This window comes from Azolla caroliniana, unplaced genomic scaffold (genome assembly GCF_043228905.1).
Source record: "Azolla caroliniana isolate FFs.n. ecotype wild unplaced genomic scaffold, voAzoCaro1.0.p SCAF_5, whole genome shotgun sequence".
Lineage (NCBI taxonomy): Eukaryota > Viridiplantae > Streptophyta > Polypodiopsida > Salviniales > Salviniaceae > Azolla > Azolla caroliniana.
The window spans coordinates 23448272-23520360 of NW_028230440.1; the positions used below are offsets into that span (position 1 = coordinate 23448272).

Below are 72089 nucleotides of genomic sequence, written 5' to 3' on the forward strand. Positions count from 1 at the left end.
TCTTGATATTGGAGCCTCACTATCTTCTAGAATACCGAAACCCGATTTATGGCGTTCTTGTTCTCCAACATCGTGTTGATCTTCTCCCAAAGCTCATTGGCCTTGTTCTCTTCATTAAATTTATTGTACAAACTCATGTTGATGAAGCATCAAATGTATGTCATCGTTTTCATGTGCATTACTTCCCAAATCGTGGTATCGATCTTGTCTAGTCTTTTGTCCCCAAATTGTACCGGTAGCTAGAGATCTTTCACCACCAACATGTTCCTCATCTTCGACTTCCATACTGGTTAGTTGGAGTCATTTATACCGCAAGTTTATACAGGATTACTCAAAGCTTATTCTGTCTCTCACACAGCTTACCAAGAACGGGGAGTCGTTTGTTTTGAGAGTCTTAAGAAGGCATTTACATCAACTCCTATTCTAACTCATGTTGATCTGGCAAAACCATTCATCATTGAGGCATACGCATCGGATTTCGCCTTGGGTAGCATTCGTTCACAACAAGGTGATGATGAAAAGCTACATCCTGTGGCTTTCCACTCACGCAAGTAACATTGCTGAAATCAACTATGAAATTCAGAATAAAGAGCTATTAGCAATAGTGGACTCTTTTACGCAATGGAGGCATTTTCTAGAGGGATCTTCTCATCCAGTCACTGTATTCAGTGATCACAAAAATCTTGCCTACTTCCAGACTGTTCGTGTATTAAATCGACGTCAAGCTCTGTGGGCCCAATTCCTCACTCGTTTCTACTTCAAAATTACATATCGTCTTGGAAAGTAGCAAGGGAAGGCAAATGCATTATCGCGGCACTCATATCTAGCACCGCGTCCCGGTGAGCCAAAATTCGATAACCAAAAGTAAATAATACTGGGACCAGCACGACTGCAAGCAACGCAGGTTTTCGATATGCCATTGGATTCCCACATTATCAATACCATGCGTGAGGACTTGAAGATAGATGCTTTCGCTCAAGCCATTCTAGCACAAATTGACCCCTCTCAGGCATCTTGTTCACAGTCGCAACAACCAGGTACGGATTATCAACAATTCGAATGTCATGATGGATTATTATTCTTTAAGAGGCGCTTGTATGTTCCTAATGGTTCTTGTCGCCTTCGAGTAGTCCAAAATTGTCATGACACATACAGTTGGGCATTTTGGTAGTACTAAAACATTAGATTTAGTACAACGATCATTCTGGTGGCCCCATATGAAAGATTTGTCGAAGATTATGTTCGGACATGTGATACATGTTGCAGAGCAAAGATGCCAAGACATCATCCATATGGTTTATTGGAACCATTACCAATTCCAAGCAAGTCGTGGCAATCCATTGCTCTAGATTTCATCACAGATCTTCCAGTTTCTAAGGGATTCGATGCCATCTTAACAGTAGTAGATCGATATACGAAGATGGCCCATTTCTTGCCATGTACTAAGGAAATCACTACTGAAGAAACCGCCGAAACTGTCATGCATGAGATATGTCAGCATCATGGTCTCCTCGATAGTATCATCAGCAACCGTGGACCTCAATTCGTCTCGAAATTCTGGAAGCACCTCTTCAAAAGGCTCAAGGCAACTTGTAACCTCTCCTCTGTTTACCACTCACAAAGAGACGGACAATCAGAATGAACAAATCAAACGTTGGAACAGTATCTTCGGTGTTTCCTAAGCTATCACCAAGATGACTGGGCGGATATTCTCCACTTCGCCGAATTTGCGTATAATAACTATGTCCACTCATCGACTAAGGTTACACCATTTTATGCTTATACGGGCTATCATCCCCGGTGTTGTGTATTCGAAACTCCGGAGTTACCCACAAATCCTTGTGAAGAGGATCGTTTGGAGCAGCTACGCAAGCAGATTTATCTACTCATTTACAAAAAGCTCAACAAACACACGAGGATTATGCAGATCGTCATCGGCTTCCATCTAGTTTTAACATTGGAGATCGGGTGTGGCTATTACGATGACACATCAAGGCTACTCACCCATGTGATAAATTGGATTATCGGCGATTAGGTCCTTTCCGTATTATCGGAAAAATTAATGATGTCACTTTTCGTCTCGATCCACCGCCGCAACTACGAATACATCCAATATTTCATAGTTCTCTTCTAGAACCCTATCAGGATAGCACTATCCCAGGTCGTATCAAACCACCTGCACCCCCGATCGAACTTGAAGATGAACCTAACTATGAGGTTGCCGCCATCCTCGATTCCAAGATTGTTCGCAACAAGCTTTACTATTTGGTTGATTGGCTAGGATATAGTCCCAGCAAGCGTACTTGGGAACCAATAGAGAATGTGACCAATGCTCGTGCTCATCTTGAAGACTTTCATCGTCAATATCTAGACAAACAGGATCCCCGATCCAAAACGACTCGTAACATTGGTTGCTTTAAAAAGGGGATAATGTCATGATATGGCAAGATTCAAACCCATGACCTTATGTTACACGGGTTAGCCCTTGCCAGTAGCCTATACATTGTAATACGAAGGATATTATTTTCATTTATTATTTCACTATAGAAAATTGATGTATATTCCATATTTCTCTGCAACATTCTAGAAACTTCAGGAGTACTCCTGAAAACACTATATAAAGAGGCACAAGGCATTATTTTGAACCAAATCGGTTCAACGCCAATCTTAAGCCTCCTAGCTATCCTTGTATATTCTTTCTACATAATATATCTTTTGTCATCATCTCTCTCTCTCTCTCTCGTGTTCTACACCCTCTTTTCCTCTTAGTACTAATCTTCATCTCTTAGTACTAATCTCCTCTCTGTCTCAATACCATTCCTTACATAGAGCAAATTCTATGTCGGCTTCTACTTCGACCAGTGCCTCCAACTCAGAAGATGTATGGTTCGTCGACTCCGGTGCTTCGAATCATATGACATCTCATGAAGAGTGGTTCTGAGACTTACGAGAGCCGGACCGACCTGGCTATGTCGAAACCGGAGATGACAGTACTCATTCGATTCGGCACATCGGCAATGTTCCATTCAGCAAAGAAGGCAACCAAATTCACATTAACAATGTCTTTCATGTACCGACCATCACGAAGAATTTGGTCTCAGTCGGCCCAATTGTGGAGCAAGGCATGCAAGTTCGATTTATTCAAGGCGGTTGCTTCATCGAAAAAGAGGGCGGACTCATCCCTCGCGGTCGAAGGGAAGGCCAAATGTTCATTCTCGATTCGCACAAGATGAAATCGTCCATGTTTGCAAAAGGCACCAAAGCCAATTTGGGCATAGAGCTATGGCACAAAAGAATCGGCCATATCAATCTCAATAAACTCAAGGTGATGCAATCAAAAGGAGTCGTCATCTGACTCCCTACATTCAAAGAGAAAGAGATTAAAGGAGTATGTGCAGCCTGCCAATTCCGCAAGCAATACCGGAACCCATTCCCGAAAGCGAGGAATGTGAGCAATGACATATTGGATGTAATTCATTCTGACGTATGCAGACCAGCTCATATGGCTATATTCGGCGAATGCCAATATTACTTGAACTTTATCGACGACTTCTCCAGGCACACCTGGATCTACCCCATGTGGTAAAAGAGCGAAGTGTTCCGAGACTTCCAAAAATTTAAGAACGAAGTCGAGAAAGCCATAGGTAGGCATGTTTGATGTCGTCAGTCAAATGGGGACAAGTAATACTTCTCCGATGCACGACATACCTTCGACAAGAACGAATTCGATGAGAATTTTCGTGTCAACATACACCACAACATAACGGAGTGGCCGAATGCAAAAATCGGCACATCCTCGAAGTAGCATGGGCCATGTTAAACGAGAAGCACATGTCGAAATCATATTGGGCCGAAGCAAGAAATATTGTCGTCTACCTCATGAACCGGTGTCATGAAAATCCGTCACTATGTGCGGATCGTGAGGCGGAACCGCCGGGGTCCTGGACCAAAAGGATTCGAAGTTTGTACTAGCTTTAGCGAGAAAGTATTTAAGATGGATTGAGAGAGATTGATATGGTGAGAGAAAGATTGAGATGGAGAGAGAGGGAGATTAAGATTGAACCCTTGACATTAGATTTGAGAAACAAGATTAATACATCACCAATTAGATAACGAATTTTCTTTTTTTTTATTAATTTCTTGATTAATACATTTCCCCGTTCTTCTTTTTTTCCATCCACTCTTTTATAGATGCCCCCATGCATATGATGCATGTGAGGGTGCAAGACATGCATGTAATGCATGTTTGCCATTTGACGCTCATGCATTACATGTTTTGCATGATAACCATGTCACTCATTCAAGCTCTCATGTATGAGAAGTATAATGATAAAAATATACTTTAAAGAAATGACTTGGCTTAGTGATAAGTTTATTGCCTCTTTTCTTGGAGGTACAAGGTCCAAGCCTTGCTTGCATCCCTTTCAAAGCACAAAATATTATTAGGTTTTAGTCTTGTATTTTACAAATGCTTAACTACATATTACACCTTCAGTCGACCTCCAATGAGCCGATGGAACCTATAGATGATTTTTTGTTCATTTCACACCGAAAATCTTCAAGACACCATGCGTCGCGATCAACCTATTCGACCGATCCATCCCGACCAGTTCGATCCACATCCAATCCGCATTCTGTCCGTTTGGTTCCGGTGTCGTCGCCATCCATCCGGTCCGGATGCATCCGTTGTTGTTCGTTTCTGACCCAATTCCGTCGCTATCTGTCTGGTCCAGCTCCGGTTCTGTCGCCCGCATCCAACCTTTTTGTCCAAGTTATACAACCCAACCTTTTTGTGCTCCTAACACATAAATGAAATATAAAGAGATATGGCTCTAATTATATACTCTTGAATCCTGATGTGTCCTATCTATGTGGGATATCTCATAGTTTTGTTTTACTCTTCTTCTTCTCAAACTTCACACTCACATAACTTGACACTAAGTTGTCTGTTTCACATGTAGTAAAATGCATTCGGAAGCTCTTGAAGACATCCATATTTTTGTACCCAGATATTAAACTAATATAAAATAATATCTTCACTATTATTGTTTCATATTGTGTGTGAAGAACCACACTCGATTTTGTACATTCCATGCAATTTTCACACCGTTGTCGAAAATCTTCACGACACCTGTGCATAACATCTGGAGTGCACGAACTTACCCCTCATGAGAAGTATTATGTGAAGACATCGGATCTATCCCATGTGAGGATATCTGTCTCACTTTCATATGTACATATTCCCGACGAAAAGCGGCAAAAGCTAGTTCCCAAGTTGGAGAAATGTATCGTAGGGTACTCACTGGATCAAAAGGGGTACAAGTGCTTCAACCCCTCTACTCAGAAGGTTTGTGTGAGTCGGATGTCATCTTTGACAAAACAGCATCATGGTACGAACTTGATCCAACTCCTCCTGAACCATTTCCAATCAACCCGAACCTGGCCAACCAAGTGATAGAAGACGAAGATCAACTGAGGCATATGTTCAAAGAAAGTACGATCACGACTAGGCTCAGTGGGTCACAAGAGATGCCGAGTGACCAGAGCACATCTCGGCCAAGTCCGAAGATCGACAAAGGCAAGGCCAAAATGTCAAAATATGAAGACGATCAATTCAACAGCAACGAATCGATTCACTCACTCGACAGTGAGTTCAGTAGCTTCGATGTACCCATCATCGGGACACCTGGTGTAAAGAAAGCCATTGCCACAGGAAATGAGAAACTCCGTCACTCCACCCGAGAGAAGAATCTGGTTAGCCGATTCGACTACAACGACTATATGGCATATCATTATGCCTTTATGATGAAGGTGGCAGCAGTTCGAGAACCGGGAAATTTTTCTAAAAGGATCCACGATGGGTCAAAGCAGTGAACGAGGAGATGCGGGCACTATGCAAGAACAAGACATGGGAGTCAACTATGAAGAGACCTTTGCCTTGGTAGCAAAGATGACAATTGTGCCCCGGTGGCACTTGCAACAGCGAAACGGTGGCACCTCCATCAAATGGACATCAAGAACGCCTTTCTTCAAGGTGAATTAGAATAGAAGGTGTACATGGTACAACCACCCGACTTCAAATCGAGCACCCATCTGAAAGCAGTTTGTCGATTAAAGAAGCCACTCTACAGCCTTAAGCAAGCATCACGTGCTTGCATTTGAAGATAAGACAATATCTTCATCGAATCGGCTTCAGTAAGTCAAAATCCGAAAAGTCCCTCTACATAAGAAGTGATTCTCGAAGTCCAATTGTCATCATCCTATATGTGGATGATCTAGTCATTGGAGGTGAAAATCTAGTCGACATCAACAAGGTCAAGTCCCTCCTCTCCGGCAAATTCGAGATGATGGACATGAAGGAGCTCCATTACTTCCTTGGCATCGAGGTAATTCGGACTCCAACAGGCATTATGATCTCCCAACGGCACTACATCCTCAACTTGTTATAGAAGTTCAGGATAACTGAGTGCAAATCTATGGCAATCCCTCTCGATCGAAACCTCAAACTAGATGCCGACTTTGGGATAGAAGAGTACGAGTTGACTCAGTATCGACAACTGATCGGGAGCCTCAATTATCCCACGATCACTCGACTCAACCTCAGCTACCCGGTCAGTCTCCTTATCCAATTCATGCAAAAGCCACGTGACATTCACTTGGATTGCGCTAAGCGAGTGTTACGATACGTGAGCAGCACAATGGATTGTGGCATTTTCTACAAATCAGCCACACCAATTCGACTCAAAGGGTACTCAGATGCCAACTAGGCCGGCTACAGAACCAGCCGACGATCGACCTCCGGATTTTTTTTCTCCCTTGGCAGTAGAGCCATCTCTTGGAGTGGCAAGAAGCAACCAATTGTCGCACTTTCGAGCACAGAGGTTGAATATTGGGGCGTGGTTGTTGCTGCATGTGAAGCCTTTTGGTCAAAACGAATTTTGAAGGATTTGGGCATTCCCATCAAAGATCTGACTCCCCTTTATTGCGACAACATGAGCAGTATTTATCTGGCTCAGAACCTAGTGTTCCATGCACACACAAAGCATATCGAAGTGCATTATCACTTCATTCGAGAGCACGTTCAAGCTAGAGATGTCGACCTTCAACACATCCACACGAATCTTCAAACAACCAACATCTTCACCAAAGCCCTAGGAGCCGACAAGCTTCGGCAATTCATGTCAGACCTTGGATTGATTATCCCTGACTTGCCAAGCTTGAGGAGGAGTACAAGAGAGAACCGGATACCAACTGACGTAGACATCAACCGAAAGGAACCGACTGGAGTTGAGCTTGAGGGGGCATGTTGAGAATCAAGCTCAACCTAGTCTAGTGTGTGAACACACCCTTTGAGGATCTATGAGAACTCAAAGGTCAAAAGTCACCACTACTCTCTACACATTAACTATGGTTCTATGACACATAACAAATGAGTTCCATATTCCCCATGACTAATGAGTCTCCACATTCCCCAAGAGAGAGTGGGTGTTGTAGTGAGTTAATGAAGAGAGAGGGTGACCTTATATAAAGCACCCTCCTCCTACATCATAAAGTGTCGGTTCTTGCCCCTTGTAATGTTACATTTTTGTACTAAATATTCTCCTTGTTAATATAAACCTTCTTCTTGAGTACTTCATTTCTCTTATCTATCTTTTGTTTCTCTCCTCTCCTCTCCTCTTTCCACAAACACACACACATACATAACACACATCTCTTCCGTTGCATAAAATCATATCTAATTCTTTACAAGAATATTACGAAGTATAAGACGTCATAATTAATAGGTACTCATGGGCCCATGGAAAGAGGAAGGAATGATAGGATGTGATGGCAAAAAATCGAGGGAGGATCTCTAACAAAAACAGTTGTAATAACAGCCTGATGTAACGTCTCCCCTCCCTCTCCTTGGAGCTATAAAAGGAAGGGAGGGTGTATGTTTTAGGGAATCGATCATTTTGAGGGGAAGGTGATGTCAGACTGGGAAGCAAAGTGTTGTAGGTTGTCTACTCTGTGCATTTGGTTAGGTAGGGTGAGGCCGCTCCTCGCGATGGAACCCCGTGTGCTCCCGATCAGAGGCTCACTAATCCGTGTGTGTCTGTCGAGCTCGAAGCTCTACTAGCCGGATGAAGGCTATCTCTTTGTAATCATTTTTTGTCTTTAATTGATTATTTCTTTTGTTGTATCTGGGTGCTCTCTTGGTGGTCCCCGCTTTGGTTTCTCTATGTTGCGTCAATATTCGTATCTTGTCTATAGTGTTCAGAGCGGCATCATTCCTCCCTTTTCTGCTCTGTACTTTCCTACTCCGGGTTCCGGGTGAGAGAACCGGATCGGAGACCATCCTACGAGCCCATCAGCTACTCAGCTTTGAGCTCCCTGTTCCAGGACCCCGGTGGTCCTGCCCAAGCCGACCCACTAGTCGTGGACATATGCGACACCATACCACGAAGTGAGCTTTGAAATAGAGTGGTAGAGATTGACATGCCATTGGAGTTCAGAGTTGTTGTGCGCCTATATGAACAAGTTAAAATTTACCAACTAAAAATGGATTGTGGATTCTCAAAGCACTTATTAAGTAACATGGGGGTCAAGCAAGGATGTCCACTATCACCCACACCCTTTGGCTTATGTATTGATAAATTAGAAGAAGTGGTGAATAAGGTTGCAAGAGAAGAAGGATTGAATGCCCCCAAATTGATGTAACATGTTATCTTATTGCTTCTATATGCAGATGATGTGGTACTCTTCTCATATGATATTGATAGTATGTAGTTACATTTACTTGGGGTATTAGAAGAATTTTTCCATAGTAGTGGACTAGCAGGGAATGTGGAGAAAACAAAAATGATGGTAGTGCAAACCATCCAACGTCATCATTACCCTATGCTCACATATAGAGGTGAACATATGCAATTTGTTCGAAGCTTTAAATATTTTGCTAGTATTGATGTACCCGCCACAAATAAATGGAATGAATGCTTTGATTCTAGGCTCCAAGCTCGTTGCAAATCATATTACCTTTTGGAGAACCAATGCAACCAAAGTGATACTTGTGGATGGGAAGTAAAACTAATGTTGTTCAATGCCATGGTAACTCAAGTATTGCTTTATGGAGTAGAAGTATGGGGTGGCACCATCTCTCTTAATGCATGGAATGAGATTGAGAAAATTCAAAAGATGTTTTTAAGGACGCAATTAGGAGTTAAATGCACTACCTCTTACCAGGTTATGCTCTTGGAAACAGGTGTTCAACCCATAGAAATATTGGCACTCCAAATATTATATAAATACATTACAAAAGTCAAGAAAATGCCGAATCATCGATTACCACATCTTGCTTGTAATGTTGGATGTAAGCTACAAAAGATTCATAAGAGCCTTGTGCTCGAGGACCCCAGTGAGATATAATGTTTACTGGACGACACCCAATGCACCATGCCATTTGCAAGCTCACATATCGTTTAGTGAGTGAAGCCTTGGTGCTCTAAGATATTAGTGAGGCATAATATTTAGTTGGATGAAGCCTAGTGCTCCAGGACATTAGCCAGATATAACACTTAGTGGATGACACACAATGCACCATGACATTCACGAGCTAGTATACTATTTGGTGGGCAAAGCCTTGGTGTTGTAGGATGTTAGCGAGGTATAATGTTTATAGAGGACCAAGCCTAATGCATCAGGACAGTATGTAGCAAGATATAACATTTACTAGACGATGCCCAATGCACCATGAGATTCACAAGCTCATACATTCTTTAATGGGCGAAGCCTTGTGCTCCAGGACATCAATGAGGCATGGTATTTACTGGGCAAAGGTCATGCACCATGAAAATAGCAAGGTATAATGTTTGTTGTGTGAAAGCCAACAAATTAGGAAACGAAATGAGGTATAATGTTTTCCGTGTAAAAGCTAGTGCATCGGCACATTAACAAGGTATACAACATGTCCTGATCAAAGACTACTACACAACGACATTAGTGAGGTTTAGGGACCAATGTGTCATTGTGCATAAATTCAAGGTCGATTTTGTTGAGGGAGCTTATATATCAAAGCTTATAGAGAATGTGTCATTGTGCATAAATTGGGGTCGATCTTTGTTGAGGGAGCTTATATATCAAAGCTTATAGAGTCTGTCCATCAACTTCATAAGAAATCCATCCCGACCCAGATTTTCTTGAGGATAATTGAAATGAGAGCTATCGTTGTGGAGAATAGGTATAAGACATCCTAGAATTGTGGAACCATGATATGTATGATTAAATGTGTTATTTTGTTTTTCGTTATAGCGCATCTTGTTGTTGCTAGTACTTGTTACTTTCAAATGAATAGTGAGTCTTATGACAAGCACAATCTATAGAGAATAATACAAATCAGCCAATAAAGTAATGTACGCACTTCACAACATTTATATGAATTCACTATGATTAGCATAGTGGGTATCCAAGGCAAATAGTTCCATCAAAATAACACATCAACATTGATAAATAGAGTTTTAAATAGTTGGTTCTATTTGTTCCAACATAGCAAAGTGAAAAGTGGATCTATATGCAAGGAAATGGTTGTGGTGTTTGTCTTAGAGTCCATTTAGCATACAAATAGCTTATGAGTTGATTTACGTAAATGATTAGGCAACTCTTGCATATTGTAGTTATCATTTGAATTGTAAGGAATTGACCAACCACAACTGGTTACACGTTCATATTCGGGTGTAGAAAACTAGAGAGCTAGTACACAAACAAGAAAAACGTGAAGACAGAAAACAAGCACAGAGACACCAGATGTTTTACGTGGAAAACCCGACAACAGAAAAATCACGAGGGTCCACAAACCTTGAGAAATAGAATCACTATGGTAGAGGAGAAGTACAATGAGAAGCTCAGAGGCAACGATCTCGAGTTCACCTTCGTCTTACAGACGGCTACAGAGTTACACTCTCACTCTCTCTATCTTACACAATTGCATAGGCCACTACCTTCTTGTAACTCACACCCTAAAACATACATCAATATTCTACCACATATCCCTAAAGTTTGCCCTAGTTGTTTTTATACCAAAACAACTTTCAGGTTATTTACAAGTATGGCCCACAAGGGGCATTTTAGACTATTTACAATTATAGTCTTCCGAATCGATTTCAATTCTCAATTTTGATTTCGGGTTACTCACCAACTCGGTTCTTCTCTTCCCATTTGGGGGGACCGGTTTCCCAACATGAACCTTGTGAATGTCAATACCTTTGTCCAACTTTATTTAAATATGCAAATTGAACAAATGGTGGGTTTATTTATGGAACTCCAAGTTCCCATGTCCTTTTAATGTAATGAACTGTTTTAAACAGTTTGAGTATTGCCTATTCTAGGTTTGATAATCATCATATGACCGTAATCTTGCAAGTTTAAAAAGACATACAATGTGATTAGCACATGTTATTGTCATTAGATTACGACTAGGTAATAATAAACGTGATTGAGCAAATGAGTAATTTGTTTAATCATCGTTAAAACCTACTTTATTATGTAACCTAGAAATTGAAGATGGCTATAATGCATGCTAAACACTCAAATTGCAACATAAAGTTCTTGCCTAAAAAGATCAAGGATTATGTTTATGCCTCCATAATAAGAAAGTAAAAGTATACAACCAATAATAAGTCACTGTCACAAGAAACCTAATTGATATGGTGAAATTCCAATTGATGACAAATTATCTATAAAACTTGTAAAATGGCACACAAATCCATGATTTTGATATACATGATTCATACACATGTTATTCTATTATTCACAAACACCACGATTCTCATGAGAAATGAATTTAGATCAAGTAACTATTTAAATGACAAGGAGTTTGTTACATTGAAATAAAAGTTTGATAGGAACATTACAACGATTTACGATGACACGCTTCAACAATAAACTCATTGAAAATATAAAGTTTGCGTGGTTGGAGTATATACATCAATTGCTAAAGTTATAAAGCTTATGGGTGTGGTTAGGTTACATGAATATCAATACAATTATTTGAAGTTTGTTGGCGTGTGTGTCCAATATGTGTCAAACAGAAAGTCACTTTAAGGTTACGAATTAAATAAACAAGCACAATGTAAAGAAATATGAATGTAGTGGTGGTGCACATAATGTGGGTTTGAAGGTTCTTACAGAGGGTTTTAAATTGTATATTTACATGTGCAAGTTTTTTCAATGGAACCTTAATAGTGTGTGCCATCAATACAATTACAATGCAAACCTACAAACTACTTTGGACATCCCAAAGATGAGGTTTATGACATTAACACTATTCCTATCTTAAAGGGTAGATGAATCGACAATGACACTATGCCTATTCCATTAACAAGTCTTGAAAATTTCACTTTATATATTCTCCACTTTTATGTTGTCTCTCTAGTCTCGTTATCTATATGAGCTTGTGTTGCACTATTTGACAAAGAGAGATCTTATGACTAAAGAGAGTAGTCAAACAATGGCAAGTAGACCATAGGTAAAATTAAAAGCTTCGGATTATTCGCAAGGTACATGCAATGGAGCCTTCTAGTAGCAACTGTCAACTAGTCCCTCGGTGCTTGCGTCATAAGAATTGACTTGTTAAAGCTACTTTCCTAAATTGAACCCTCAAAAAAGGATAATTATATGTACCTCAAAGACTACGCTATGCGTATTCGTTACGTATTATCAAAAGGAGCTTTCGAATATGGATTTTTTACAGTCAACACACAAGTATTCTTAATGAGAATCATAATTCTTCCGGATCATTGGCATGTACTATCGAAAATGTGGTGTAAGAAGAGAGTTTCTGAGAATGATTTATTACAGAGTATTTGGAGTGTTTCTAGAAATTACACACTATTTTGACTGACCCGCAGAGCAAGGAATACGTTATTATTATTATTATTTTCTAGCATGAAATACATTACACAATCAAAGAAAGGAAAATATTACAAAGATCTTTTCTATTGGCTGCCTTTTTCAATAAATGTAGCAATGGCTATATAGCTTTCCTCAAGCTTGGATATATTGAGAAGGTTTCTGGGGGAATGAATCACTTGGCATGCATCTGGAACATTGTCAGAAAGCTCTCATTGCTTGTGTATGGTGTGTTCTTCTCGTCTTCTTTTTTTCTTTTTTGGCTTAACAGTAATGGGCCTCAAATACATTAATCGACTCCATTTGAGCTCTCTTTTACTTGTTTCATGCCAAACTGACTATCCCGTCATGTCCGCAAATGTGGGTTGAAACGCATGGATTCCTCATAGATGATGTCCTTCATGTCTTTCTCAGATAAAGAGAGCTCATCGACCTCCACCACAAATAGGTGCGGACATGTGGGCTCATCAGACTCGTCGTGTAACTTCGCAAGGTACGGATGTTCTAGAGCTTCAACAGCTAAAATCCACAACAAATGCACATCAAAATCAATCTAGAGCTCTTTAATATAGATATAAAAATGCACACATGCATCAAGTCAAGAATCACAATTAGCACACGAGGTTATTATTTCATATTTTTCTTGCTATACAGTAACGAATATATCCATCATGCATATACTGTTACTAATCACAAATCGATGTATGGATCATTCCAGTACATGATTAATTGAGTTCTTCTTTGTAGTATTACTATGCATTTACCCTTCATGCATGTGAGAAGAGTACCACTAAGTACCATACACTCATTATTAGATGCATGGATTTATTTTTGACCTATACTGGCAACAGAAAGGGAATTCAGGCAGTGAAAACCTGAGATTCGCTTGCTTGGATCAAATGTAAGCATCTTCTCGATTAAATCGATGGCTAAGGGAGAAATGTTCGGAAATTTATCGGCCATCGGCTTTGGGGTCGTTCGCGGAAGTTGCATTAGGTACCGCCGAGCATTCTCACTCTTAACAAACCCTAGCTCTGAATCGTTAGGCAGACCAATGAGCTGTGAAATTGGTCATTTTTAAATCAACATCAGTGATACTCTTCAAACATCCATTAAACATACAATGATCCATACAATTTTTTATGAGCTATATAGTTTTGAATTTAAACTTTTTATGACATACATCCCAGGCCTACATTTGTTTTTTAAGCTTTATGCTGATTTAAAAAAACAACACCCGAACGTTGTTTTCACACATGTTTCAATGTTTTGATATACATTTAGCTAAGAAATTCTCTAAACAACTGAGTGTTTTAACATCACTAACCAATCCAAATCCTATCAGGTTTACTTTATATCGATTGGATCACAATTTTTTTCATCTCAAGAGCTGCTAAATTTCTAAAATCTTGGATAACAATATAAGGATTTTAAGAGTATTGATCAATTCAGTTTCTCTCTTTGTTTTAAGATGATATAAAATAATAAGTGCAACTTGACCATTTTCTAATCCGTTTGTGAGATCAGGAACTTATAAAAATATTGCTAATACAAATACTTCTGTTGTATATTCTAATTGCGTTACAATATGTGAGACTAAAACTTCTAGGACATTCAGATTTTTGTTATAATAAATGCTATTAAATCTCCGTGAGACATGCGACTCTGTTAAGGCATGAAATAATACTTACATCAATGATGGAACGGAGTTGATGGACATAGTCTCTTCCAGGAAGCAATGGCTTCCTATTTAAAAGCTCCATGTAAATGCACCCTACTGACCAAATATCGATGGATGCAGTGTAATCTGCGGCATTCAGAAGGAGCTCTGGTGCCCGATACCACCTTGTCACCACATACTCTGTCATAAAATCGTTTTCTGATGTTGTTCGAGCAAGGCCAAAATCACAAATTTTTAAGTCACAATTTGCATTGACAAGCAAATTGCTAGGCTTGAGATCTCTATGAAGCACATTGGCTGAATGGATGTATTTGAGTGCCCGCAACATTTGGTAAAGGAAATACTGCCATGAAGAAGGGTATCAGAAATAAAGTCTTCCTTAAATAGTGGGCTGATCTTCTGAATTTTCAGAACATTTTATATGAATATTACTAGTAATTACTTATTCCTTTTCAAAAATTTGCTAACAGTTTGCTAGTTTTTTGGTGAATTATGAATTCTTTTACTGTATCAATAATAAAAATGTTCAAAGAGTCCTTCAAAAACCTTGAAATAAGTCAAAATTTGGCTAATATGGATAACTATATCTTTTTTCTCATTAACCCTGATAAGAAGAATAAAAACAAAAGCAAACCTGACAATGTTCCTCTGATAATTGCTGATTTGAGCGAATGATTTGGTTCATATCTGTATCCATGAGCTCAGACACTATGTAAACGTCATCAAATTCTTGTCTCGAAGGTGGAGGAATAATGTCTTTTATAGAAATAATCTGCATAGAACAAGACAAATAGATAGCTTAAAAGCAAGAACTAAAGTGATAACGCTTTTGTCAATGCTCTCAATTATTCAGGTCTTTCCACATGGAAAAAGAACTACATGTAAAGCGTTTATATATTGTCATGAGATAAGTGACAGGGAAAAAGATCGTATGGTAAGAAAAGAACAAATCCCTTTATACATTTTCATAAGATAAGTGACATTTAAAAAAGAAAAAGAAAAACAAGGATAAAAAAGAAGAATTTCTACATTTTCATGAGATAAGTGGAGAAGGAGTTTGATCTCTCGCATGGTTCTCTTCGTATCAGTTTTGTTGTCAAAAATTGCCCCGATCTTCTTTATGGCGACGTCTGCATTGGTCTCAGTGTCGAAAGCAGCACTGTCAAAGCACACCAAGAAAAAATGAACATGAGCTTTAGCTATAACAAACAAACAAAAGGGTTCAAATAGTGATTTTTGCAAAGATATAAAACTTGCGGTTAATATTCTGACAGTGCATGATTTCCTTTAAAAGATGGCATGGATATTATGGAAGGATTTCTTATCGCAAGGGTCCCAAGACCCAAGCCTGAATCTTTGATAGTGGGTCATTACATTAACCAATGGATGCACTAAAAATGATAGGTATTAGTACAAGGGTTTAATCGTTTAATCATAAGTATTCCGGAGAAAAAACAACGAAATTTCAAGATCTTTGATGATAATTCTACCTAATTCTCTAACAAGAGTATGATGGGTACAAGGATGTACACAAAGGCATAGAAAGAGAGCCCAAAATATCGATCTTATGATCACGATCATGAAAGTGCATGATTTCAACCATGGATACTTTTCAAAGACATTTGATGGTTACTAGTCTTATTAGTGTTATAATGTCATTTGATCACAACGTTCTCATTGCTCAATACCAAATTAGATCTCAATTCTCTTATACTAATTCAACTCTACTGCTGAGAAAAATGCATGAATTTCGAAAGACATGGATTCTTTGTTAGATCTATTTTACTTGGAAAGTAGATCATGCTTTCAGCCTCGGATGTTTTTAAAAGGATGATGGTTAAATCCCAAGGGATTTAAACATCAAAGAAAACAGCATGCTACCAAATTTATGTATATCTACTTCACTCAAATTCAAATTAACGATAGCTGCAGGGTTAGAATTTTCCTTTTTGAACTCATATTCTAAGGGTTCGACCATTGTTTTAGGGTCAGGGTTAGGGCAAGGATCTAGTTTTGAATTACAAAAATTTCTCATATTATATAGGATTAAGGTTAGGAGTAGTCCTAATTTAAATGAAAAAAGTAGGGCTAGTGTTAGCCCCAATTTAAATGCAAATAGAGTTGGGATTAGTCCCTGTTTCAATGAGCGAAAAAAACTAGGGTTAGGGTTAGTCCCAATTTAAATGAACAAAAACTAGGGTTACGGCCCATTTGAATCCAAGAAAAACTAAAATTTAGGTTTTAGAGTTACTTCCAATTTGACTGAAGAGCAACTAAGGTTAGGATTATGGATGTGGTTAGTTTCCTGTTTCAATGCAAACTAACTAAGATTAATGCGAAAAAGTGTGAGACCCGCCCCTATCTGAAGGAGGAGACAAAATCTAGGGTTAGGGATTGATTTTTCTGTGTTGATTCTTACCATACAATACCATAGGCTCCTTTGTTGATGGGGCGAACGGGAGGCTGATACCTGCGGGTGAGGACAAACTCATTACCATAGATGTTGTAGATAGCGAACTTGCCGCATGGAGAAACCACTCCGCCGATACCATTCTCGCCGGGAGGTATCACATCAGGGTCCTCTGCTGGGCGGTTTTGGGAGATCAGCTCTTCGTTGATGAGCTCCTTTAGCTGAGTAGTTTCAGCCATTACTGGGGAAATTTGAAACAAAAGAGTTGTTTGGGAGTTGCAGGGTTAAAGACAATCGTATGGTGTCTTTGTAAGTTAGGGTATGGGAAGGAATCAGAGAAGCGGTGCTGAAGAAGAAGAAGAAGAAGAAGACGAGTCTGTTTTAAGGCTGCTGTTCTAGTACTTCATGAGGGCTTCATCTAAATCGCCCACATGGCTATAAGATGGAGAAACAGAGAGAGAGAGAGAGAGAGAGAGAGAGAGAGAGACCTGTTCAACGCGGTTATCTCTTCAGTGCTCTGTTTCTCTCTCGCATACAATGGCATACGTGCATTCGCATTCGCGCATGATTCAATCATTCGAATAAGGTAAACACCCTCAACGTATGGTAAAATACCATACTTTTGTATATTCCTTATTTATTATAAGGTAAATTTTTTTTAAGGTAAAAAAAATGTATTCTTTTAAAACAAAACATAAGAATGTTTTGATAACATACGCATTCGTTTTTGCATGCGTATGAAAAGGGAATGTTTGCCCATGCATTCGAGTATATTACGTGCATTCTCATTCGCGAATGCTTCAATCATTCGAATAAGGTAAACACCCTCAACGTATGGTAAAATACCATACTTTTGTATATTCCTTATTTATTATAAGGTAAATTATTATTTTTTAAGGTAAAAAAAATGTATTCTTTAAATAAAAAAAACATAAAAATGTTTTGATAGCATACGCATTCGTTTTTGCATGCGTATGAAAAAGGGAATGTTTGCCCATGCATTCGAGCATATTACGTACTATGATGTATGCATCTATCTACCTATCTATCTTTTATCTTTTATGTGTCTCTCTATCTATTTTTATCTTTATCTATCTCTCTATCTATCTTTAATCCATGTCCGGGGAAGAGAAAACAAACCTCACAAATGATATACCCCTCTACCTCAGACTCGACCCGTTCGGCATCATTTCCCCGCCATTTCCTGGCTCTACTCTCACTTGCCCCATTATGTGGGCATCGTGTTTCATCCCCAGCCCATGAGCGAAGCTCACTCGACGGCATTATGGACACTCGATGCCAGCTGTAGAAAGAACGAAGAACTCCTCATGCAGTACACTTTGTTTGACTCGCCAAAGGGCATCGAGAAGAGATGATGGAAACGCCCTTAGGCAGCTGCTAATTCATCCCTCGGTTGGGAAGCACCCAATTGAGTGTGTCTGACTTCATACGAAAAGCTCTGAGACCAATCCTTGATGAAGAACGCATGCGGTATGCTCCGTTTGAATAACCAAAGGTCATCAAAAGAGATTATGGAAACAATGTATTACTCAAGAGTAAATATTGAGAGAGAGATAGATAGATAGATAGATAGATAGATTATATTATCGTCTTCGGAGGTCAAATATGACCTATGAGACCAAAAATATTACATTTCACGTGATATGTGTGAAAGTGAGTAGTGACTCTCGATGTTCAAGAACTTTACCAATGAATGTTGCAATCGAGAGTGCACATTGTGGTTGTGAGAGGAATTCATGCAAAGATTGGGCTCGATCGAAGAGATGTGTAAAGCATGGTCGAATATGATCAAAGGCAGAGCATTGTATCAAAGTGTGATACTCAGACTCGCGAACTTGTTTAGGGCAAAGTGCGCATAACCGACCACTCTCATCACTTGTACCCCAACGCCCTGTTTCACATCGCAATGCATGTGAGCTAAGTCGCATGGAAGCAATGGTTTGAATGGAAGATAACGGTATGGGCTCTAACATGTATGGATGTGTACGATTTCCCCGTTCCGCGAAGAATATGGTTTTGTAGTTAGGTGCAACATGTGTAGTATAATGTGTGAAGCGTGAGCCTCCACATTTGTCCCATGTCATGATACATTGGCGTTGCAAAAATGCCTCATTTACAGAGGAATCTAATGATGCATCATGAAGCAAGTGTCTCGCATCCCATCTACCAAACCATTTTTCTATATCTTGCATCCAACCAGAACACAAAATTTTGCTTTTATGCGTCTTTTGGATCTTTTTGCTTGCTTCCCACGCAATTCTAGGAAGTCGATGTGAGGGACTTTTTTGAACCTTAAGCATGTATTCAACAACCCTTTCCATGGCCATGATCTCAATGGGAAGCGATCCCGTCTCAAGGAGGAGGAGGGTGTAGGGCGTTTGTTTCTTAACTTGTAGAAACTTGGTAAGAAAATGCTTTTGAACATTTTCAAACTCTTTCCACATAGATTTAGGGATGCTACCGCCCCATACTTCCACCCCATAGAGAAGAACCGGTGTCACCAAAGTGTCGAAAAGATATTTCTTGAGGACCCAACACTTAATATCTCCAAGATTGCATGTGTTCTCAAATGCATAGTATGCTCGCTTGCCCGCCTCTAAGCGGCGTGTAGCACATTCATTCCATCTATGATTTGAAGGAACTTCAAGGCCAAGATATTTGAAGCTTTCCACACATTCAAGTGGCTCATTGTTGTACATAATGCATGGTTTATCTCTTTTTTGGCTCTTCACAAGCATAATCTTTGTTTTAGAGCTATTGACACTTAATTTAGTATGCATGCAAAATTTTTTCCAATGCCTTCATAAGCTTTTGTGCATCTCCTAAAGTATTTGCAAAAAGCACTACATCATCTGCATATAGCAAAAGCATAATCACAACATTCCCAATGGCAACTTCTTCAACACATTTTTCCTTTGCAAACTTGGTAACCATTTCTTCCAATTCATCAATGCATAGACCAAATAGTGTTGGTGAGAGTGGGCATCCTTGCTTAACACCAATAGTGCTTTTGAAAAAATCTGAAAGTTTATCTCTCATGCGCACACAACATATAACCTTCTCATAAATTCGGGAAATTGCAAGCATATATTCACTTGGCACCTCAAGTTCTTCCATTCGCCTCCAAAGATGCTCACGAGCTACCATATCAAAAGTTTTCTTGAAGTCTGCAAAGCAACAATATAAACCTTTACCTCTAAGGCGACTTTCCTCCGTTAATACTCGAAGGGTGATAAGGTGATCAATGGTGCTATGGTGTTTCCGAAAGCCAGCTTGTCCATAAGCTCTCTTACCACTTTTTTCAGCCCATACACTTATCTTTGATTCCATTATACATCCAAATAGTTTTGCCATTAATGAGCCAACCATGATGGTTCGATAGTTGTTTACATTATTTATATCTCCACCTTTATGTAAAGGTTTGATCCAATTTGTAGTCCAATCGTACGGCATACCATGTTGCAATGCATCATTAAACATATCGCTTATCCATATATGTGCTTCCTTTCCCGTCCATTTGAGCATTTCAGCCTTTATACATTGAAGATCGCTTGCCTTTCGAGAGGCCAATTTCTTAAGTCCTATGCATATATCTTCAATTGTAAAGAAGGGAGGCATATGTGAAAGAGAACCATAACACATCATCTTTCCGGCAAGAGATAACTCATATAAATTCTTACAATGCATAGACAAGTCGTGAAGAGTTAAGTCACCATAACTCTCAACACGTTTTCCCTTTAGATTTCCCCAAAATTTAGCACATGCATGTGCTTTCTCTTGCGTTTGGATAAGTTGTTGAGTAACTTCCCATATTCTTCTCTTTCTTTGAATAAGCCTTTTATACTCATGCAAATGATTTTGGTAATTCTCTTTATCCTTAACTACATCCAAAACCATAAGGCACTTTCGAGCTTCATGACATTCTTTATCAAACCATTTTTTCCTAAGTTTCTTGGTGCATTTCCAAGATGTGCGATTGGTCGAAAAACATTTGTTTGTACATGAGAGAATGACTTTCTTGAAAGCTTCCCATTTGCATTCTAGTGTGGCACCATGTTGTATCTTTGTCATTTGTAACATATCCTCAACCATCTTGGAATACATGGGTGCTCGCTTAAGGTTCATGCTCAAGTGCGGTTGTTTATTATCTTCAATAGCCTTCTCACAATCAAACCTATGCATACATTTGAGATCGATACATAAAGGCCTATGATCGGATTCCGGTGTCCATTCACCAAGTGAGAATTTATGTATACGATCCAAAATACATTCGGAAAGTAGCACATAGTCAATCACACTATTTCCATTGTGTTTTCTACATGTAAAACCATTAGTGTTGGGCCATAAGGAAATACCATTTGCAATAAGCAATCCGGTACTATTGCACATTTGTAGGAGTAACTTCCCAAATTGGTCCGGATCTTTTTCATCGCTAGAAGAGCGGTTATACATTTGCATATCCTCTTGCATCCTTGAGATATGTGGCATGAAAGATTCTTGTGAATCAAGTTGGAAACTTCTTGTACGAGCATTCATGTCACCAAAGACAATAACTTCCCCTTTGGATTTGAAATAAGCAATATCATCTTCTAGATTGGCAAACGGTTGATCTTTATCCAAACAAGCATAAAAGTTAGAATCTTGATGAGGGATGTAACATCCAACTACAAAAGTGGGCAAATCATTAGGTGTTTCTATTTTGAGCCATATGTAGCATTTATTTTCATCATTTTTTATGATTGACACATATTTCTCTATTTCCTTCTTAATCAAACATGCCACCCCTCCTTGTCCTCTTCTTTGTCTTGGATTTTTCTTCCATATCAAAGAGTGTACATTATAGTTTCCTAAACCTTGAATCCTTTGAGTATCATGCTCCCATGTCTCAACAAGAAGTGTGATATCCGAGTCATCGGTGAACTCCTCTATGCCAAATCCCGCATTCCATGGGTATCCATTGCAATTCCAAAAGCATAGTCGTAAAAGGCGTGGGTTATTCTCATAGATCATGTGTCCCTATTTGCCTACATTTCCATCTTTAGGCACATCCTTAACCTTGTTTTTCAATCTTTCTTCATATGCTTTACGACGAGCATTTTGTTGTGAGATAGTACGATCTTCACTCACAAAGCATTGTGTACCTTTGAGGTATACCCAACTATTTTCGAGTATGATCCACCGCTTTGTATCATCTGTCATTGTGCATACAATAGGCCTTTCTCCGGAGCGACTAACACCATGTTTCCCAACTCGGTGTGCCCCATATACATTCACATCTGACATCCCATAATGCATGCTAAAAAATTCACCAATGGCCTTTCCAAGGGATGCGGGTGTTTCAATACTCTCTTCTTTAATCCCACGGATGACAATGTTCTTTGATCGTCGTTCACGTTCTTTCAATTCTCGGACATCTATGTTTTCGATATTCTTCTCTTGATGCATCACATGCATATTAGATGAGTTTGATAGCACATCCCCACCACATACATCGGCCCATGACTTCGTTGTACATACATTTTTCATCTCACTTACATCCCGCCTCATCGTGTCCAATTTTTCTTCTTTTAATGCTTCCTTTAACTCAATCTTGTTAAGGCGCTCATTTGTTTCAAAAGAAGCTCTTTTACATTCTTGAATCTCTTCTTGAAGTTTTGCAACCACTTGTTTAAGACTTTCATTCTCAATGACAACACTTTGGAGCTTAGTATTCTCTTTCATTAACGTCCTAATCTCTTCACCTTGCTTGTTTATGGTTTCTTGAAGAGAAATCAAGTGACTCATAAGCATTTTGTCCATTGCATTAGAATCAAGATTTGTTGGTGATCTCGGCTCATTATCAATTATACCCCCAAACTTTGCGGCGGTTTTACGAGTATTTGCCATTGAAGGGACAAACCCTACGGGAAAAGAGAGACAGAGAGGGAAGGAGAGAGAATGTACCTTTCACTCGATTTAGGGCTTCAAAATCTACCTTCCGTTTGAGGAACCGTGGGGTAAAGATGGCTGCGGATGAAAATGCTCATAACTTCTCGCTACGGTAACGGAATTCAGTAAATGAAAATTCTTTAGAAAGCTCTCTCAAAGAGCTTTCCAACGAGCTATAGAACGTAGAAAACGATGGCCGGAGTGAACTTACAGAGAGCTTTGAAAGAGAAGTTTAGGAGAGAGAGAGAGAGAGAGAGAGAACTTTGTAACTCATTACAAAATGAAATTCTCATTTTTTCTCAAATGTCACATTGGCATAGAAAAGGGAAGATTGTTAGGATCTCAATTCAATCGTTTATTTTGGGGATTGTAAATTTGGGAGATGTGATTGATAATGAATCTCAAAGGTTGTTAGAATTTGAAGATGCCAAAAGATGGTTATGTATTCCCCCAAATTATGATATGAATTTATTTGGGAGAAATTACAATATATAACATTGTTGCATGGATCATTGCCAATGAAAACAAATGTTCCACCTTGGGTAGATTGGCGATTAAAGGATGGTACACGCTTGTTACAAGTCACTACAAATATATTGTATCATCATTCAATGGCATCATTATTTTGGATATTACCTAAAGCAGAAAAGGTGTGGAATGTATCCAAGTCAATTGCAAGGTGGTGACCAAATTTGAAACGTGGTTGGCATTCCCATTTACCATTTCATGCAAAGGTATTCATATGGAGAGTCATGATTGGTGGGCTTCCATTATATTTAGCCTTAAAGACACGAGGACTAGGGTCAAGTAGGTGCTTCTTTTGCACCATTCCGTTGGAGGACAAAACACATAGTTCATTAAATATCCTAAAACGCATATCATTTGGAAGTACTTATCGGATATTTGACAAGTTTTAACCCGTTGTTATTTGAGGCCTCTACAATGGGTTTTTTCTTCGTATGTTCGAAATTGTCTAAATGACAAGCTGGAGATATTGTTCCAATTTTTACGATATTGGAATATGTGTAATGCTTTCATGTTAAAAGACAATTCTTATGTGGAATTTCTGGATGTTATAGCATGTGGGGATCATTTTCTTAAGTGTATATTCAGGTTTTCTAATGGCTTTATAGGATATCCCTTTCCTTACATAGGATAGGTAGGTAGAGAAGACTAAGAAGTTGTAAAAAATGGATTAACAATTAATATAATCGTGTGCCTTCACAAAAAAAAGCAAAGAGAGAGAGAGAGAGATCTCTCCGCATGGCCCGAAATTTTGTTTGTCCCTTGAACTGCCCTTGGTCAACCATGAAAAAAGCAAGTATATGTGCATTCACCCTTTTTTCTCAATTGTGTGTTTGTTGAGTGAATAGAATTATAGATGATGAATTTCTCCCCTTTTTCGCTTTTACCTTACATAAATCCACTAGCATTGGGTAATGTTTACAACTATCACTCCATTACATTGAAATGTTTATTAGATTTGGATGCTTTATATTAAATGTTTAAAATTGATTAAAACATTATTTGTGACATTGCTTTGTGTTTTAAGTAGGGTAGTACATGTCATGTGTGTCAACTAAGGATATAGGACAATATAAAGTAGAGCAAATAAGTTAATAACAACAATGACATGTGTGACTCACGGGATTTCAAATTATTTTCAAAACAAGCTATGGGACCAAAAGCATAAATTAACAATATAGCCTGGTTGTGTAAAATTGTAAATATTATAATTTTATTCTTTTTGGATAGAAGGAATTGGTGATAGTCCATCTCTTGACAAATAATTGCGTCTCCACGATCGACGCACCCACCTTAAGATACAAATATACTAAAGATCTTCTTTTTTCATGAAAAATTAACCCATCAACCATCTCTTGCAAGGTAGAAAATAGAAGTTTTCTTAGTTTAATGTAGTTTCCATTTTTTAGCTTGTTTCTTAGAATCTATCGTTTTGTAGAAGTCAACTTTGAAATATTGTGTATGAACCCTAAATTTGTGTAGGACGATTTTCTTTGTCTCATACTTAAAATATTGTTTTGTGAAATTTGAATAGAGGAATAAATACGAACATTTCATAGGATGCTACTTAATACCACTTTGTGGCTCGGTAGCGTGCATTGTGCAGGTTGCAGAAGAGAGTGCCCGCATGCAGCAAATCGTTGACAAGTAGCTGTTTTCGAAGCCAAGCAAGACAACGTCATAGGTAGCGAAGGTAGTGATGGCGGGGTTTATGGTTGTAGAGAGTGCCCCGAACGCAGCAGAGCGGTACCGAGTTTCCCTACTCCTCATGAGTAAGGTATGTATCTTCAATTAGAGTGTAAGGTTAGTAGTGGGGCTACATAGGGACAACTAAACATGGTGGTGAATGAGCCATCAGTGGGCAATAAAGCCTCAATGGTGGCAGCTAAAGCATCGGCGGCAAGGGGGCCGATGGGACGATGGGTGGAGTCGGGGTATGCATTGCAAGGGACGAGTAAGAATTGGGAGAAGCAAGCAAAGATTTTGGGACAAAGGAAAGCAAACAACATGTGGAAAGATGTAGGGAAACACATTAGTGGAGGAATTAGCAAGATATGCAAGGAAGTGGTGAATCAAACAGATAATGGGGGATTGTTGGAAGAGGAGGTTAGGGCTCTTGCCAGCGGTATGGCGGTGGCCGCCTTCACATTTGATTGTAGAGAGGACTCACGTGTTTGGGGAGAGTCAGAAGCTTGGAATAAAGAGGTCAGCATGCAAGAGGAGGGGGGAGATCTCCCCAACCTTGAATTATGGCATATGGAGGGTGTGGGAGTAGAAGAGAGGCAACGGGGACTGCAAGGTGGGTTGTCTAAGGGGCTAGATGTTGAGGAAATGGAGGCCACCAAGGACATGATGCAGGTGGAGAATCTGTTGAATGAGTGTGGTCAAGCGCATAATGCATGTTGGAGAGGAGATTATGATAAGCAATTGGAAAAGAAGGAAAGCTCTGAGATACTTCATGTTTTTCTGTTCGTGGAAGAAAGTGAAATCTTAAATACGGAGATTAGAAGGTTAAAGAAGTGTTCGTTCATTTGCAAACTACTTGGTGGTAGGCCTAGTAGGGGTATGGTTCGCAACATGTTACATATAGCTCTAATGGATAGGGCCCCACAAATAAAGAATGTGGATAATATGGGACGCAATTTCTTTCACATTGAAGTGGCGAAGGGGAGTAATATATCACAAATTCTTGATATGAAATTTGTTGAGCTCAAATATGGAAGAGCTCCCTTGTTGGAATGGCATCCTAATTTCAATGTTATGGAGGAAGCCAAGAAACTTGGTAACCCCATGGTGATATCTATGGTATTTCCTAATCTTCCGTGACAATTATACCCCTTGATGCCAAAGGTTGGGGCAAATATTGGCATAGTCTATCCTTTAAAGGCAACCATGGTAGACAAAATCAGAGACTCCCCTAAGATTAGGGTGCTTGTGCAAAGTTTGTACTCACTCCCCTCTATAATCAGGGTGCATGATGTGGAGGCAAGATTGATAGATGTGGAAGTGGAATATGAGGGACTACCTGGTCAATGTTTCTATTGTAAAAAAAAGGGTCACATCGTTAAGGAATGCCCTAGGAAGATCAATAATAACATAAAGGGGGAGAAGCTTAAGGGGCCAATAGCTAAGCAAGAGAAGATAGGGGTGGCAAGACAAAATACTCTCAATGGGGTTGAGAATGTGCAAGTTAATGCCAACGTCTGGACTCTTGTTTGGGGACGTAAAAATGGATTGCAACAAGAAGGAAACACAACTTCACCTCATGTAGATTTGAGGAATCGTTTTGAAGTGTTGCAAGAATAGGAGGTCCTATTACACGATCAAAGGACAACTAATGTGGAAGAGGTGGTAGCGTGCACACCCGATGTCTTACTAAACAATACACAACTCAAACAAGAAAATGGCATGAGCTCCCCCTCCTCCATTGGTAAAAGTGGAAGTATTGGATTGAGAGCAATGAAAGAATGGTTACGCAATGGGAGATGTCAAGAAAGCTCATCCACCACTTCCGAATTTCAGAAGTCGCAAGAGTCGCGACAAGTAGGGAGGCACCTGTCAGAGTTTTTGTCAATTTTGTTAGGTCCAAAAGTTCGGAAAGGGGCACACTAGGCATGGGGCGAGTTTAGCCATCAGGCTCTCACGAGACTGACTGATTTGTGTCATGAGGAAGCCCTAGGGCTGAGGTTTTATGTGATTATTGCTGAACGAAACAAGTTGCCGAAAGTAGGCTTCTCATTTGACCTGATGGACTTGGAGGTTTCGGCTAGCTGTCAAGAATAGTACTAAAGCAGAGATGGAATTAGTACTAAGAAGAGAAGTACTATTAGTACTAAGAAGACGGGACTGCGTGAGATTCCCGAGAGAGGAAGTGAGAAGAGGAGAGAGAGAAAGATGATGACAACAACTAATATATTATGTGAAAAGATAAGTACAAAGCGGCTAAGAGGCTTAAGACTGGCGTTGAACCAATTTGGTTCAACATAATGTCTAGTGCCTTCTTTTATAGTGTTGTCAGGAGTAATCCTGAAACTTCTAGAATGTTCCAGAGAAATCTGGAATATACATTACTTTCTTATAATAAAACATAAATGAAAATAATATCTTATGAATTACAATAGATGGTGTGATGGTTAGGAGCTCGACCCATATACCATAAGGTCATGGGTTCAAGTCTTGCCATATCATGACACTAGCAGCATGCCACGGATCTCCAAGCTCCATAGAAGTCAAGGCGCACAAATACTTTAACAGCCTGCCGATCACCTTGAGTGGGGATAAGTAAATGTCGATGTGGATGAATGCTGGAATGATATGTGGGAGTTTCAACGATGCTTGCATTAAAAAGCAGCTACTATTATGCTTAGAGGAGAATGTAGACTCCCTCGATGAGGTGTTACACTTCCATGAGGAGGAACTGGAAGAAGATATAAGGCAGGATGTGGTGTTAGGATGGGAGAAGATCAATGAGGGAGGTTGGGCATGGACTCAGGGGGGAAGGACTTTGTCCTTCTTGGGAGACCTCACAATTGATTTCATGAAATTAATCACGTGGAACATACAATGTCTTGGTGGAAGCAAATGCATGATGGAAAGGAAGAACTTCTGTCAGGAGTTCAAATCCCTGTGCTTTAAGGGGATCCCGGACATTTTGCTCTTGCAAGAGCATCATTTGAGTGTGGACAAAATCTTGAGTATTGGCAATCCTCTTGAGGGGGATTGGCATACTTTTTGGTCCCCAGCTCAAGGTGAGCATGGTAGAAAAGGAGTGTTTGTACATCTATTAGGAACAATCTGGATATTGTTGTCGTGGGTCAGGACACCATAGTGGAGGGACATGCCATTTATGTGACTGTCAGATGGCACCCAATTCGTTAGCTTTGCGGACCCTTTTTTGGAGGTAATTGGCTGATGGCTTGCCATTTGCAGATGTGTGGATCCTTGCAGGGGATTTTAACATGACTTTGCACTTAGAGGACAAGGTGGGTGGCACTCATACAGTGGTCCAGGGGTCAGAGTTGGTTGCATGGGATTTGTTGATGGGATGATTAGGAGTGAAAGATGCGTGGTATGTACTAAAAAAGCCTCGGAGTTTGCCAAGCTTTTCAAGAGAAGGCAGTAGTATAAATGTCTTTTGCATGTCTTGCATAGATAGAATACACATAAGTTCAGAACTTGAAAAATATGGTAACAATGTTGAAATAATCGCTGGTTCAACTTACTCTGATCATATGCCGGTTAAGATTACATTAGTCAACCAGAGGAGGCCAAAAAGAGACTGCAACCTGAGGATCAATAGTAAGCTTTTTGAGGATGCAGAAGTGGGAAGAAAGATAAGGAGCATATGGGCAAGTAATCCAGCTAGTTGTGGTGCACTTGAGACACTTAGAGGGAAGATTATTGAAACTTCAATGTATTTGCACGTTGAGACTAAAAACAAAATTGCGAAGTCTAAAGAAAGAGAAGTGGGATTAAAAAGATCGTTAGCAGTTGCCCAAAGAATGCTTTAGAAAGATCCCACGTGTCAATGGTCTAGAGCAGGTCTTGAGGTTGCTAGAGAAACGCTACAACGGTTGATTATGTCTAGAAACACGATGTTTTTCAGGAGTTCCGCGGCATGGTGGAGCAAGAATGGGGATAAGGTAAATCAACAATTTTTTAAGTATAAAAAGCCGAGATCTAGCTATAGTTACAATCCTAAGCTGATTAAGGAGGATGGATCAATGTCGGAGGATGTATCAGAGATCATGGAGGCAGTCACAACTCACTATCGTGGGCTACTCTCATACAGTTATAATATCCCTAAACAACCTAATCTGATCGAATTTGTATTGGAGGGTATGCAAAAAAGAATTTCAAAGGTTGCACAAGTTAATTTGTCAAGGCCACTCTTGGAAGAGGAGGTGTCAGATGCTTTGGCGGGTATATGTAGAACGTCCTGTCCAGGCATCGACGGATTATCAAGAGATTGTTTTGAAAATTTTTGGGAAGTGATTAAGGTTGACTTGGTTGATGGTCTTAATGAGGCATGGGTTGTTGGACGCTTACCTGAGCATTTTAAAGAGGGGCTGATATTTCTAATTCCAAAGGTACAGGGTCTAATAGTTGATGCAAGGCAATGGAGACCGATTACGTTGCTCAACACAATATATAAGATTTTTGCCAATATTTTGGCCAAGAGGGTCAAACCCCACTTGAATGCACTAATTAATGTTGGACAAACAGGATTCATGGAAAATAGATGCATAATTGATAATGTGTTGACCTTTTGGGAGGCGATTGCCTTGGCAAAGAAAACCAATCAACATATTGCATGTCTCATGCTTGACTTCGAGAAAGTGTATGACAGAGTACAATGGCCTTTTTTAGATAAAGTGATGGAGAGGTTGGGACTACCCTCAAAATGGAGATTGGCAGCGTTAGCCCTTTACGAAGGAAGTTTGAGTAGGGTGATGGTGTCAGGACATCGAGGCTCACCAATTCCATTATGCAAGTCTGTCAAGCAAGGGTGCCCGTTGGCCCCCTATATTTATTTATTGTAGAGGCATTCTCTTTCTTTTTAGACAGACTAGATGCAGGAATAAGGGGATTAGTTGTCCCACATGCGAGCAAGGAGTTGTTGGACTCATCATACGTAGATGACACTATGCTCTATCTAGAAGGCAATGGCTGTTAAATATTTGAGTTTTTTGGTGGGAGTTGAGATACCTAAAAACCAGCAACTTGAGCAACTGAAAGACAAAATCAGAAAAAAACTTCGGTTATGGGCATCGGTAAAGCTTTCTCTTGCAGGTGGGGTGGTCGTGGTAAACCACATTTTGTTAGCCACCATGTGGCACTCGGTGTCATGTTGGGTGTTACACAAAACTTGCATCAAAAACATTAAGGCAATGGTGAGAGGGTTCCTATGGTTGGGTAGAGATCATGAGACGCTATTAGCTAAAGTGGTGTGGAGTTGCTTGATCAAGGCGAAAAACCAGGGTGGACTTGGGTTGGTGGATCCAGGTCACCAAAGTAAGGCTTTACTCGGTAAGCTACTTGTGCGAAGTTTACAACTTGAACTTGAATTGTGGAAGATGCTTCTTAGGGACAGAGCTGACCTTTGGTGTCCAAGGAATGGCGGCCCTTGGAAGGCAAAGATGTGGTGGTTGTTCAATCCAAATCTAAAGATGAAAGTACCAGCTAGCATGGAGGACAAGGTGGTACGTGCCATAGTGATGGCCTGGTCAAGTGTAAGAGAAGGGTTGGTCTTAATGCAACTGAAAACATTGGAGGAACAACTCTGACAACTGCTATTTTGGAACGCTAGGATTAGAAGCGAAGACGGCATGATGCTTGGATAAAAAAAATATTTGCCATGGGGGCACATGTTAGGGTACAATGTTAGTTTAGTAAGAGATTGGGATGTTTTCAGAATGAAGAGGAGTGAGGATAAGTTTGGTAGCATTTCTGGTAGGCTTGAGAAGGTGACCCAGTTGATGAACAAGGTTGTTGATGGTCTGGAAAGGTTGAATAAGGAAGAGGGGGTTTGGTCTGGGTGGTTTATAGGTGAGAGTGATGGACAAATTATCCGTGGCAAGTGCCCATCTAATGAGTATCGTTTGTGGGGAAACCTAAGTGCTTTGTCCGACAATGGCCGGTGGTTGGCAGTGTGGGTGGCAATGTTGGAAGGTAAGAAGTGGCAAGTAAACCCAGACCCAGGGAAGCTAGATAATGGTTGTAAACTATGGCTATTTGACAACAAGCCCCTACATGATTTGGAGTGGGATCCACTAGAGGTATGGTGGCAGAAATCGGGAACGAACAAACTGGAGGGGTTTTTTTATTATAATACTAAGCTCGGAAGGCAAATCATTGGCTCCAAATCAGTGGGCGTTGCGCAGACTCGCAATAGTTGGAGGGATAAAGGCATATCAGGTGACTTGTTGAAGTCGTTTTGGAGGAGACTTTGGGCATTGGATATGCCAGAAAAAATAAAGGTTTGGTTTTGGCTTCTTAGTCATAAGGTGATACCCGTAGGGGAGTGGTTGATGTGTAGTGGTGGGGAGGTTGGTTGTAAGTTATGTGGCACTCTTTGGAATCGATACCTCATTGTTTTTGGAACTGTGCAGAGGCAATCAACATTTGGGGTAGATATCTCAGGATAGTGGCAGCATACGGAGTGAATGGGAGAGTTGTGTGGGGGTCCTTACAAGGTTTGAAGCTAACTAGGGAAGGTTGGGCGGAACAACTAAATCGACAGGGTCATGGATTTATAGTGCAGGGTGGCAGTGTATTCAAATGTGTTGGAGTGAAACCTGGTACAAACTTTGGTTTTTTTGAGGAGATATGTATGTTGGTGGCATGCTTCTCGGTCTGGCACATTTGGACCAGACGATGTATGTTTGTTTTTCAGCAACGAAAACTCCCAAGCAGTGAAGTGTTGCTAAACATTTGGTTCCAATTGGTATCTTGGCTGCACAGACGATACAACTCAATTGAAGGGAAATCGGATGAAGCAGAACGAGCTCGGTCAAAGTTTTTGTTGAAATGGGGCCGTTCTCCTGTGATGGTAATTCAACATCAGGGCCTAAATGGAACTACCAAGCATCGAGATGGTCGTTTCCGTCATTGGCTTCCATCAGTGGACAGAAGATGTAATTATGTGGTTACCATGTAAAAAGAGTTAGCAGGATACTTTTGTTGTAAATAGCAGGATGGGGATTATGCTTAGTTTTGTGTGGAGTAGTGTGAGTTTTGTTGATTATGGCAGAACTTTGATGTACTTCGTTTGCTAACTAATGGGAAGTAGTGTTTTTTTGGGGAAAAAAAAAATGCCACTTTGTTATAACTATGTGTTGCCTTTCATCTCTTCTTTTTTGTTGAATTCTAATGGTTGATTTCTTACTACATTTGCAAATGAAATGTCAACATATTGTTGTCTAAAATGCATCTTTTCTTCTTTTATTGAATTCTTGTGGTTGATTTCTTACTACATTTGCAAATGAAATGTCAACATATTGTTGTCTAAAATGCATCTTTTCTTCTTTTATTGAATTCTTGTGGTTGATTTGTTATACATTTGCAAATGGAATCCAATGCATCATATTACTGTCTACATATAATACCTTTGTGCATTGAAGCTTTTTGTCATGGTATATGCACGTAGAATTAAAAAACATTTATTAATTTTCTTTTATACCGCAATTGAATTTTAGTGGGTCAATGCACTTAGTTTATTTGTAGATATGGAAAATAAGAATCTTTCCTCGACTCATTGGATATCATTAAACATTCCCTTTATGAAATTTGATAGTTGCATCACGTTGTCCATTGTATCTTGATGTCCACCACATGTAGAGTTTTCGTCTTTAAGACCCCAAGTTATGTTAGAATATTAGAAAATGTTTTTTTTATTGTGGAGTTCTAGAACTTTTTATAATAATAGTAAAAGCCTTTGTCTCACATAGATTTCATTTGAAGATTTTAGTAGGTTTAGGAAGCCACTTTGTTTCATTGCATGTTGAGCCATTTAACTATTCTTTACCAGCTTAATGACTTGAAGAATCGCTTGGTTTGGTTGTGTTGAGAGTCTATTACTAATCAATAGACCAAATAAAAATAAAAGAAAGGTGAATAGATTGGATAAAAGAACCCAATCCTCCCAACCACCCTTGAGTTATCATCAAGACATAGCCAACCTACCACCGACATCCGATATCGACATATATTTGGTTGATTGGTACCTTGGAATAGGTAACATGTTTGTCGCGACGAAATCCAAGCCTACACCATTGGTGTATGAAGAATTTAACCTTTCAACGTAATGTGTTTCATGAGGGTAGCTAGGCCTCATATTTATACTTCTTCCTAGGCCCCTTGAATTGATGTGCTTTTCGAAAAGACTTTCCATTCATTGGTTGTTAAGATCATGATAGTGCATGCACCTATGATTCCTTGTATCCATTCATATTAGTCACTTTCTAACATTATTGAACATACCCTCCACTTATGTTTTGAAAATATTAGTGACCTACTCGCACCTACATTATGTGTGTGTAACATACAACCAAAAAATTGCACTCTTGCAATATAAAGTGAGGGAATGTGTTGTGAGAGTATTCTCTCGTTACCAGATGGCATCCATAATATGTTTATCCATCAACATAAAAGAATTATATCTAGTGGATATATGTTTGGAGCTACTATATAGGCAAATTATTAGATAAGAATGTATTACTCCCACTTAGAAAGGGTTTTTGCTACATAAGCCCAAAGCATGTCCTCAATAATTTGATTAACCATTTAGTTTGTCCATCAAACGGAGGATGATCCATGGAACTCATGCTTAAATTAGTTTCTAGCTTCCGAAAAACTTGAGTCTAAAAGTTACTAGTAAACTTGGAATCTCGATCACTAACAATATCCATTGATAACTCATAAAAACATAATAACCCATCAACAAATTGACAAACCAATTGTTGAGCAATCGTTTTTGTAGGAAGAAATCTAGCCAATTTTATTAGTATGTCAATGACAACCCGAATGACATCATGACCCTTTTGTGCAAGAGGTATACTAACAATAAAATCCATATAGATACTTTCCCATTTGCTATTGGGAATATCTAGGGGATGCAAAAGACCATAAACTTTAAGCAATTTTGTCTTATTAATCTAACATTTTAAGCATTGAGTCACATATTTACGCACATCATATTTTAGGCAAGAAAAATGCAGTAGAGATGAGAATGGGTGTTCATTGTATTCCAAGATGGGCGGTAGATGGGTATCATGACATTCATGAATAATTGTCTATTTGACGTTTGGTAAATTTGGAACACAAAACTTTCCATTACTGTTGAGCAAATTGTTTGCCTTTGAGGCTAAGGTGCTACTAATGACATCTAAACCAAATTTGACTTTTGCCCAGTATTTCGAAAAATAACTTCCATTAAGGTATTTCCCTTGGAGGTGATCTAAAAGATCAAAATTTATTTCCGTGAAGATCATCTGCAAAAATGTTAGAATCCTTGTGATACTATATCGAGAAATCAAAATCTTGAATAAGGTATGTCCAACGAGCATTACAACCAACAAGATCTTGTTGGTTACAAACATACTTTAATAAAAGCATCTACAATAATGTTCATAGAATCCTTGGGATAGTGTATTGAATAAGATTCGTCCAATGGGCTTTATGACCAACAAAAACTTGTTGGTTACAAAAGTACTTCAATGATTGATGTCTATTGTAACCACAAATTGATTTTCATATAGACACCGCCTTCATGCTTCAAGTACATATATATAACTGCGTACAACTCTTTCTCTTGAGCTAAATACCAAGATTGAGTAGAATCATGCTTTTTGCTTTCAAAAGCAATAGGATGACACCTTGATAAAATATGACATCAATAGCACAATCATTAGCATCGATTTTGAACTCAAAAGGCTTTAAAGGGTTTGATAATAAAAGAGTGGAATCTTGACACACACGGTCTTTGAGTCATGACTTGAGAGTAAGAGAGAGAAAGAAAGAAAGAAAGAAAGAAAGATATATTAACGTCTTCTAAGGCCAAAATTGGCCTATGAGACAAATGGTTTACAACAAAAAATGGGATACTTACCCATTCATTGAGAGTAAAAATTAAATAAAAATAAGATAAAATAGAGTTTAAGCCAAATAGTTCTAGTAAATAATAAACATGTTCATATAAAAATCATGTTCTACAATGAAAATGTTATACTAGGCCTAATTTCATTTCCATCCAAGTCTCTCGAAGAGAAGCGGGAGGTCAAAGGGTTGCAATGTGGATGTGGCCCGTGATGTCAATGTAAAAGGTACCCCAACCATAACTTCTAGTCGACGTAGCTCACATTCCCTTATCTTCTTAATCTTTTCTACTCCACGCCGACTTGTTTGAAGCCCAACATCCGAGGGCATTTAGTTGTTCTTTGCATTTCTGCTTCCTCAAGTGAGAGGCCGAGCGGCGTAAGTGTATCCACATTCATCGTCTCCCCTTGTTCCTGAAAATTTACACTAGTTACATATTGATGAATAGTAAAAGGGTTATGGTTAACACTTTGTAATTTATTCTCCCTATGTTGTTTTAGCTCTAAAATATACTTACCTAGTCTCTTTTCGGGGTATCTAATAGTTTGAAGAGGGTGGGAGAGGGTCCTAATATGTCTTGGTATTCCGCCCGTATCTCGGCATAAGTTGGGCACTTGCATGTGAAGTGATGCTCATCCTCTATCTCTATGTGGCATAACCTACATAGCCTTTCCTCTCTAGGGACTCTATTAGCCCGACCATTCTCAATCTCAAGTTGGTGAGATGATATCCTAAGTTGTCCAATGGCCACCACCCTTAGTGCATTTGATAAGAATGTATCTAGATATCTTGGTCGTGTAATAAAACCTAACTTAGAGAAGTGCAAGAAGTGTTCCTTATAGTACAACATTTTAGATGGGAGTGGCTCTGGTGGGGTGATCCATTTATATCGAGTGTAAATTTGCCATATTTCTTGGCGTATCACTTTATTACTATCTTCATGAGAGAGAGTTTGATCAGTCCCATGGTTGTACTTAAGGGGGGGTAGGTTATTAATATCTATGCCATTTGCAAGTAACCAACTCACCACAGTGCTATACCAAGAGCTAGTATCTCCAGACGCATGTAGGGATCGGGATGCCTCAAAGGCTCGACATGATATCCTATCTTGTGGTTGGCTATGTATCCGATGAATAAAAACTACCACTTGAAAGAGTGCTTCTACTAATATCGGGGGTAGACTGAACGATGGTCTAATAATGTCATGTGGTACTGTCGATTTGCTTTGGAGTTGACGTGATAACAACGTCACCAAAGGTCTCTCTAATTGCGTCCACATGAAAGATGGTAGCCCCGGAGCCCATACTACTGATGCATACATGATGGGAAGGGGTCACTAATGAGTCCAAGAGCCATCCCTTGGTCCGTGGCTCTTGAAAGTATGCCTGGTGGCATTGTCTCTCTAAGAGTGAGAGGGATGCATACTCGCTCATTAGCCTATCTTTGGTTGTTTGGGTCATCGAGAATTTACCTGAGCGAGCACTAAAAGTGACTCCCAAGTATACATATGATCCAACTACCTCAACTAGTTTATGAGAGAGGGTTAGGTGACATTTACTCCTAACTCGGGACGATGTATGAAAGATAAGGACTTTAGTTTTCACTAGATTCACTACCAGTCCTCGTTGTGTACAAAAGTCATCTAGGGCATTAAGATGCTTTTGTAGGTCGTGTTCTGACTCCGAGAGCAAAACAATGTCGTCTGCGTAAAGTAAGAGGCTAACTTGCGTATCCCCAATAGCTACTCCCTTGCCTCCCTTACGAGCAATAAATTATGTGATCTCATCAATGTAGATCCCAAAAAGAGTCGGTGATAGGGGGCAACCCTGTTTCACACCAATGGTGCTAGTGAAACAATAAGATAGGCCACATGGGCATCTTACGCACCCAAAGGCTTGCTCATATAGGACATAAATGGCCCAGATCATGTCATTTGGTATCTCCAAGCTCTTAAGTCTATCAAACAACCTCTCCCTAGGAATTGTGTCAAAGGCTTTGCGGAAGTCCACAAAGAAACAATATAGTTTCTTCTTACGAGCCTTCGTCTGGTCAATTAAGCACCTAAGTGTGAAGATATGGTCAATGGTGGAGAATGCTTGTCTAAAGCTAGCATGCTCAAGTGCTTGAAGACTTAATGTTTCCATATAATCGTTGAGCTCCACTTCCAGTACTGCACCATATAGTTTAGTGAGCGTATGACCTATATAAAGGTCCTATATGTATTTGGGTCCATTGGGTCCCCTCCTTTATGTATAGGGGCCACTGTGTTCATGGCCCATTGCATGGTTGTAACATACGTAGCATACCGTACGCATACAATACGTATGTTACATATTTTATAAGTACTCTAAATTTTTTTTATAAGTTCTTTGAATACGTATTTAAAGGTAGAATACGTAGAATACGTTAAATACATTTTGAATATGTGGTTGAATATGTTAAATTCTTGAACACGTTACACCATTGATGTTGAATGCACATATACTTGGAATTTGATTAGTAAAAACGAATTATTTTTATTTCCCATGGATAACACATGCTTATCTATGTTTCAATACATGTGGTATACAATGTACATATTTTTAAATGAAAGTGGAGATTCAAGAACATAATTGAATTTTGAATCAAAATGCATATTATTTCAACACTCATAGAAAATGAGTAAAGTGATAAAAAAACTATTATAATTTAAAACTTTCTTCATACTCATAGTAAAAACCAACAAAACATTATCTCCATGCAATTTTCGATTATGTTTCTTCTTCTACATCATCATTAGAAGATTCTGTTGTTGTATCATCATAGTTGTCCACATAATCGCTATCAGAAGATGAATCAACTATGGCATTGTCAATGTCTTCATCCTCTTGATCTCCATCATCATTACCATATTCAGCATTGCAAGCCTCAATTGTAGTTTGTCGAGTATTTACCCTTCTTGTACTTGCAACTCTCGCACAAACTCTTCTAATAGTGCTAGAACTTGACCCCACCAATCCTTCATCCACTATCATATTGGCAAACTTAGATCTACTTCGAGTAACCTGACCAATATGCATAGCCTTTGCTTCCTCAAAATATGCTTGTGCGACTTGAGTATCAATATTGGTTGTTGATGGAGGCATTTCAACAATCTTGTCAGTGTCTATCTCATCAGGATTTACCTAAATCAAATAATATTTTGGTATCGTAATCATGATTCATAATATTTAAACCATAACCAATTAACAAGGTTCGTTAATTAACCTACAAATGATTTTTTAAACATCAAGTGTCAAACATGAGTAAGAAAGATGTAGACCTGCATTGGAAGACCAGCATGAGTTTGAAAGTTTCGAACAAGCCTTAAGTTTTCTCTAACATATACTAATCTCTCCACTTGTTTCACCTTCAAACGGTTCCTCCTTTTTGTATGTGCCAATGCATGTGCATTCCAATTTCTTTCGGCAGCTCCAGAAGAGCAATCCTATGACACAAAGTATTAAGCAAACAATACATGTCATTGTAGAAGATTAATAAAATTGAAACATTAATAAAAAAATGAACTATAATACTTGAGACAATACTCTACAAGCTAATGACTGTAGTAAGGGCACATTGTCCCCATATCTTTCCCACCATGAAACAGGTTTACATTTTGCAATGTGTGACTTTTATAGTTCATTGCTAAATCGGCCCACACCATTTCTATACATGTCAAATTGATCTTGCAAGATTTCACATTCATCTATAGAATATACCTTTTGAATATATGCAAGCCATCCATCCTTCATCTCTTCATTCATAATAATTGGTTGATCTTTGGGCTTCCATAAAGGATGCAACATATGTGCAACAATTTGAATTGGCTTTTTGAACCACGACCAACGACAATCAAAACATTCCAAAACCTCTTTATATCTGCATTAACATTTGGCAAACTTAAATCAAAAGTGGAAATCAGTTACCAAAATATGCATAATATAAACAACAACAATGATTCAAAGAAATGAAAAAGATGCAATAAACAACAATTGTACATACTACATACATAGTACATAGAAATAATAATATTAGAATAGAAACATATTACTTGTCCTTGTTTAATGTGTCTTCTCTCGCTCCTCGTTGCAATGTGTCTCTAGCCCTCCTCATGAACTCATAAAGTAAGCCCATTGTAGATCCTTCACGATTAGTTAGCCGCAAAACAGAAAACAATGAACACATAATCGAAATTACAATCATAATTGAAGGCAAAGTAGAGCTATCTTGCACAATGGACTTCACCTTGACAGCATTTGGCCTTTTGGAGTCACTCCAATACTCCCAATAGTTACTAACCACAGTTTGTTCAAGGGCTCTCTAAACTCTTGAGAGCCTCTCAAGGACAATAAGAATATAGCCAAATCGAGTGGCACTTGGCCTAAGGAGCACAAGAGATGAATAGTTGCTGAAATTTTTTCGTTCATTCCTTTTCTTGGTGAATAGTCTAACCACATAATTTTCCTTATTGTGCACTCCACAAACCCAAGACAACTTCCCAATATCCTCTAGCAATAAATCTAAACAATGTGATGCACAAGGAGTCCATACAAGGTTTGGGAATTCAGTCTCTAGAATGTGACCCATGCTAACACAATTAGATTAATTGTCAGTGACAATTTGCACCACATTTTCTGCTTTTACTTCATTTATTGCAGTTGATAGCTTTTCAGCCAACCATGGACCATCGACCCTTGTAGAAACACCACTACAATCAATAGTTTTAAGGTACATTGTGCCATAACAACATGAGACCAAAATATTCACAAGTGCTCGCTTGCTAGTGTCAATCCATCCATCTGAAAGCATGGTAACTCCATATTTTGGCCAAAGGGCTTTCACATTTTCCACTTTGTGTTGCACATTCAAATGCTCTTTCTTTAAATATTTAACTCTTAAATCATTGTAGGCAATACCACTATACTTTTCCCCAATATCAGAGAAAGCTAACAACATGTTCCTCCAACTTGAAATTTTCAAAAGATTAAAAGATAGATTACCTTCTACAATGCAGCTAACCAACATTGTGTTTGCATGGTCTTTCTTGATCAACATAACAACACTTGATCCTCTCCTTATTGTGCTTTGAGTGAGACTTTTTCTTCTTGAACCTTCTGTATCTTCAATATCAATAGGAATTTGGTCTATTGAATCCTTCTTAGATGAGGCACTTATGCTAGCCATTGAAGGTTGTGATTGGAACATTGAATCAACCATTGAATCCACCATGCCTTCTTGAAGCTCAATTTGTTGTTCCATGGCTTCCACTTCTTTAATGGGTTTTAGCTTCTTGCGAGTCAATTCACTTTCTTGTGCTACTGTCATAGCCTCTTGATATGCCTCTAGAGTTACTTGCACACACTTGTCTATACCTTCACCTTTAATTCCAGCAAGGTGAGCAACTAAACGTGTTAGTGTCCCAGACCCATGAAAACCACATAATCTACAATCCCAATAATAGTTCCCAGATGACTTCCCAGCTTGTTTGTTCACACAATATTTATCCCATAAGGGGGATTCCTTCCGTGGCATAGTTGATTGAGTATGACAAGTTCTAGAGACTCGAAGTTGTCTTTTATATTGTCCTAGATTCATGAATTCACAATGTTAAATGTGTGAATAAGGAAATCATGTGATGTAACAATGTAGGAAGAAATTGTTTGAATGATAGGCATAACCAAATAACAAATCTGAATGGAAGATAGCTACCTAAGCAAATGGCATTCCATCCCTATTAAGAGGAAAAAATTAGAAATTAATTATAAAGAGCACCATATGGAACTTTTACCTGTGATGTAGGCGTGCTCTTGTATGAAGACACTATTCTTTGATAAGCCACCACAAGCTATTTGCCATCAACATTGTTGTATTAAAGAAGGGATAGACACACATATACCAAACCATACATGTAACATGTTATACTATTATCTATACAATAGTCTATTTATGCATATAAATTGATGGAATTTGTGTTTTGATGAATTCAATAGGAAAAACTCCAAACAATCTTGGATGGCGTTGTGGCGGTGATTTAATATCTCTACCGAATCACCGATAATTAGCTTTTATCAAATTAATAATCATTGAAGAATGCTTGAGAAGAGAGTAAGAGTGTAGTATATATAACACACTACATCAATTGACCATAAAGCTTATCACCCCCCATAACGCTTATTCTTCGATGAAACAAAGAAGACTAAAGTGGGGAGAAGTAAGAAACTACTAATGCCTCCAAGTCTTGCAGTATTTCCACAGAAAATGAGTGTTGAAGAAGCACTTTTTTGCAATAACCCCTTTCCACAAATTGAGGAGAAGGAAGAAGTAATCTATCCAATGATTGAAGGATTTTATTTAGGCTTTCTAACTGAATAATTGTGACTAAATGAGGGAGAAAGAAGAGATGATTTCTTCCTGATTTAGTCCAACTTGCTGCTCAATCATACAATATCAATGGAAAGAAAGGAAATTCCTCCTTACTTACGTCTAAGTTCAAAAGCAATTTCTCCTCAATTATGAATGCAAATAAGTTAATCAACAGATTTTGAAGCATTTTGATAGGAAAAAAGTCACTAAATTAGGGAGAGAAATCCCTAATTAAGCCCATCCAATATGCATGCCTTCCAAAGAATTAACATTTTCAAGAACATCAAAAACTAAAACGGGCAGAAAAAAGAGATAATTTTCTACAATATATATCCAAATTACAGGTAATGAATTGAAGCTTAATGGAGTCATGTCAGATAATCAGCAGATAGATGACTCTTCAAAATTTTAATTACATGTAGGGAGAAGGAAAAAAGCATACATTTCCCCATGGTAGGTCGAGGTATGGAAGGCATTGGAATGGGTGGTTGGTTGGGGACATGGTAGAGTCTCTCTATATATGTGTGCCAAATATTGGGATCCTCGATGGGTGTTTGTGGTTTCGGTTCCCGTAGTCTCTTCCATGCAAGGGCGCAGTCCCTACTCATGAGCATATGGTAGAGTTCCCAATATTGAGATGCTTCCCAAGCTCGTCTTTTACGATGTGTCATCTTGCGCATCTCTTTGCGAGCTTGTACTGAGGAAATAGTACCACTAAGTCACGACACTTTAAGTTGCCTATACAACTCTCTACAACCGTCATCATACCACTTGTTTTGTGGCATAGACCCTATTCTACTATGATTGGAGTGTTTCGTGTATGGGAAGCTACTAATTGCTGTTGAGTGGAGGATGTGTGTGAATTCTGTAGTGAGGTTCTCTAAAGGCATGGAAGAATCAAAAGAGGAGAGATGGGCTTGAACATGTCCAGAGTAGATGTCAGCGAGCTGATGCGTGAAATGTATTATGGTGTGGTGGTTTTGGTTGACTAGAGTTGGTGGCGTGGGAGTTGTCGCATTTTAGCTCAAAGTATAGGAAGCTATGGTTTGCACCAATAGGGCATGGGGCCACCCAGAAGGAGTTAACCATGTGGGTAGCTTCAGGGCGTCCTATTAGGTAATCAATTGTGCTTTCCCCTCCTCCATGTGGGAAACATGTGAGCTCTTCCGAGCCCGGCCACTTGGCTAAGCCATTATATATGATCATCTGGTGTCGGCTTCCAAGTTCAAGTAGATGATGGCCAAAGCTTGTGGCGTCCGCACCTTGGTCCTTTGATGTACGTGTGAGAAGAATATCAGATTATGTCATCCGATAAAGGTTCGTATGGAGAAGGCCCATGTGGCATTCCTTCATCAACTATACTCGCCTCTCTAGCCATATTAGGATTAGAATTAGAATTAGAAAAATAGAAAAAGATAAAGATAGAAGGTAGAGAGAGAGAGAGAGAGAGAGAGAGAGAGAGAATTAGGACTAGAATTAGAAATTTTATCGTCCATAAAGAGGCCAATTTTGACCTATGGGACCAAAGTATACATGTGTTCTTGATATGTGTCTCCTTCCTAAGAACAAGTATTCATACATTGAAGTACAAAGTCTCTACGTGTGAATAAAGCATGCACATATGAGCTCAACCTTCTAAGTGGTGTCTTAAGTATGACACTTAAGTTATCACTCCCTCTTAGTATGTCAACATATCTTGAACGAATTGCACTATATGTCGCACATGTGAAGAGCAAGTGACATTCATCCTCCACCATGCCTTTATTACATACTTTACATGTCTTCAAATTCGTTACATTTTGATACCATGATACAACTTCAATACCTAACTAGTGAGATCAAGTGCGAAGTAGTGTAAGGGCTCTACGATCATTACTACTCATATTGGTAATGAGATAAGGTTGGATGTAACGATAAATAAGCATTCTTGCTTTATATTGAGACCAACATTCAGGGTTGATATTTGCAATGTAGTATTCTAGCTTTGTCCTCTTACCATCTTCCCACTTCATCCTTAATGATTCCACCAACCTTTCCGCAATCATTACATAATGCATAACATCGCCCAAAAGCTCTAAAACATCATCCACGCCCCATCTTCTAAACCATTTCCTTATGTCAACAACCCAACTGGACATTATGCCTCGCTAATGTCCTGGAGCGACCGAGGCTTCGCCCACTAAATATTGTATGTCAGACTCGGCCAAGCATAAGAAGTGAATCCATGTCTCCCCTATAATCCTTGGCTTATTCCCTATAATGTATACATACAGACATTATTACATATATGTATGCATATATGGATCCATGCAGTGTATTTCATGTCTCTAACCCTAACCCTAACCCTAACACTAAATAATGACCTGGTTCTAACACAAATGGCATTTTCTATTGTAAAGAAGACCCCTTTGAGCCTCCAGGCCTTATTCACATGTCAAGACAACCATGTGCTCATGACATCACCACATTATGCAGCCGTGGCAGAATTCAGGAAGCTTTTTATCTGGTCTGCAGAGGTTATCGAGAGGGATTTTCCATATCAAGAGACGTCATTTACTCTCTTTTGCAAGCTTGTACCAACAAGAAAGACATAAAAATGGTAAGAAAAATGCACGGTTTTATGGTGAACGTAGGAGTTCATTGGATTTCCTCTCTAGGAGATCATATTATGCGGCTTTTGAGTTCTTTCGGCTGCTTGTTTGAAGCATCATTAGTCTTTTGTCAGATCTTGAACCCTACCACTTACACTTGGAATGCAATTCTAGAAGCTCATTCCCATTCAAGTATAGAGGAAAAGGCCATTTTTCTATACTATGATATGCAAGAGAGTGGTAAAGAACCTGACGAAGTCTCATTTCTTATACTTTTGAAGGCTTGTATGAGCTTAGGAGATGTGAAGCAAGGAGTATTGATGCATCACGAGATAACTTGGAGTGTCTTTTTGCCTAATGTAAACACAGTCAATGCAATTTTGGACATGTATGCCAAATTTGGACGCCTAGATGAAGCACGAAATCTCTTTGACTCTTTGCCAGACCGAGACGCTGCCTCATGGGGTGCCATGTTTTCTGGGTATGCTCAACATTCACATAGTCTTCTTATATTCCAATTCTACAAGGAAATGGAAAATGAATGTGTAAAGCCAAGCAAGGCATCCTTCTTATCATTTTTGAGTGCTTGTAGTGATATGGAGAGTGCAAAAGAAGGGAGGTTTATACATGATAAGATAGCTAGAAGTGAGTTCGCTTCGGATGTTGGTATAGGAAATGCAATGGTGGTCATGTATGTTAAATGTAGATGCCTTAATGAAGCTTTCAAGGTTTTTAAGGAATTGCCCTTTCCAGATATACTGTCTTGGGGTGCTTTGATCACAGGATTTTCATTAGGATATGGAGAATTTGTTCTTCGACTATTTGAGGAACTGCTTCAGAAAGGCTTGAACCTAACTAAAGGTATATGTTTAAGTGTCCTTAATGCATGTGAGAGTAAGGAAAGCACAGAGATAGTTTATGATAAATTGATTAAGCATAGTTTTGAACTAGACATAGTTGTTGGTAGTGCACTTATTCATGTCTATGGAAAACTTGATTTGTTACAGGAAGCCGAAAATGTCTTTGATAGACTCAAATTTTCCCATAATGGTTTGACGTGGAGGAAGATAATTTCAAGCTACAATGAGCAAAGTAGACAAAGGTCTCCTTTGATTCATCTTTTTAACCTCATTAAGCATGAAGGGGTTGAGCCAGGCAAGTTTCTTTTGCATTGCATTCTAAACACTTGTGGACAAATGACTGTTTTGACACAAGGAAGGTTTCTGCATTACTTGATAGTGAGAAGTGATCTTTCTTCAGATGCCCTACTAAGTGGTAGCTTAATTGTTATGTATGTGAAATGCTCTAGCTTTGAGGATGCTTACGATTTGTTCGGGCGATTGCCTTATCATCAGGATAATAGATCATGGCATCCTCTCATTGGAGAATACATTGAGAATAGATATGATGGAAGTGTTCTTCAATATGTTTTGAGGATGCAACAAGCAGGAGTGGAACCCTGTAAGGCATCCTTTTTAGTTTTGCTAGAATTGTGCATAAAGTTGCGTTCATTTGATACAGCTGCTTTGTTCCATGATCAGATAATAAAAATGGGATTGGAGTCAGATAAAGAGATTGCTGATACACTAGTGGACTTATATGCAAGATGTGATAGTCTCAGCACGGCATACCAAGTATTGGATAAGCTTCCTTGTCCAGATGCTAGGTCATACAGGGCAACAATTGTAAATTATCCGCATCAAAGACAGACTTCTAATGCTTTGGATGTCTATATCAGCATGCAAGCTAATGGCATAATGGCTGATAGAGCAATTTTCATGGAAGTTTTAAAGGCTTGTGGTAGAGGAGAAACCCTAAGTTTTGGTAGACTTGTACATTATTCTATTGTTACTGGTGGTTTTGTATTGGATGTTGCTATGGGAACAATACTTGTAGATATGTATTCTAGATTAGGTGAATTGGAAGATGCACAAAAGGTTTTTGACACCCTTTCAGAGCATAATGTTGTATCATGGTGTACATTGATCACTGGGTATTCTCACCACGGGCAAGGGCTTCTTGCTCTCGAGGCCTATGCAAATATGCAAGAGGAGAAAATCAAGCCCAATGAAATCATATTGTCATGTATTTTGAAAGTCTGTGCTAATCTTGGTGCCATAGAACTCGGAAGGTTGCTAAATGATCATATAATCAGAAGCAGGGTTGATTCAAATGTGGTCATTGGAAGTATTCTCGTCGATATGTATGCAAAGTCAAGTAGTCTGCAAGAAGCACAAAGAGTATTTGAAAAACTTAGTAACCAAAATATAGTCACTTGGGGTGCATTATTAACTGGGTATGCATCAGAAGGTGATTATATTAGTGTGGATCGATGCCTTGTGAACATGGAAAGGCAAGGTTTAACACCAGATGTTGCTATTTTTGTTACTCTTATCACAGTTTGTAGTCATTGTGGATTCTTAGAAGAGGGTTCTCGATACTTCAACAAACTGAGGGAGGCCCATGGCGATGCATTGCTGATATTCGAGCACTATAATTGTATGGTTGATCTTCTAGGGCATTTGGGATATTTGGAAAAGGCGATGGATTTGTTATGTACAATGCCTGCTATGCCTGATGTGATTGGATGGAAATCTTTGCTCACTGGATGCAAAGCATATGGAAATGCTGATTTAGGAAACCATTGCTTCAATCGGCTTTCAGAATTGGTTCCAAATGATGCTTCTGGATACACGATCATGTCAAACATTTATGTGGATGCTCAATCGTGGGAGGAAACTAGCTCTCCAGACACCTTGGCACTGGAATAAGCTCATGAAAGCTAGCATTTATTTAAATGGAGGTTGAGTTTTTTTTAACTGGATCAACGGAACAAATCTCAAAGAAATGTGACAAATTTCTGCTGAATTCATTAGGGTATTCTCATACTCACCTATTATTTCATGCAGGGCCTGAATTTGACGGGCATTTTTTAAAGATGTATGTCATATGACATGAGAGCGCAAAAACTAAGATGTCATTTGACGTACAAGTATTAATAATGAAAAGCTCTATATGATGCTTCATTATTATACATTTTATTACTATAGAAAATACACAAAGATACACAAATAAACATAACTACCTAACAAAGATAATGAAATCATACAAAAAAAATGATACAAATTGAATACTTAATCATCATATATTTCTTAAAGCCCAAAAAATACAAAAAAATGTTTGTCATACCATGATTCCTCATATTACGCATTGTGCAATATGTGTCTACTTCAATGATACTATCCTTCTCTCTTTCTCTTCAAACCAAAGGTTAAATATATCCCTCCAACAAATGTTTGATGTATCCTAAAATTCCTCTAGCATCGCTTGTGCATATTAATAGTTCATCCAATCAACAATCAAACATAATAACCTCATCATAATCATACTTGATATCTATGGGTTCAACCAAATCAACAATCAAACATAATAACCTCATCATAATCATACTTGATATCTATGGGTTCAACCAATCAACAATCAAACATAATAACCTCATCATAACCATACTCGATATCTATGGGTTCAACCAATCAACAATCAAACATAATAACCTCATCATAACCATACTCGATATCTATGGGTTCAACCAATCAACAATCAGACCTATCTCACCTCCTCCATGCTTTCTATGGCTTTCAATAAGTCCATATTGGACAAACATATATAACTAATCTCTCTAATTGCTTAGTCCTTATCCCATTCCACTTTGTCATACACGCTTCTCATGAGCAATCTTCAAAGAAAAAAGATTCAATAAAAGAGAAAAACAGAGAAAATAGAGACAAAGAAAAAAAGAGACAAAATACATACTTCAGAGTGGTGTAGTGGCAAACAGTAGATGTCGTGCAATCATTGAGAAGCAACAGGGAGCAACGAGTAGTGAGCGAGCTGGGAGCAATGGGTAACAACCAAGGAATAGGGAGTAGCGATGAAGGAAAGCAACAAGCAGTACGTGAAGAAGGAACAAGAAGCGTGAAGAAGGAAGCAAGAAAAGAGAAAACTGTGGGGAATTTGGAATTGAAACATTGGAAGAAATATACAATATAAATATTTTCATATACTATAGAAATAGTTGGCTCATCCGACTAGATTCCAGTTGGTTGGAAATCCTGTCCGGAATCGATTCCGGCTATCCATAATGGTTGCCGCCGGCTGGGAAAGTCCAGACTCCCAATTCAACCATTGCCCAACATTATAATATATATATATATATATATATATACATACATACATACATATATGACATGGAAATTAAATTTTTAGCATGTCATTTGACATGTATAATTTTTGGGTGCCTTTCGCATGAAAAATGAAAATTGTAAGTTTATATATCACTTGACGGACATTTTTATTGGGTATATGTTTTTCACGGGCAAAATGGCCTTAGACGGGCATGACACCCATCAAATTCCTGCCCTGATTTCATGCATGAATATAAAAGACTTTTAGTCAACTTTTGAGAAGTGAATTCAAGATGGTTCCAGATACATGATCATCTCAAAATCTTAACATCAACGCTCAATGATGGGAGGTAATATCGGAAACTTATCTAGAAAACTTGCAAATCAAATATGGAAAAAGGAGCACAAGAATCAGTTCTTGATGTGCTAAATCATAGAGGCATGTAAGATTTTTTATGCACGACATTGCACGACATTTCCACCATGAGTCATGACATATACTAGTAATAGCTCCATCATAAATATCATAGAAATTCACAATACTTGCAAAATGAAAATATTATTATGAGAGTTGTATGGACATACAAAGCATCACAAGTTTTATGCCCATTTTCTACATATTGACAAGCCTATATAGTTGTAGATCCAGAAAGCATAGAGCAGACAATCCTAAACCTTTCCAAGTTATTATCTGTCTCAAATTCATCCTACCATGTGATCTTCTACTTCTTATTGTGAGTGGCTAAAGAAGATATAATGAAAAGTTTATTGGTGAAGGACATTTCAGAAGGTTGATCAACTCTAAGTTATAATATTGCCATGCTTAAAAGTGTTTATTAGGTGTTTGAACACTGAACATAGTCTTTATGAAACACTTGACATATGAAAACTGTGAACTTAGTAGATAATCAATTACCTAGGGAGCATCTGACAAACTCTAATACAAAAGTTTGTGTACCCTGCAACTACTAGTCTCATCACGGCAAATTAAAATCCTATTTAATAAACAAGTTATACTTGTCAAAAAAAGATCTGGTTGTACAGAGGATGATGAAAGTTTTATTTACGAATGTCAATCACAGTTTATTCTATAGAGACCCTGTGACAGTAAATTGTAACATTTGGCAATTTTACTTGGAAAAACTTCAAAATTTCAAAAGAACCTCATGGCGCAGTTAGCAGCAATGTATTTTGCAGCCTCAAGGCACAGATCAAAAACTCAAGGAGCCAGTGGAAAAGAAAAAAGAAAAAAACCTTACAGTGCTCCTTTTCATGGTCCTTTTCTGATATATGCACCTTGTCTAGATACAAGGGTAGAAATCAAACAATGCATCAACACAGTTGCAAGTCCTAAATGTTTCGAATTTGGCATCGATTTGACACTAAATCACTATTCTACAATGTTTCAAGACTTGAGGGTTCTTAAATAAGAAACATTAGATATATAGCTGGGACATGAGACATGAAAATATTAAAACATATATCCCAAAGAGAGCAACAATCAAGAAGTGCAAAGAGTACAGAAAAAGGTTTCGTACAAAGCCCGTCCTTTCTCAAACTCTGTAGTCTATGATATCAAAGAAAATCATAACCCTTCAACCCTGAGAAATAGAACCCAATGCACTCAAAGGCCCTGTATTTTGATTGACTGAACCATCAGTCAAATGCCTGAAAACACCGTAACTTCAAAGAAATTAGTACACTTGCAAAAAATATTTTCAAGTCTTGAACCAGTGCATCTGAAGAGTGGTCAAATCCATCCAAATCACATCCAAAGGTGTATTACTATACACTTAAGATTGTTGCATTGCCTCAGCGTGATAAACTTCTAATTCGGCATCCAGATCCGCTGCAGATTTTTCTTGTCCTCGACGTCCCCCCCTTCCTCCTCTCCTTGATGAACCACCAGGGCCTCGACCAGACCTCGCCAATCCTCTAAAAGTAAAAATAACACATCTTATTAAGCATGTGCATCAAACATTAAAGCATTTAAAGGATCCAAATCCCTAGAACCAAAAAATGGAGTTCACTGCTATGTGCTAGACAAAAGGACATTTTTTTTCTAATGACCCAACATTGGCACTTTAATATTAAAATTAATAAGCATAAGAAAAAATCCCAAAATACTCAGAATTGTTTATGAGATTCCCACCAAAATTACCCCTCAGCGGTTTGAATAAATTACCAAATTCCCAGAATACCCCATTTCCCCCTTTCTAAAAAAGATGGAAATTAAGTAGAGAAAGAAGTATTATTTTGGAATTAGAAAAGATGAGGGGGAAGAAAGAGAATAATTTTGTAATTTCAATTTTATCAGGATAATTTGGTAGTTTCTAGACCAATTAGTTGTATTTTTGTGGATTTCCAAAAAATCAAATATAATGAAGGGTTTCGTGTTTTGTGCACAAGAAAAGGATGGAAGATCTATCTAATGAAAACAGCAATATTTACTGAAAATGTATCTTTCCAAGAAACTAAAAGCGTGTACAATATCCTAATGAATTTTCAAAAGATTAGCTTTGTTGACAACATCTAACATGAAACTTTGGAGACCCTAAACAGTAGGATATCAAAGGCAGTTAAGTTAAATATACTTTGTTTGAAGGAAATTTTACATGCTTTTAAGAACAACTCTTGTTAAGAAGCTAAAAAGTTGTACCAGAGACAAGGCACTTACGGTCCTCTTGTTGCTAGCCCTCCTCTTCCATTAAAAGAAGGTTTTGGAATTCGTACTGGAGCAGCAGGAATCCCTAAGTTTGTTCCAATTATTTCCATCTTCATTGGTTTTCCATCCAACTGGACATTATTGTATCGCTTCATGGCGGCCATAGCATCTGATCTTCTTGAATAAACTACCTCTGCAGTCCCCTGAAAATTTTAAGATGCAAAATTTAGCCTAAACAGTTGCCAAAAATCTTTTCCCTATACAGTACTTTATAATCAGATGATAAACCTAAGCTAAAAGAAATCAGTTACCAAATATTTTTTCTTCTGTAGTACAGTGAAATAAGTTATGAAATCTTGACTTTAAAAAATCAGTTACCATATATCTTTTTCCCATCCTGAAACCAGTTACCAAACACAAAGAATACTTATGAGATAGAATGTTACCTTCGAACGTCCACTCCTATCATAATGAACTGTGCACCGTTTAAGGTCACCAACCTCTGAAAAGAGTTCCTGCAGACACAAATGGCTCAGAGATTGGAACAAAAGCATGAGCATAACAAAGGACAATTGATACGGAATTCATAATCACCTTTATATCTTCATTTGAGACTCCAAAATCTAAGTTAGAAATAAGAACTTTAGTTCCTGTTTCTATTCCCATATTTGGCTTAAGAGGTGCTGCACCAGAACCTTCTTCAAAGAGATCATGCTCCCATTGACCTTCCTCGGGTGCTCCTCGTGTAGGCTGCTTCATATTAACATAATATGCACACAAAAATAAGCTAAAATTATTAAGAGCAATGAGCTGATCTACCTATTTTTTAGTAAGATATAATTTAACATCATAATACCAGAATACTATAGCATACAACGACATTATAATATCTTAGCATGCAAAACGAGCAAGGGTGAACAGGAGATATACATAGAACCCCTTGTCTGATAATAAGCTTCGCGCAATATATACTTGAGATTCGAGAACAAATAATAAAAATAGAGAGCAGGAGTTCTACCAGGATGAGGAAAACAATCGGCTTAATAGTTTATATAGCTTTTTCGTATATAGGATTCTTCGACAAACTTCAAAGACAAACATAGCAATAAAGAAAAGGAAGGAAATCAGGCATCAAACTATAATACAAAATCCATGGTAAAAATGCAAACAAATTGACAGGCAGATGAGTAGTAATGAATTCTCATAATTTTTCTAGGGATTAAAAAATATATAACGAATAAAAGAAAATTACCACCTTTGGGCCTCCATACTGGTGATATTCATTGAAACTATTAAAGTCCTTACGTGAATCTGTTAAACCCATTATGTCTATTAATCTGTGTAATTTAACATGATTCAAAAGATATCTACAAAAACAAATCTGCACAGGTAAATTTCTGCTCATCCACCCTCCTCTTGCTTCCTTCTGCCTGAACACAGTTATGATCAAAATCCCTACCAACTCAGGAACCCTCTGTCAAACTTTTCTGATGTTAGGTTAACATCTCAGTACCAAATTAGAACTAAGATTCAGCATCATAGGTTCAAAATATATGCTGTTTCCTCCTGTGACAAATTCCCAACATAAATTTGCTCAGGGAATATCTGGATGAACTTAAATCTAAGGCCATATCTCATCACCAAACTGTACTGCACACAACAAATATGGAGTATTTTTAATGTTCTGACCTACTTTCAAGGGAAAAAACTGTTTCTCTGGGATGATCTTTCCATTTAATACAATGTTATGTTGCCCCTAGCCTGCCCCATCTTCATTGTAGAATCCATTACTTTTCTTGTTTTGACCCTCTTTATGCAGAGAAACAAAGGTATTCTCATAAGACAGCTCCATCATCAATGGATTCCAAAGGTGAACAAAATCTTTCCCCTCTCAGTTGGAGAAAAAATACAGAATCTTCTCTTGTCAAGCACCACAATGAATTCCAAAGATAAACAAACTCCTTAATCTGAGTTGGATACAATGAGCTTCCATATTGCCGAAAATCTACAGAATCTGCTTTCAATACACACCATAATTTTCAAAGACTCACAAATCCCTGCCTCTGATAGGATTTGAGAATCTTTTTCTCCTTAGAACTCGATTTTCCTTATAATTTCTTGATTATCATATTGAAAAAACCCTAAAATGCAGGGCAAAAAAAGCACTAACTACTTCCTATGAGATGCACCAAAGAATAGTTGTTCTTCTCAATGACTTGGAACCTGATTTTCTTGACTATTGTGCTGAGAAAACCCTAGAAAGCACAGAAGAAATGAACAAACTACTTCCTCTGAGTGATCGAAGAGTTTTTTTCATTCTTCATACCTAAAACTTGCTTGTTCTTACAATTTCTTGAGTTTATAGCACAAAAGAAAAGCATAGAAAGAGAAAAGAAGTGTCTTGTCTGTACCAAAAGAATACAGAGCAAAAAAGAGCACGTTTCTTCCTCTGTGAGAATTTGAAGAAGCTTTTCCTTCTTCCATGACAATAAATTCGACTTGCCTGAACAATTTTATGACTATAAAGTACTGACGAAACCATTGAATGAAGAGAGCAAAAAAGTGCACACTCCTTCCTGTGAGTATGATGGAGGAGGCTTTTCCTTCTTTCATGATGTCAAAATCAATTTTCCTGAACAATTTCTCGATCATGGTGTACTGAAGAAACCATAGAATGCAGAGTAAAAAAGAGCAACTCTTTCCTCGTTTGATAGACGAATCTTTTCTTTCGGCCATGACTTAAGACTCGATTTTCCTTAACAGACCCTCAACCTTACAGTATTGAAGAAAGACATAGAATGCGATGAAAAAAAGAACAAACTCCTTCCTCTGAGTTGGATCGAAGAAGCTGTTTGCGTTAAAGCTCCACTTCCTCAACAATTTCTCGCACCTTTACGGTACTGAAGAAGACGCTAAGAGAGAGACAGAGCGAGAAAGAAAGTAAGACAACTGGTTTTTCTTGCCTGTACCATGAAGTAAGGGGAAGGACGAGATCTCGGAACGTTAGATCTGCGGATAGGACCAGAAACTGAGCGTGAGCCGCCGATCCGTCCACCTCCTCCGTGCCGCGCGCCCCTTCTGTTGCTGCTGTTGCTCCCGCCCCGGGGCTCCTTCTTGCTGTTCTTGATGAGATCGTCGAGGGCCATGTCTAGAGCGCCAGACATCGCGACAGTATGCAGGTCCGATGGAGGGCTACGGCGAGGGAGGGAGAGGAGAGAAGGAAGGACAGACGGCAGACGCAGACGCAGGAGGAGAGGAACCGTCTGTCTGTGTTTTCTAGGGTTTGGAAAGGAAGGAAGGAGAGGAACCGTCTGTCTGTGTTTTCTAGGGTTTGGAAAGGAAGGAAAGGAGAGAAGACGACTGTGTAGTGAACAGGAAAGCTTTTCTGTTAAGCTCTCTTTTTGTGTGTGTTTTCTTGGTGGCCATATCATTAGGTTCGGTTTAGACTTAACCGGTTTGGCCTTATCCAAGCCAAACCGTTTTGGGGTTCTTAAACCTGAACCAAACCAAACCATATTGATCCATAAACCGGTTTGGGACCGACTATCTTCCATATATGTAAAATGTATGTACCTATAACCAAAATAAAATTCATAGGATAAATAATGTGCAATAACAAAGAAAGAAATAACAAATGTATGTACCTATATCCAAAATGTTGCCCATTCCTAACCTAAAGTTAGACAAAGTCATGGACACCCGTGTATCTTGCTAGGTATTACCTACCATCCGATTAAAAGAAACTATAGTGGGAACATTTGTATCTTATACATCATTTATAAAGTTGCCACGCGTATAGAGATTTGGTGCACTAAACCACACTTAGACCCACGATAAGGAGGAGAATTAGCAACGTTTGAGGCTCAAGGCCAATGGAAGATTTAGTATCAAGTAGCTTCCTTTCATGAGCATATAAAGAAATACTATCCTTTTATTTTAACAATGTTTACTCATAGCAATATAATATTATGATAGAGTACTTGCAACATGTATTGGTAATTAAGGCAAGATATAGATTTATAATTACTAGTGAGCGACCATTTGGATGCGCATATTCTACCCTTAGGTATGTCCTAGAAATGATATACCTAAATTAAATTTGTGGTATATGCATATGGATAAACAATGTCAATCTTGTGTTCCCTCTTTAAACATGTTGCTGACATTATACAAATATAAACTAATTAACCATACTATTAGCTATAAGCTACAATCAATTTACTCGTGAGGCTAGAGATATGCTCAAATTAGCTCGCCAATAAAACCATGTTCCATGTTTTGGAACTCTCATGATAACTATCTCGGTCTATTATGCACAATGTGTACGTGTGAAATTTCAAGTGGTAATTATGTAGAAACACTAATTTAATACAGCTTAGAAACACACATCCATTAGATAATAAATTATTCACGCATCACTAGCGTTACTACAAATGTTTTCATGCCATTTTATTTCTTGTATTCGAATGCCAGTTGAAGTAGTCTAAGAATCCATATAATATATATCCATTAGACACTACCATCTACGCAAAGCTGGCAATGACAAATGGTGGGTGAACAATTTCTTCAATATATTCTATTCTCTAGATATCACATTTGTCAATTTTCTTCTGCATTAAACGTTTGTTGAATTATCAAACACACATTTATAATATGCTCCATTGATCTAGATTTGTAAACACTTTGACAAACCTTTGGAACCACTCAACTAGGGATATCATCACTATGTGTGGAGACAATAGACTTGTAATTCATCAATGGTCACTCTAGTCTGTATTATCTACCCTAATTAAATCCCATTAGCGGCTTAGCTAGTTTGAGTCGGTTTGGCAAGGCTCTAGCTGAGCCGAGCTGAGCTCAAACCATTTAGGCAGGCTCAAGCCTAAGTCGAGCCGCTAAGCCATAAACTGGTTTAGCCAAATGGTTTAGGCTTGAGCCAAGCCGTTGTCAAGCAAAACATACTTCAATGGTCATCACAATATGTCATACACATTGGAGGCCCTTCACTAGAATGTGAATTGTTGTTGGGTGAAGGGTGGGAGAATGGCTCCACCCCCCTCCCAAGGGGGTTGAGACTATTCCATTTATGCCCCATGTATGGGGTTATATAGGTAGTACATTATGGTCACAATCCAAGAAAATACAATGAGGCATGTAGGGTAGTTACTGTTAAAAACAAAAGTAAAACAGAACTACAAGAACTTACTAGCAAGAGCAAGGACGTGATTGGCAAACTCAGAAGAGCGAATATCATTAACTGGTGTTGTTCACCTTGAACTCATTCAAAGGAGAACTCAAATATTTATACTAAGTGGCATGCATACCTATTGCACGCATGTGATACAATAGAGCATGTATGTATGCATACATGTGCCAAGTGTAAATAATACGAGGGAGCAATTATGCACATGATGCCAGCTTAAGAAGTACAAGGAGCAATTATGCACATGATTGTATATTGAATCTGTTGGTTATAACACAAGAGGTCATGAGTTCAAATCTTGACATGACCATTGTCATATCCTTGACATTATCCCCTAGTTTAGCACCGACTTCCAAGCGGCGCAAGCTTGAGTGGAAAGCACAAACTACCTCGGTTGCATGCGTCAAATGGTGTTCCCAAGTAGCTCCAGATATCGGGTATCCCTTCCAACGTACAAGATAATAGAGTTTTCAACGTAGAATCTGGGAGTTGAGGATTTCTTGAACTTCGTACTCATCGCCAAACACCAACTCGATGGGCGGTGGTTGAGCAGGTTGCCACCCGGGAAGTACAGAGGGATGGTAAACTTCCAAGAGGGATACATGGAAAACGTCATGGATGCGATAGTGGGGTGGAAGGTCAAGCCGGTAGGCCACGGGATTGATACGGAAAGGACCCAATATTGTGTAATCTAGTTTTGAACATGGACGAGTGGTTGTAATATTGCATTGTAGTAGTCAAACCATGTCACCTACTTCAAAGTTGGGTGTCGGTGCATGTAGATTGTTGGTCGTTGACTTTTATCGATCTTGCACATTAACGAGCTCAAGAGTTAGATCTTGGTGGATTTCTTTTAGATGACGAGCTTGCTCTTCAGCCGAGGGGTTCAACAAACCGGAGGGAAGGGATATACTGAATTGAGGTTGGAAACCAAAGTTGGCAAAGGACGGGGAGGTTCTGATAGATGAATGAAGGGTGTTATTATAAGCGAATTCAACCAACGAGAGGAACATAGTCCAATCATCTTGCTGGTAACTCACCACACATTGGAGATATTGCTCTAGTACTTGATTTATGCATTTCGTTTGCCTATCTATTTGTGGATGGAATATCGTCGATAACTTGGTGGTGGTGCCAAGAATATGGAAGGGACGTTTCCAAAATTGGGAAATAAATGAGGCACCATGATTGGAGACGATGTCATCAGGTAACCCATGGAGGGGCACAACATTCGCTAAGATTAGATTCGTTGCCTCTAGGCTTGAGATGGCTTTGACACATGGTATAAAATGCATCATTTTGGTAAATCGGTCCACGACTACCAACTGATGGAGTCATATTCCTCAGATGGTCGTAGTCGGTGATGAAGTCCATAGATATGGATGACCACGACTGATCCGAGAGTGGGAGAGGTCAAAGCAGTCCATATGGTTCTTGATGGGTTGTTTTGGATCGAGCATAGATGTCACAAGTATTGATGAAGGCTTTGACTAGCTTCCACTGTTGGGGCCACCAATAGGTTTGAGAGATCAATTCTAAAGTTTTAGTGACCCCAAAATGGCCCGCAAGCGAACCATCTTGGCATTCAATTATGATGCGAACTTGGCATGACTTTTCCGGGGCGTAGACTAGATTGTTCCTAAGGAGTACCCCATCTCGAAAGGAGAATTTTTCAAGGTCATCTCGATGTAATCAATGAGTTGGCTCATCGAAACATGCTTTGATTTCATGAGCAAAGTGATCAGTTGTAGTGGGCGCGAAACATGCTTTGATTTCAACAAGGAGGGGTTCGCCTTGGAGTACATATGTTGCGAAGGTTGGAACTTGGTTAGGTGTCAACATACATTGGGACTGTTGGTCGTATGCCTTGTCCCCGGGGCAGGGTGCAAGATCCAGTTGCCTAGAAAGGGCATCGGCTTTGCTATGTCGGTGTCTTGGATGAAACGTGATTTCGAAGTCATAGTCGGCAAGGAAAATTGACCATCGAGCTTGTCAACAATTCAAGGTGCGGGTAGAAGTAAAATAGAGAAGGTTTTTGTGGTTGATTATGACCTGAACACGGTGTTGGGCCCCAACTAGGTAAGGCCTCCATTCCTCGAAAGCAGATATAATGGCTACAAGTTCCTTGTCATAGATCGGATAGTTGATCTCAAGAGAAGTGAATTTGTGTGAGTGATAAACTACCGGGTGGTGTACCCCATCGTTGTCGAATTGTGAGAGGATAGCGTAGATAGCAAAGTCCGATGCATTTGTTTCCATTATGAATGGATTGGTTGGGTCAGGGTGAAGGAGTACCGGGCAGGCATAAAGGCAGATTTAGTCGACATGAATGTAGTTTTTTTTGCGAACGTCCAGCAGAAGGGTCGGTCCTTATGGGTGAGTGCAACCAACGGTTGCATAATACTGGAGAACCCTTTAATAAACTGACGATAGAAATTTCAAAGCCAAGAAATGATTGAACGTCTCTTACCCGGGTGGGAGGTTGTCATTCTTGAATTGATGCCACTTCTCGTTGATCCATGGAAATACCATCGGGAGAGACGATGTAGCCCAGAAATTCCACAGAAGACTGATCGGATGCGCACTTTTCATATTTGGCGTAAAGACAATGTTCCTGAAGTCTTGATAACACCATGCGGACGTGTTGCTCATGGGTATCGAGATCTGGAGAGTAGATGAGAATGTCATCTTGATAGGCCACCATGAATTGGTCAAGATACTCCTGAAAGATATCATTGATCATGTGTTGGAATACGGCAAGGGCATTGGTTAAAACAAATGGCATGGCGCGATACTCGAACAACCTGTATCGGGCTCAGAATGTCGTCTTCCAGACGAATACACACTAAGTTGTAAGCTCCTTGTAGTTAGATGTTCAAGAACACTCGTTTGGTCTAGAGGTGGTCCAAGAGCTTTGGAATCAATGGTAATGGGTAGCGATTGCAGATTGTTATCTTGTTAAGTCCTCGATAGTCGACACATAGACGCAAGGAGCCATCATTTTTCGTGACGAACAAGATTGAAACTATTGAACCATCATGGTTGGCTCATTAATGGCAAAACTATTTGGATGTATAATGGAATCAAAGATAAGTGTATAGGCTGAAAAAAATGGTAACAAAGCTTATGGACAAGCTGGCTTTCGAAAACACCATAGCACCATTGATCACATTGTCACCCTTCGAGTATTAATGGAGGAAAGTCGCCTTAGAGGTAGAGGTTTATATTGTTGCTTTGTAAACTTCAAGAAAGCTTTTGTTATGGTACCTCGTGAGCATCTTTGTAGGCGAATGGAAGAACTTGAGGTGCCAAGTGAATATATGCTTTCAATTTAATGAATTTATGAGAAGGTTATATGTTGTATGCGTATGCGAGATAGACTTTCAGATTTTTTCAAAGCACTATTGGTGTTAAGCAAGGATGCCCACTCTCACCAACACTATTTGGTCTATGCATTGATGAATCGGAAGAAATGGTTACCAACTTTGCAAAGTGTTGAAGAAGTTGCCATTGGGAATGTTGTGATTATGCTTTTGCTATATGCAGATGATGTAATGCTTTTTACAAATACTTTAGGAGATGCACAAAAGCTTATGAAGGCATTGGAAAAAATTTGCATGCATATTAAATTAAGTTTCAATAGCTCTAAAACAAAGATTATGCTTGTGAATAGCCCAAAAAGAGATCAACCATGCATTATGTACAACAATGAACCACTTGAATGTGTGGAAAGCCTCAAATATCTTGGCCATGAAGTTCCTTCAAATCATAGATGGAATGAATGTGCTACACACCGCTTAGAGGCGGGTAAGAGAGCATACTATGCATTTGAGAACACATGCAATCTTGGAGATACTAAGTGTTGGGTCCTCAAGAAATATCTTTTCGACACTTTGGTGACACCGGTTCTTCTCTATGGGGTGGAAGTATGTGGTGGCAACATCCCTAAATCTATGTGGAAAGAGTTTGAAAATGTCCAAAAACATTTTCTTACAAAGTTTCTACAAGTTACGAAACAAATGCCCTACACCCTCCTCCTCCTTGAGACGGGATCGCTTCCCATTGAGATCATGGCCATGGAAAGGGTTGTTGAATACATGCTTCAGGTTCAAAAAAGTCCCTCACATTGACTTCCTAGAATTGCATGGGAAGCAATAAAAAAGATCCAAAAGACGCATAAAAGCAAAATTTTGTGTTCCGGTTGGATGCAAGATATAGAAAAATGGTTTGGTAGATGGGATGTGAGACACTTGCTTGATGACACATCACTAGATTCCTCTGTAAATGAGGCCTTTTTGCAATGCCAACGTATCATGACATGGGACAAATGTGGAGGCTCACGCTTCACACATTATGCTACACATGTTGCACCTAACTACAAAACCATATTCTTTGCGAAACGGGGAAACCGAACACATTGATACATATTAGAATTTAGAGCCCATACCGTTATCTGCCATTCGAATCATTGCTTCCATTTGACTTAGCTCACATGCATTGCGATGTGAGACATGGCGTTGGGGCACAAGTGATGAGAGTGGTCGGTTATGCACACTTTGTCCTAAACAAGTTCGTGAGTCTGAGTATCACACTTTGATACAATGCTCTACCTTTGATCATATTCGAACATGCTTTCCACATCTCTTCGACCGAGCCCAATGCTTGCATGAATTTCTCTCACAACCACAATGTGCACTCTCGATTGCAATATTCATTCACATCGAGAATCACCACTCACTTTCACACATATCATGTGAAATGTAATATTTTTGGTCTCATAGGTCATATTTGACCTCCGAAGACGATAATATAATCTCTCTCTCTCTCTCTCTCTCTCTCTCTCTCTCTCTCTCTCTCTCTTTGTTGATGAAGGAAACCACCTTTTCATGACCATGGCAATCGTCTTGCAAGAGGATGATTCTTAACCCATGGTTTGAGGCATCCGTCTGCTACTTGAATGGTTGGTCAAAGTTAGGATGGGTGAGCAAACTTGATTCTTGGATCAGTGTTTTTAGGCGACGAAAGTTGTCTTCACAAGCAAGATCCCAAACGAACATCGTATCTTTCTTCAATAGTTAGCGGAGGGGGAAAGTGACAAAGGCAAGGTTCGAGATGAAGCGAACAGAAGGTGATCATGCTCAAAAAACATTGCAGTGCTTTTACCAAGGTGGGGCGGGGGTAGTCAGTGATGGCAGCTACCTTATTAGAGTTCATACAGATTCCTTCGCACACACACACACACACTCTCTCTCTCTCTCTCTCTTGGTGAAAACACACAATTATATTAATAAATGTGTGTAAAAAACACTACTTACAATGGGTGTGACAATGGAATATGGTTACCCACTAACTTCACTACATGGGTAGTGGAACATGTTGAATTGCCAATAGGCAAGACAAACACTCCACTGAGGAAAGAATTTCCACTTGCTCCAATAAAGAAATTTGCCACATTAGTACTCCCTTCAACTTTCGTAGATATGCTTTCACTCCATGTCTACCATCGAATACAAACGCGTTGCGCATGTTCCAATTATGACGCAATCCCCAATATCTCAGAAATAGAAAATCGATCTCCATCTTTGATTTTGGGTCAACATGTGTAAATTGTGCAAACACCCACTGTCTAGGGTGTCAAATAACGTCATGATAAAACTTGCCAAATTTGAGAAATATAACTCCAAATCTGACAAGCAATCGGACATTGTATAAATCAATGAGTACTATCTTCCATTTGAACATTGCAAACAAAGCAATTGCCCGTTGCTAGTCCACGACGCTTTAATCTATTTATCAAGACCTTTGTAAATATCTTATACAACCCCCCCATCAAAGAAATAGGTCTCCATTGATGAAATGACGTGGGAGATGCCACCTTTGGAACTAATTTAATTAGACCAAGCTTCCACGCTGAGACATACAACCAAAATCCCAATAATGTTGAAACATCAAAGTTAAGGGCCCCTTTAAAATGTTCGAATATCGCTTAAAAACTTCATTTCTCAAGCCATCCCAACCAGGGCTCTTACCACTATGAAGATGCCTTAAAACCGTGTCCACCTCATCCTCAATAAAATCCGCATTTAATTCATGACTAATGAGGTCATGCACAATACATCCAACCACATCATAAAACTCATGACGTGCTCTACTCACCTCATTTGTCATTAACAATTGTGGGCCAATCAACTCCTTCAAGTAATGAACACATATGTCAATTATTGTAGTAGGATCCACACTCAATTCATCACCTTGCTTCACATGTACCACATTAGATCGAGCATAAGTAGGATGTAATGCTTGAAAAAACACATGAGATTGACATTGGTTATCTACGAGCCCATCCCTTAGTTGATGCATCTTCGCATAACGATAACTTTGGCATTGCAACTGAGAAATAATAACCTGCAATTGACTTTGGATATCCAAAAGCTCCTCATCTAATGGTGCATGTATTAATAATGCATTACACCTAGAGAGAACTGTCAAAGAAACCCTCTTCTTCGTTGAGCATTAGTTACTCCATACATACAATGAATGATCTTAATGTTTCGTAACATGATATCCCATGTTTTAACTCCTTTAAGATTCACTTCTTGTGAAAAATTTACCAAAATTTGCTCCATGAGAGAATCAAAGTGAGGTTGAAGCAAAAGAGAAGAGTTAAAGTGTAATGGAGGCTTTCCAAGTACGTATTTATACATGTTAATTGCATGACTACAAACCTCCAAACAAATAGGAAAGAGATCTAAAGTTCCTACATCTTGTAGAAAACATGTTCGTGTTCACAAGTGGAAGGATCGCGCATTCCACTTATAGATTCCTTTTATAATCTTGCGATATTAGGCGATTTTCAGAAAATTGATACACTAATATCACATGTTTTAAACAACTTGTAAAATCTGTTAATTTTTTGAGATTTAACAAGTTTCAAAATAATAATTTCTAAAATTGAATAGTTTTTCAATCAATGTTTAAACGTTGATGGTTTGCAGATATTAAATGTAGTGAACTTAAAGAAAATCACAATGGTTAACTTAAGGCACAAGTTAAAATTAATGGTTTCACCATCTTGAGAAGATGTAGGTTCCAAAACTAGAAGTTACATCTATTGTTAGACTTGAAAATGTTTTAAGTATAAGAGGTAACATTGTAATCCTTAATGCCATCATTTATAAATTTAGTGCTCATTAACATCCATAAATTCACAACTCAAGAAATGTATAGAATATTCATAAACAATTTTGATAAATCCGTAACTCCTAAAATGTAGTTGATATTCATAAACTGTCAAAACTGCCAAACTTAGATGTAACCATTAATATATCAATTTGAATATATCACATACTTATCAAGGTATCCACAATGCTCTCATTTTCTTCATTTTGAGAGCTCCCCTACAAATTTTGTGAAGTAAATGGCATTTGCAAGGTTCAACTACCATCAACACAATTATTAATGGTTTTTTGTTAATCAAGGAAGCACATGTTCACTATAAGGTATCTTGTTGTGCAACATACTTCTTTACAACATCGATATGCATCTTTTACTCTTTTCAAAACAAAGATTTTTGTACAATTCGAGTTCATGTAAACCCTAAACCTCTTTTATTTGAAAACGAAGAAGATTTCTAAACATGAACTCCATACATTGTATTGAGTTGATGTAAAAAACAAAGTTTTCATCACAATTCCATACAACGTATCAAATTCATGTTCAAAGTTTTTTTTCCCGAATTTAAAAAAATAAAAAAATAGAACTTGACTTGATGAAAAAACCAGAATTTTCACCACAATTCAGTACAATGTACCTAGTTCATGTTTAAAGTAATTTTTTAAATTTTTTAAATTTTTTTTAAAATTTTAAATTTTTTTTTTTTATTCTTTTGATTTTTTTCAATTTTTCTTTTTGGAAAAAAAAACTTTAAACATGAATTCGATACATTGTATCGACTTGCGATGAAAACTTTGGTTTTTTCATCACTTCAACATTTATTAAAAAAAACCAAAAAGACCCAAAATAAATAGAAAAACAACCAAAATTGTTTTTTTTTAAACCCAAAAAAAAAACTTTAAACATGAACTCAATACATTGTATCGAATTCATGTCAAAAAGTTAGCTTTTCGACATGAACTCGATACAATGTATCAAGTTGGTCTTGAAAACTTTGTTTTTCAACACGAACTTGATACATTGTATCGAGTTTGTGTCAAAAAGTTGACTTTTCAACATGAATTCGATAGAATGTATCGAGTTCGTGTTAAAAAATTTTAAACACAAACTTGATACATTGTATCGAGTTCATGTCAAAAAGCTGAGTTTTTAAACACAAACTGGATACGATGTATCGAGTTCGTGTTGAAAATCTTACTTTTCAACACAAACTTAATACAATGTATCAAGTTCATGTTGAAAGTTTTTTTTTTTTCTATTTATTTGGGGTCTTTTTGTTTTGTTTTTTTTAAATTTTGAAGTGATGAAAAAACTAGAGTTTTCGTCACAAGTCGATACAATGTATCGAATTCAAGTTAAAAAAAAAATTAAAAAAATTACTTTGAGCATGAACTCTATACATTGTATTGAATTGTGGTGAAAAAACTAGTTTTTTCATCAACTCAAGCTCAATTGTTTTATTTTTTTATTTTTTTAAATTTGAGAAAAAAACTTTGAACATGAATTTGATACATTGTATGTAATTGTGATCAAAACTCTATTTTTTACATCAACTCAATAAAATGTATGGAGTTCATGTTTAGAAAACTTCTTCTTTTTTCAAATAAAAGAGGTTTCGAGTTTACATGAACTCGAATTGTACTAAAATCTTTGTTTTTACAAGAGAAAAAGATGCATATCGATATTGCAAAGAATTATGTTGCACAACAAGACACCTTATGGTGAACATGTTCTTTATTGATTAACACGAAACCATTAATAATTGTATTGAAGGTAATTGAACCTTGCAAATGCCATTTACGTGGTCTATAAAATATTCTCGTGGTTCTTAATCACCACTTCAAGCACTTAATGTTGATCTTCATACTAGTTTGGTTCATCTACAATAGAGAAACATTTATGTGGAACTAAGGATGACAACACGAGCATAATTCAGGTGACAAGGAAACTTGCAAGAACTCAAGATGGGGATATTAATAGCTACACATGTAGATGGCCATGACCTAGGGCACCAATTCTGCATTGGTAAAGTTTTGGACATGGTGATGCATTAAACTTTTGTAATACATCTATCATTAACATTAGTGAGGTGGATATCATTGTGTATGACTTTACACTGACAAAAGTTGGATGTTTAAGGACGACAACGATAGACATAATAAAAAAGATATTACCAAGACTAGAAGATATCTCAGATTGAAGGTGAACAAGATTTAGTGCACACAATTTGGAGACACCATTTAGTGAAGACAATGATTTAATTGGTACATTTGAAAATGAGGATGAAGAGTCACAATTGTATATTAGCTATAGTAGTGATTCTCATGAAAGGAATGATGATAGTGATGCAAATAACTCCTAAATGTATTTTTTGTACAACGATAAGTAAGAAATTTAGACAACATTTTATCGAATGAAATAAAAAAGTTGATTGTTGTGAAATCTATCGCTTATGATTTCGTTAGGATCTAAAGTACTACTAGTTGTAATTTCTCCTTAAAAATACACAAAGTTACTTTTCGTATTTGGCCAAATTTTGGCATTTTTCAATTTTACCGAACGGTGAAATTTTTAGCTTTTTCATCAAGTTTTTGAGAACATGTGATACTGGTATCAAGGTGTTTTGTGAAATGGCCAAAAAAGCCCCAAAATCAGACAAAATATTCCTTATCCTTCCATTTGTGCGTGATCCTTCCACTTGTGAACGCAAACGTGTTAGAACTAATATACGAAGTGATGTCGATAAAAAAGAATCATCGTGCATCACATACATTCTATCTCACTGACTCCATGTTTGTCTATGTTGAGCAGATTGGAAAGTAAAAGCTAGATCATTCCCATGCAACCATGTCCAAAGATCCAACTTCAGAACCTCCATGGATGTTATGATCATTACCGGCCACAACCGGTTCACGTATACATACTCGGATGCAAAGAACAAGTCAATATCATATAGACAAAGCAAAAAAACAGAGAACAGAGACACATAATGTTTTATGTGGAAAACCTGAAAGGGAAAAACCACAGTGGTCCACAAACCCCAAGAAACAAAACACTAAGTGTGCGGCGAGGAGTACAAGGAGACTCGGAGGCAACAACCTCGAGCTCGTCTTCGTTTAACAGACGACAGCAGAGTTCCTACTCTCTCTCTCTCTCTCTCTTACTCTTACTAGTTATAGAGGCAACAACTACCTATAACTTGTTACAACTATATTGATTATTGTTGGGAAATTGGTCCCTCCAAATGAGAACCAAATGAGCCGGATCAGACAAGTTGAAGGAAGGAAATAGACCAGATGGATCCGAAAGGTATCCAGTCGGTCATATTTGTAAATAGCCCCAATGTTATATATGTATAAATATACCTAGGGCAACACTGTTCTAAGTTGTTGTAGTTGTTAGTTGTATAGAGAGAGAGAGAGAGAGATACAGAAAGTCGTATATGTTGTAACCGCCGGTTTGGCAAAGATACAAGGCTTGAGGTTGTTGGCTCTGTGACTCTTACTGTAATACCTCTTCCCTATAGTGATCCTATTTGGAGTTTCTTGAACTCCCGTGGTTTTCCCCGATTAGGGTTTCCATGTTTTACCATAAAACATATGCTCCATTGGTATTAATAAAAAGCCCGGAGGCAGTATACAAATAGTACATAATATTGTTTCATCTCCACCAGTATATCTAAAATGATTCTAGTATTTGTAAAAACTATTGGGAAAAAAACAGCCATAAAACACAACATTGATTCCAGTGATCTGCTGCAGATTCCATGTCCTCCGTCTTTCCAATCATATGTGTCAGGTGTAAGAAGATTTCTGTCTCTATAAGAAGATTCACCATCCCAACAGAAACAGTTGCAAACAGATCTGAAGTGATTCCAACATTTGTAAAAACTGTTGGGGAGAAAAAAATAGACCATGAAAATGAAATGTACTATACTAATTCCACCTCTCACCCCATTTGCTTCGATCCCCACAACTTATTCACTCTCCCTTCATGATGTGCTTAGGCCCCCTCACCATCATCACTCCTAAAAACAACCAAATTGCTTCATTCAATCCACCTCCACCATCTCGCCGAATGCCACCAATGTCCTGTGGAATTAACAACAAAATAAATAAAAAATTCCTCATCCCCTCATGAGCTGCTTCGACCCCCCCCACCATCATCACTCCTAAAACAGACACATTGCTTCCTTTAGTCCACATCCACCATCTCGCCGAATAGCACCAATGTCCTGTGCAATGAATCAACAAAAATGAGAAATTGTTCCTCATTCCCTCATGATTTGCTTCGTTCCCCCACACCATCGTCACTCCTAAAAACAGAGAAATTGCTTCAGTCAAACCACATCCACCATCTCGTCGAATACCACCTCTGACCTATACAAAAACAACAAAAACAAGTGAATAATGGTTCCTCATCCCCTCATGATTTGCTTTTGTCCCCCCCACCATCATCACTCCTAAAAACAAACAAATTGCTTCAATCAATCCACATCCACCATCTCGCTGAGTACCGCCAATATCCTGTGTAATTAACAACAAAATAAGTGAACAATGATTCCTCTCCCCTCCTGATCTGCTTCAGCCCTCGCACCAACACCACTCATCCTCACACCATGACAAAGTTGCTTCAAATCCCACTGCCATCATCCCGCAACCTATGAGAACCATAATATCTGTCTTAAGTCAACCTATATCTAGGGTTTCCATGTTAATATCATGTGTCATCTTATTTGACTGTGTAAGTGCATTCAATCTCTTGTTTTATTTCTGTTTCTTCCATTGAGTGATTAAGAATTGGTTGTGGCCGAGCACTATTTGCAACAAACTAGTATTAGAGCGAACAACAAAGGAAAGAAAAATGGAAGATTCATTCAGCGGCATGTTCAAGCTCACCGGTTCCAACTACCCAGTATGGAAGTCGAAGATGAGGGACATGTTGGTGGTCAAAGATCTATGGTTGTCAGTACAGTTTGGAGATTCAAGACCAAGATAGATGCTCCAACTTGGGAGGTAATGCACATGAAGACAACAACCTACATCCGTTACTTCATCGACATGAGCCTATACAACAACTTCAATGAGGAGGAGAAGGCTCATGACTCTCGGAGAAGATAGACATCATGTTTCAGAACAAGAATGTCGTAAATCGAGTCTCAGTATTCCGGAAGTTAGTGAGACTTAGAAATCAAGATGGCTCCAGCATGGCAGAGCACATGAATGCCTTCCAGGGGCTTATAAATCTGACTACCTCGTTTGAGGTACCTCTAGCCGACGAGGTACTTGCGTTGTTGTTGCTCGGTTCCCTCCCGGATAGCTGGGAGACGTTAGTTGTCACTTTGGGCAACGCCAGGCTGGACGGTAAACAATTATCCCTAGTGAGAGTAAAATCAAGCTTGCTAGATGAAGAAGAGGCTCATCTGAAAGACAAGGAAGTGATCTCCGACTCAAAAGCCCTAGTTACTGAAACCGACACACAACGGGGAAGAGGCCGGAATCCGAGTCCCCAAAATCGGGAAAAGTCGGGGACGAGGTCAAAATCAAGGGGGAGGGCCACATGCTTCTACTGTGGGAAGCTGGGGAATTTCCATAAAAATTGCGGACACTACCGGAAAGAGAAAGGAGTCGACAGTGTCGACTCGATGAAGAGTTCGGACCGAAAGAGCTCGGATTGGAAAGGAATGTCGTCAATCGCGACAAGTGAGGAAGAACTACTTCATCACCGAGGAGAACGAGCTACATCTTGTCAACGACGAAACGATGTGGGTGGTCGACTCCGTAGCATCGTTCCATCTAACTCCTGACCAGAAGTGCTTTGCATCCTACAGAGCCAGAGATCACGATTGTGTGAGGATGGGGAATGAAGGTGCATACCGAATTGTCGGCATAGAAGTCGTGTGGCTAACAACATCAACCGGGTGCAAGTTTCTGTTGAAGGATGTCTGACACGTTCTGGAGGTTCAGTTCAACGTGATATCAGCCGATCGACTAGATGATGAAGGCTACACGGGTAGCATCCGGAACAGAGTCATGAAGTTCAGCAAAGGGAGCCTGATCGTGGCCCGACCCCGGAAGATCAACACATTGTACCTGATGCATGCTCGGATATGCCGGGAGGAAGTAAATGTGGCATCCGACACTTCCGGTGAGTTGTGGCACAAGAGGTTGTGTCACATGAGTCAGAAAGGGATGCGTAAACTTGTCGAGGACAACCTCATTTCAGAGGTGAAAGACGTGCAGCTTGAGAGGTGCACAAACTATTTGGCTGACAAGCAGAACTGAACCTATTTCCAGTCGAGACCACCGATGAGACAGAAAACACCATTGGAACTTGTGCATACCGACGTATGCTCCGTGGACAGGAAGTCACATGCCGGATCACAGTACTTTGTGACATTCATAGATGACCACAACCGGAAGTTGTGGGTTTCCACGCTGAAGATGAAGGACCAGGTATTGTCCTTCTTCAAGGAGTTCCATGCAAGAGTTGAAAGAGAAACCGGTTAGAGGCTGAAGGCGGCTCGAGCGGAAAATGGAGGCGAATATCGGGGGTAGTTTAAGGAGTACTGCCGGTCAAAGGGAATTTGGCTCGAATTTATCGTGCTGAAGACGCCGAAGCTTAACGGATTGGCCAAGTGAATGAACCGAACAGTAATGGAGAGAGTCCGGAGTATGCTTGCTCATGCCAAGTTGTCCAAGACATTTTGGGCTAAGGCACCGATGATGGCAACGTACGTGATAAACAGATCACTCTAAGCCCTCTTGGACGGAGACACACTGCAGAGAGTATGGACCGGTAACGATGTGTCTTACCGACACTTGAAGGTGTTCGGTTGTCTCACTTACGTACATCTAGCAAAGGACAAGAGAGAAAATTTGGATCCGAAGTCCTGGCCATGCATATTCCTTAGATACGGTGATGATGAGTTCGGCTACCGGTTGTGGAGCCTAGACGAAAAGAAAGTGATCCGGAGTCGAGACATAGTCTTCATGGAAGACAAGACCATTGCCGATTGGGAGTCGGAGAAGAAAACAATGGATTCCGGGTCGACCGATAGAGATCGGTTGGAAGAAACAATGCCATGTCCAATCGGAAGCCAGATGTCAACCGAAGACCGTGTAGAACCTGCCAGATTTAGACGATGAACCGAATCGACCAAAGAAGAATTGGACACCGGAACCGGACAAGACCCCAAATCGGATTCAGATGAAGAATAGATGGAGGAGCCAGTGGTCGAAACCAAGGACGGAGATACCCTCTTAGAGAGAGAGAAGAGCCCCCCGGAGATTTCCGGATGCAGAGTGTGTTTTGTTGACTGACGAGGGGGAGCCGGAAAGCTTTGAAGAAGCAACGAGGGACCCCCACAACCGAAAATGGTTGAGTGTCATGTAGGAAGAAATGGATTCCTTGCATGAGAACCATACATACGAACTGACGAAGCTGTCGAAAGAAAAGAGAGCGCTCCAGAATAAGTGGGTGTACAAGTTAAAACCGGGAGATGCCAGAAATCCACCAAGATACAAAGCCCGGATCCGTGGAGAAGGGATTCTAGCAAAAGAAAGGAGTGGATTTCGACGAGATTTTTGCTTTGGTGATCAAGATGACATCCATCCGGATAGTGCTGATCATAGCGGCAAGCATGGACCTCAAGGTCGAACAACTAGATGTCAAGACGGCGTTTCTACACTGTGATCTCGAGGAAGACATCTACATGCAACAACTAGAGGGATTCATCACGAGAGGGAAGAAGAACCTAGTGTACCGGTTGAAGAAGAGTTTATACGGATGAAGATTCGGCTCCGGTAAACCCCTATTGGAAGGCTTCGCCGATTTGGACATGTCGGCTGATGAAGATACCAGTTGGTGTACATCCGGATATGTCATGACATATGCAGGGGGGAGCCATATCATGGTAGTTGAGGCTACAAAAGTCCAATGCACTTAGCAATGGGCCCGGTTTCGGCTCAAACCGAACCCAACCGTTAAACCGTGGCTTAACGGTTTATTGGTTCAAAGATAAATAAACGGTTTGGTTTCATTTCAAATGTTATGATCCGGTTTGGTTTTGGTTCAGTTCGGTTTCGAATTTCATGGTTTAGCGGTTTAGCGGTTTAGGTTTATGTGGTTCGGTTTAAAGGTTTATAAGTTTATAGGTTAAAAAATATTCTTAAATTTTCATCTCTAGGCTCTAACTTGTAACTTTTAATTTTAAACCTCTAGGCTCTAACTTATTAAATTTTATATGCATTATAAGTAGAGTCTTCTTTTGATGTATGATTATCGAACTTATGATAAGTATGATGACCAAATTTATCGTATGTATGATGACCAAATTTATAATAAGTGTGATAACCAAATTTATGATGATTTTCTCACACAAGTTCATAATGTGTGTGATAATCAATATCTCTAAAAAATGGTTTGGTTTGGTTTTAATTTATGATATACCGGTTTGGTTTGGTTCTAAATTTCCCATAAACGGTTTGATTTGGTTTCAAGGCCAAGAAATTGAACCGAACCGAGCCCATTGCTAGTTGCATTGTCGACTACAGAAGGGGAGTACATGGCATCTGTGGAAGCTAGCAAGGAAGTAACCTAGATGAAGGACTTAATCGGAGAGCTAGGAATCCGACAAGAGGAATACCGACTCTACTGCGATAGTCAAAGTGCCATCCACCTTGCAAAGAAAGCGGCCTACCACTCCCGAACCAAGCACATCCAAAGGAAATATCAATGGCTCTGGGATAATGTAGAAGACAAAGATTTTTTGCTGACGAAGATCCACACGGAGGAGAACGGGTCGGGCATGCTGACCAAGGTGCTGACAGCCGACAAGCTGGACAC

At 38.9% G+C, this 72089-nt stretch overlaps 3 protein-coding genes and 1 pseudogene across 11 annotated transcripts; 1 reads left to right on the top strand and 3 right to left on the bottom strand.

Annotated features, from left to right (window-relative positions):
* Positions 1 to 12882: 12882 nt before the first annotated feature.
* LOC147864521 (mitogen-activated protein kinase homolog MMK2-like) lies at positions 12883 to 17298 on the bottom strand. Its single transcript, XM_087320407.1, has 6 exons — positions 16983 to 17298; positions 15593 to 15722; positions 15198 to 15335; positions 14574 to 14906; positions 13758 to 13941; positions 12883 to 13401 (listed from the first exon to the last, which is right to left on the bottom strand). The coding sequence occupies exons 1-6, from the start codon at positions 17210 to 17212 to the stop codon at positions 13229 to 13231; spliced, it is 1188 nt and encodes a 395-aa protein (XP_087176533.1). The 5' UTR covers positions 17213 to 17298; the 3' UTR covers positions 12883 to 13228.
* A 20494-nt stretch (positions 17299 to 37792) lies between these two features.
* LOC147864522 (uncharacterized) lies at positions 37793 to 40595 on the bottom strand (annotated as a pseudogene).
* Positions 40596 to 43748: 3153 nt separating this feature from the next.
* On the top strand, positions 43749 to 46832 carry LOC147864523 (pentatricopeptide repeat-containing protein At1g50270-like). Of its 4 annotated transcripts, none has more exons than XR_015529861.1 (4): positions 43749 to 44025; positions 44152 to 44878; positions 45025 to 45172; positions 45327 to 45552. XR_015529861.1 is itself a non-coding variant. In XM_087320408.1 (3 exons), exon 3 carries the CDS (start codon positions 45568 to 45570, stop codon positions 46786 to 46788), a length of 1221 nt encoding a protein of 406 aa, XP_087176534.1. In that variant the 5' UTR covers positions 43897 to 44025; positions 45025 to 45478; positions 45559 to 45567; the 3' UTR covers positions 46789 to 46832. The 4 variants fall into 4 exon arrangements, 1 of the variants encoding a protein (XP_087176534.1); XR_015529862.1 differs by having other exon boundaries at positions 44299 to 44878; XR_015529860.1 differs by having other exon boundaries at positions 43749 to 44878.
* A 2831-nt stretch (positions 46833 to 49663) lies between these two features.
* LOC147864524 (THO complex subunit 4A-like) lies at positions 49664 to 54111 on the bottom strand. Of its 6 annotated transcripts, none has more exons than XM_087320414.1 (6): positions 53559 to 53696; positions 53278 to 53305; positions 51461 to 51616; positions 51313 to 51381; positions 50879 to 51069; positions 49664 to 50136 (listed from the first exon to the last, which is right to left on the bottom strand). In XM_087320414.1, the coding sequence occupies exons 1-6, from the start codon at positions 53600 to 53602 to the stop codon at positions 49995 to 49997; spliced, it is 630 nt and encodes a 209-aa protein (XP_087176540.1). In that variant the 5' UTR covers positions 53603 to 53696; the 3' UTR covers positions 49664 to 49994. The 6 variants fall into 6 exon arrangements, with proteins under 6 accessions (XP_087176540.1, XP_087176539.1, XP_087176537.1 ...); XM_087320413.1 differs by having other exon boundaries at positions 51461 to 51619; XM_087320411.1 differs by lacking the exons at positions 53278 to 53305; positions 53559 to 53696 and adding an exon at positions 53836 to 54111 and having other exon boundaries at positions 51461 to 51619.
* Positions 54112 to 72089: the final 17978 nt, after the last annotated feature.

Excerpts from the sequence above, each read along its gene's own strand:
- LOC147864524 (XM_087320409.1), bottom strand. The coding sequence starts at position 54,030 with ATGTCTGGCGCTCTAGACATGGCCCTCGACGATCTCATCAAGAACAGC. Across the intron at positions 51,620-53,829 it reads CCCCTTACTTCATGGTACAG|CAGCCTACACGAGGAGCACC; the intron begins GCAAGAAAAACC and ends GTTAATATGAAG. Across the intron at positions 51,070-51,312 it reads ATAGGAGTGGACGTTCGAAG|GGGACTGCAGAGGTAGTTTA; the intron begins GTAACATTCTAT and ends TAAAATTTTCAG.
- LOC147864523 (XM_087320408.1), top strand. The coding sequence starts at position 45,568 with ATGGGATTGGAGTCAGATAAAGAGATTGCTGATACACTAGTGGACTTA.
- LOC147864521 (XM_087320407.1), bottom strand. The coding sequence starts at position 17,212 with ATGGCTGAAACTACTCAGCTAAAGGAGCTCATCAACGAAGAGCTGATC. Across the intron at positions 15,723-16,982 it reads GGAGCCTATGGTATTGTATG|TGCTGCTTTCGACACTGAGA; the intron begins GTAAGAATCAAC and ends GTGCTTTGACAG. Across the intron at positions 13,402-13,757 it reads TCCAAGCAAGCGAATCTCAG|CTGTTGAAGCTCTAGAACAT; the intron begins GTTTTCACTGCC and ends TGTGGATTTTAG.